At 43.9% G+C, this 71,906-nt stretch overlaps 1 protein-coding gene across 5 annotated transcripts; it reads right to left on the reverse strand.

Annotated features, from left to right (window-relative positions):
- Positions 1-38,489: 38,489 nt before the first annotated feature.
- MACIR (macrophage immunometabolism regulator) lies at positions 38,490-58,859 on the reverse strand. 5 transcript variants are annotated; one of them, XM_041752668.1, is made up of 3 exons: positions 58,625-58,859; positions 49,580-49,670; positions 38,490-41,280 (listed from the first exon to the last, which is right to left on the reverse strand). In XM_041752668.1, exon 3 carries the CDS (start codon positions 41,255-41,257, stop codon positions 40,640-40,642), a length of 618 nt encoding a protein of 205 aa, XP_041608602.1. In that variant the 5' UTR covers positions 41,258-41,280; positions 49,580-49,670; positions 58,625-58,859; the 3' UTR covers positions 38,490-40,639. The 5 variants fall into 5 exon arrangements, with proteins under 5 accessions (XP_041608602.1, XP_041608600.1, XP_041608601.1 ...); XM_041752666.1 differs by lacking the exon at positions 58,625-58,859 and adding an exon at positions 57,354-57,516; XM_041752667.1 differs by lacking the exon at positions 58,625-58,859 and adding an exon at positions 56,968-56,986.
- Between the last annotated feature and the right edge of the window lie 13,047 nt (positions 58,860-71,906).

A 71,906-nucleotide genomic window follows, 5' to 3' on the forward strand; every position in this document is an offset into this window, starting at 1 on the left:
AGGCCATTAGAGTATCACTCATTTATGAGTAATTGTTGCTGGTGGTATAATGACTTCACTCTGAATGACATGGGAAAAACAGCTAATTCTTTTTTCTGTCTTTGGAGATCATCAGAAGTCAAAGTGCACAATGGCAGGGGAGCTCAGGCATGAGGAATATGAGGAAGGTAATTTGCTCTCCCGGGCATTTTCTAAGAATGTATTCGGATTCTGATGATGCTACCTAAACATCGGATAGGGAAAGTTAGAAAACATTAATGAACAGATTTACTTCATGCGCTAGGTCAATGTCTGAAATCAGATTTTCATCCACTCACGATAATAATTTAATGTGCATTCATAGACACTGGTTAGGTTTATCAAGAATTAAGGTTACTGAACCAGCAAGTAGTTGTATACAGATAAAAAAGCCAACATTCATATCTTGCAGTATAGACCGCTGATAATACTGCACTAACAAGGAAGAATAATAAAAACAACTAACATCAATCAGTTGAACTCTTCCTAAGACCCAGACAGGATTCTAAGTGGATCATCTCATTGAATCTTCAAACAACTCCACAGTGTAAAATTGAGACATACAGAGGTTCAATAGCACGTTCAAGGTCACAGTTGTCAAGAGGAGGTACGTACTGGATCTGAACCAAAAATATTCTCACTCCAGACCCCCTGTTTTAAACTAGCATGTTATATAGCCTGTAAACCAAATTATAAACCACATTTCTACATAGCTGTATGCCTGGAACTGTTTCATATCCGCTCCATAAAGACACATTCCTATACTGCTGTTAGTTTTCTTCCCTTCCTCTCTTCAATATTTCCAAAGCATGGGTGATATGAAATCACCTGGAGTTCCCAACTCCTTTCACACCAGGAGCACAATTCTGCATTTTATACTGTGGATCAGAAAACAACAACATAAACAAGACTGCATCCGATCAGGGTGCAAAATAAAGTATCACCTCACAGTAAGCCAAATCAGCTCAAGAATTAAGGTTAACTATGACTAGGCCAGGAAAATAAAAAGGGAAATGGAGTCAGGATGTTTATAGTTTTTCCTACTTTCTTTCCCCTTGGAGGACTCATGTCACCTCAGCCTTATCTCAGGTGAAACCTGTGCATGCCCCAGTCTATTCATCATCCTATTCCCACCACTAAACCTTTTTCTATGAAAGACCAAGAACCTTTTAACACATATCTCTCTCATAAACCGCCAAACCATTCTTTGCCATCAATTTCCAATCTCTGAAAGTGTCATTCTCCCCATAAATCTATTCAAAATTGATCACTGAAAAACTATGGCCCAGCTTTTCCTCATCCTAGATGTCTGGAATTCAATGGCTACTTTCCCCCAACTCTAACCCATTTGGTTAGAATTATAAAATTATTATATCCACCCGCATATATGCCCCTCAAATGCACATATCCTCAAATGTATGTTTGTTACAAATACTGTCTTTATTAGATTTACAAATGGCCCAACATCTTTCAAAAAAGGATCTTCTCATTTAATAGCTACTAAACCATATTACTACAATAGGAGGGTGGGGATCTTCAAAATTTGTTAGTAGAAAGAGTTCCTCATAGACTAACTTATGAGTTAAATTCGTTGAATATTTTAAAACTCATCATATTTAAGCACAAGGGATACGTTTCAAAGCACCCAGTGGGTGTCTGAAGCTGAAGATAGTACCTTACCCTATATATACAACTTTTTACTATGCATACATACCTACGATAAAGTTTAATTTATAAGTTAGGCACAGTAAGAGATTAATAACTAATAATAAAATATGACGATTTTAACAATATACTATGATAAAAGTATATGAATGTGGTCTCCCTCCCTCTCAAAATATCTTATTGTAGCCTTATAAATACACAGGACAAATTGATGATTGCCAGAAGGAAGGCAGGGGAGTTGAGGAATGGGCAAAATGGGTGAAGGGCAGTGAGAGGTACAGGCTTCTAGTCATGGAATGAACAAGTCACGGGAATAAAAAGCACAGCATGGGGACTCCAGGCAATAATACCGTATAGTGTCATACGGTGACAGGTGGGAGCTACACTTGCGGTTGGCACAGCAAAACATATGGATAAGTTGAGTCACTACGTTGTACACCTGAAACTAATGTTATATTGTGTACCAACTATACTAAAAAAAATAAAATAAAATAAATCTCTTCTTATACTATGTTCATCCCTCTTCTTGTGATGATGTGAGAGGATAAAACGTCCACACGATGAAATGCAGTAAGGTGGATGACGTAGGCTTGCGATGGATCCTGCAGCTACTATTGACCTGACAATTCATCAGGAAAAAAAATCATCTGCTTCCTGACTGTAGATGCTGGAGGTAATTGGAAACTGAAGAAAGTGAAGCCACAGATGGGACTGGGGGAGGGGGGGAGGGCCTACAGTACTTCCTATGTAATGTTACTTATTTAAAAATTCCATTCTTTGACAAAACTGCATTTTAAGCTTGTTTGTTTATGATCTATCCCCAACCCTTGTGGAAATGTGAGTCCTTCTAGTGTCACTTAATTAGCAGCACATTAGGATCCCTCTGTTTTCTTCACAGATCCAGCTGAGGCTTCGTGGTCCCTTGTTACAGAAAAAATCTGTCAATATTTTGAACTCTCTTGCTCTGCTGTCTTTGTATCTCACTGGTGTGGGAACATCCCATCTCTGGATGAGCCCAACTGTTTTCCTTCCCCATTCCTGCCATGAGTGGCTGAGCAATGCTAGAGGAAGTCCACCACCAGGGCCGACGAACATCACTATGAGCCAATAGTACTAACTTCAAAAAAGGTGGTCATCTCTATCTGACCTCCCTAGGATGAGTCTAAGACCACCTCATTCCTAATCTTGCAACGGACCACTTAGGGGCCCCTGGCTAGCTCCACGGGTACAGCATGCGACTCTTGACCTCCGAGTTCTAATTTCAAGGGTATTGAGATGACTTAAAAATAAAAATTTAAAAAAGTAAAATAATAAAATGACTACTTAAAGTGCCTCATTTTTCTCAAACCTCCAACTTTCCCATTCTCAATTCTCCTCCGTCTTTCCTCCAAGAAATGATGCATCCTTCTACTTCATAGAAGAAACAGAGACCATCTGGCCTAACATGCCAACTTACTTCTGCAACCTTCCCACTCACCTTGTAAAACAGAAAAGAGAGACTACCCCTCTCCTCTTTGAGAAGCAACTCTCTTCCTTGGCTTTTATTTATTATCCTAAAAAAAATATTCCTTCAGGACTATGATAGCATTGAATTTCATTTCCTCTGAGCTTTACAGGAAATGTATGTAACAGACTATTTCTTACCCTTCTTGTATTTTCAAATCTTATACACACACACACACACACACACACAAACACACACACACAATTTGAATCCATCTTTCTCAGTGGACTTTAATCAGAGTCACATTCCTGGCAATCAATTAATTAATCAATAGCCTCCTTTGGCCCTTCCATCACAGTTTAGATACCATTTTTTTTTTAAGATTTTATTTATTTGTTTGAGAAAGAAAGAGGAAGAGAGAGTGGGGAGATGAGCAGAGGGAGAGGGACAAGCACACTCTGTGCTGAGTGCCAAGCCCAAGGGGGACTCCATCTCAGGACCCTGAGATCATGACCAGACCAAAAGTCAGACACTTAACTGACTGAGCCACTCAGGTCCCCCAATAACATTTCTGTTCCCTTCTCCCATACATCCCACTCACTCTTCACCTAAATTACTCTTGCTAACTTCACTAATGGCCTTTAAAATCTAAACCCAAAGGATGGTCATTTTGGATCCTCACCATATACAATTTATCAGCAGTTTTGACAAGGTTGACCTCTCCCTTGTGGTTTCCAAGACAGAATCACATCTAGTTTTCTTACAGCCTCTACTTCTCGGTGTTCTTTCTCCTTTTTTTAGTCATTAAATGGAAATTTCCTACATCCTTTCTCTTCTTAGTCTATGCTCTTAGGAATTTTATCCAGTAGGACTCTAGTTATCAACCATAAGCTAGGGACTCCCAAATTTACTTCTCCAGTCCTTGCATTTATTCATTCATTCTATAAGAATTTATTAAAGGTATTAAATGCCTACAATATGCCAGTCACTTGGGATAAGAGGTGAATGAACTTTTCTGAGTTTAAGACCCCTATATCAAAAAAAGAGAAGACCCATATATCCAACGCCTATTGTTATCTGCATTTGAATGCCTCAAAGGCATCTCATATTAACACATGTTAAACCAGATACATTATCTCCCCCTCAAGTCTAATCCTCTTCCCAAGTACTTACTGGCACCAACTGCCAACCAGCTGCTCAAGCTAGAAACCTAGGAGTCTTCTTCAGTTTTCCCTGATCATTCACTCCCATCTATAATTCATCAAGCCCATTTCATTGTTGCCTCCTAAATACATTTTGATTCCATCCACCTGACTATCTCCCTCTTCAACTTCTAAACCCATGTACCATCATCGCTTGACTGTACTAATTCCTATAATTCCCCAGTTAGATTTCCTGGTTCTGCTTCTCCTCTTTCTACACTGCAGAAAAGAGTGCAATTTTAAAAACACAAATTTTATATTATGATCCATAACACCTCTTCCCACACCACTATATTCGGCCCTCTTTCACTTCTTTAAGCACACCATGCTTCATCCTACTACAGGCACTTTGCAACGCTGTTCCTTTGCAAAGGAATGTTCTCCCAACCATCTTCCCCCATGTACCTGCTTAAACCTACCCACATGTCAAATTTTAGTATTTTTGTCAGTTCTTAGAGGGTGACTTAACCCCACATTATGCGAGGCTCCCTACTGTACCTTCTCATGGTCACCTTCCTTCTTAGCACTTATCACAGTTGCAATTTTACATTTAATTGTATGTTATTTTTAAAATTAATATATGTCTTCTCCAATAGATTGGAAGCATAAGATGAAAGAGGCTAACTTTCACTCTCCATTAATTGTACCTATTACATGTTAGGTTTTCAATAAAGGCTTGTTACATGAATGAATGAATGAATGAATGAATGAAAAAAACAAATCATTTAAAATCCCATTATCCCAAATAGACAGTTATAGTTTTGTGTCTTTCTTTCCAATAATTTTAATGCAAACATATTTTGATATGTTTATAATTTGGGTAGGTACTGTAACAACAATTCCAATGTTAACACTTATATCAAATCCCAAGAGTTTTCTGAAATTATAAGCTATTCTTCAAAAACCCCACTTTTAATAGCTGCATAATATTCCAACTTATGCGTCTAGTCGAATGTATTTAAACACTCTCCTATTATTAGATACTTGGGATCTTTCCAATATTTTTACTGTTACACATAAAGCAACAGTGATTATTTCTGTACATTTTATGCATCTAAATTTATGGCTACTCATATGGGACAAATTCCTAAAATATGATAAATCCCAGGTTTAAGACATATAAATTTTTTTAAGACTTGGGGATGCCTGGGGTGTCTGAATAGTTCAGTCGCTTAAGCATCTGACTTGATTTCAGCTCAGGCCATGATTTCAGGGTCATGAGATCAAGCTCCACATCAGGCTCCAAGCTCAGCATGAAGTTGGCTTGTCCCTTTCCCTCTGCTCCTCCTCCAACTAACTTTCTCTCTCTCTCTCTCAAATAAATAAAAGCTTAAAAAAAAAAAAAAGACTTGGGAATACCCGAATTCTACAAATATAAGAGCAGGAAATGATATTGTAGTTTTTATATATATCTCTGCTAAATTGCTCAGATTTAGACTGCAAATCAGGGTGAGACTAATCAATTCATTGCATGCATTTATTCCAGTTTTAAAAACTATACTTTGTGTATAGGTTACTCCAGAGCAAGAATGATGAAATATTTTGCAGGATGGAATTGTTTTTCAGCATTTTGCCCTAGGATCTTGAATAGAACTCTTCCAAGAATATGCTTTCCCAGTCTGGGGTTTGGGGTTTGTTTTTGTCTTTGTTTCTACTTTGCAAATCTGATAACGCTATTGATAGAATTCAATAGGATTCTTCACCGTATGTTGTAGGAATAGTTATTTGATGCTTTACAAAATGAACATAAACACATCCTCAAGACTCTTCTAGTCAGATATGCTTAAAAGCCGTTCCAAATATTTCTTTGGATAAGTTAATGGAGGTCCAGTGCCCTGAGATAGGGTAAGAGATCAATTAAAGCATTAGGGACTAGGGTTTGAGGAAGGTGAAATTATCTGGCAGGCATTGTCTCCCTGCTTTCCGCAATTACAGGATTTCCCTCTGGGAGGTTTCCACACAAGAGTCTCAATTAGAAGAGTCTATTAACAAAAACAAAGCCTTCTAGGCAACTGTTACTTGCAAGTCTTCATTCAAAACAACCACGGCAATATTTTCAATAATATGTTTATAATATTTCTGATGCTCGATATACACATCAGAATCCATCTATTTTTCATTCTGAGAAGATTTAATTCTCAGTCTACTATGTTAGCACACATCAAGCTAGTAAAAGAAATCTATGCACAGTATGACCTACTTTTCATGTACTGATTTTTTTTCTCAAAAAGAATTAAAAACTGTCATTAAAAATTCAGACAGAACTGCATTAACACAATGGATGTAAAAGCCTATTTCAAAACAGTAGAATGCATTGTATTTTCCATGAGCTTCTACAACCGATTATTTCTAGGTATATTTTGCTGTTAGATACATTAATATAAATCCTCCCAGTTCTTAGAATATGTTTAATTCAAAGTCACATCCTCAATTGCCTGTTCTGGTACATAATTCTTTTTATAAAGGAAAGAACAACCTTTATTAAGGTAGGTTAATTTTCATACTATGAATATTCATATTTTTATCATACGATTATCATGTTTTTCATTTAGACATGCTCAGAGATACTCTTGCCTCTACAGTACAATTTTATTTTTAATACCTAATTCTTCTGCTTTGGTTATTATAAAGCGCATTATAAGCTTTTAAAACTTTTCTACATTCACAACTCTATGACATATGCACATATGCTCATTTTACAGATAAGGATAGTGAGGCTCATAAACTTAAATAACCTACCTACTTTAACTTAAAGTCTAGAAAAGGGTAAAGGCAACTCTATAACCAAGTTCTCTCTGGCTCTACACCTACATTCTTTCCACCATATCTGGTAATGAACCATATAACTGTACTACGTCTAGTTGTGAGCATCAGAAATGATGTGATTTTTGGCGACCAGTAAGTGACACCTACTTATTATCATCAATATCATGTTCATGGTGTCATCTAATTATGAGCATTCCTCTGTCATTCCTTGCCTATTCACGAGTCTTTTTTCAATCAAAGCATATTCTCTTCCTTGCCTATGCCTCTTCTTGCTTAACCTACAAAAAATCTACTGACTGAACAAACTACCATCCCTCATTTTCTCCTCCATATACATAAGTTGAGGACAATAGGAACACAGTAGAAAGAACAGGCTTTGGACAGGTGGATCTGCATTTGACTCCCAACACCAACACTTAACAGCTACCTAACTGTGGGCAAGTTACTTCTCGGAGATGACGATCTTTTCATCTGTAAAGGGAATAATGGCGCTTATCTTACAGGGTTTATAGATAAAAACCAATGCGTGCACGTGGTAGGTACTCAGTAAATAATGTCCCTAATTATTGTTTTCATCATTCTACCATATGCTTCAGTTAAATCAGATCACATACCCACCCCACCCCCAGTATTGTCTGTGCTTTGCCACACCTTTTGTCTGTGATTCTCACCCACCCCACCGTCATCCAATTTATTCTTCAACCTTAATTCAAAAGTCACTTTCATCTTTCCCAGCTCCTACTAACTGGGAGAGATTGCTCCTTTATCTGAACTGCTATAGTGCTTGGAACTTACTAGATTCACTGTATCTTTATCATATGTTTATTTTTGTCTACTGTGTCATTAAACTATGCGAACCTTGACTACATGGCCAACATGGTAATCTTCTCTCTTTTCTCTGCAGCATCTAGCTCGGTCCCTGGCACTTAAATCGAGCATATAAATAAAGTTTTTAAGAAATCTGTATTCTCTCTTTAATAGCCTCAAAATTTCCTAATTCAAAATGTGCAGGAACTCTTAAGCTAACAGTTTTAGAGATGCGACTTATTTCTGAATGACCAAATAAAAACTTCAATTCCTGTGACCCTTCCCCAGAACATCCCTATCAGGATGGATATGAATAAACCAGAATACTCAGACAAGACTTAGAAGTTCCGCGATATACTATAAACATGTAATATGAAACAAAAAAAATGAGAAGATGAGCAGTACCATGGGGTGAAGGGAGAAGTAACATGGAAAAATCAGACAAATATAAAAGTCCTTCTACTTGAGAATGAACATCCTTTGGTCCAGAAAAAGAAAACTCCGTGATTTGTTTGTGAAAAATCAATCTTATACCATTATTGACTCTTATATTAAGGTTCCCTAGAGAAACAGAAATAATAGGTGTCTATACATATATATATATGCAGAATAAAGAGATCTCTTATAAGGAACTGACTTACAGGATTATGAAGGCTGAGAAGTCCCACCACCTGCCATCTACAAGCTGGAGTCACAAGAGCCTTGGGATAGTCCCAATGCAAAGTCTGAAGGCCTGAGAACCAGCAAGCACCCATGGCGTACATCCCAGTCTGAGAGCAGAAGACCAACTGCCCAGCCCAATCAGCCAGCCAGCCAGAGAATTCTCCCTTTGTCCATTTTCTTATTCTAATCAGACCCTCAAAGTATTGCATGATGCCCACCCACGTTGGGGAAAACAATCTGCTTTACACAGTCTACTGATTCAAATGCAAATCTCATCCAGAAACACCCCCACAGACACACCTAGGAAATAATGTTTTTACCAGCTAACTGGGCAACCCTTGGCCGAGTCCAGTTGACACACAAAACCAACCATCACAACCCTCAAGTTTGAAAGGATTGCAATTTTGGCAAAAATGAGGAAATTCAGCGACTCATACCACAGGAGCTAGTAACTCTTAAACCCCATGGTGAACACAGCCACAAGTCTGCAGGAGAATCACCGAAGACAGGCCTGGAACGTGAGGGGTTGTAATGGAAGACTTGTTCCAAATTGTCTCTTGTGGTCGACATCAGCTTGTCAATAAACCCTTTGGGCATTCTGAGAAAAGCATGCCTCTTCCTTTCCCTAGTAGGTATGTGTCCCCAAAAACTGCCTGCTGTGAATGCCAAAAGGCTCAAAAATATTCAGTGCAGCAAGGCCTCACCTGCACTTTTGCCACATATAAATTCTTTTAGGGCAAGAAAAACACCTTAAAGTATTAAAAATAGCTACTAGCTCTTGGCTGAATCTTTGAAAACAGACGTGCTTTCAATCTATTGTTTTATTTAAGAAAAACAGCCTTACGTGGGGATCCCACTATTTATGCAAAAGACATCGGAGAAAGACTTGTCACATGTGCTCCTGAGAGGGAAACTTTCTCTCGCACTATTCCTCCCACTTCTAAAGAGGCACTCTCTCAAGCTTGTTTCTTTAAAAGCTTGAGAAAGTAGGCGGCTCAGAAAAGGATGACAATGTCATTCCATGTGACAGCCAAGCATACAATGAACACTCCTCTGCGACTCACCCAAGGATATTCCCTTCTGCTGAGACAAATTCTGATCCTCTGCAATCTAGACCTCAAACCACTAATAAAACCATCATAATTATGGACTTGCATCCTGGCTCGCTGATAGCCTCCTCCCCACACAAGCCATCTAAGCAGCAGCATCAGGAAGTCTGAGGGTAGGATCACCGTGTAGGGGACAGTGGCAGGAGGAGGCCAGTGGCACTGAATGTGGGGTGTGTGCTCTGAGGCTTCCTGGAACCCAGGGGAGGTGATGGGAGGAGCCTCCTCTCCCTCAGGAGCTGGAACATTGTGGAGACGATTATACAGGCGGGAACAGTGGGCAAAAATAGGCCAGAGGAGGCACCATGCAGGTCCCTCCGCCTGGAGTGTCCTTCTCTGCTCCTCCCCTTATGGGAATTTTCCCCCACCCCTAAAGACCACTTAAATAAATGCTTCTCCAGGAAGGCTTTCCCAATCTTCCTCTTTCGCTCTGTTTTCCCCTCCTTCTCCCTCTCCTCCACTAGCACAGGCCCAGAATTCATCTCCACTTCCTCTATGATGTTAACCTTTATTGCACTTACTCCTCCATTATTAGTATTTAAGTGTATCCTGTTTATTGTGTTTGAATCTTTATGGGTTTGTCTCCCATAAAATCCACAGATAACTTGAGGGTGGAGATGAAACTTTGGTTCATCCCTATATCCACCCCCATCCCCCAACGCTGGGCATAGGGCCTTGTTCAAAGCTGTAGACAGGGCCTTTGCACATACTGTTTTATTTACCCAGGAAACACTTCTCTATTCTCTACATACCCCACCCCACCTTAACCAGGTTTACTACTACTTGTTAAGACAGGAACATTATCCTCTCACTCCTCATGCGCCCATTCATGACGAATTCCCATCATGACATTTATGGTCTTTTTCCTCCCACTCTGACTCACTCCGTTCTAGGATAAGGAGCAGATGTTGGCAAGAAGGGCCTGAGTAAACCCAGCCCAGCTCTCATCTTACTCCCGATTCCAGCTTCCATGAGGGTGTGTTCTGGTCTGCAATCTTGCCTGCAGTCATAGAGCGTAAATTCAATTCAGAGAAGTATTAGCAAGCTTATCTGACTGTATAGGTAAGCTTGATCCTAAATTGTATCCTTAATAAAGTTGATCTTTTGATCTCCATCTGTCTTTGTCTTCCTCTCAATTGTTTCCAGACTCAAGCAGGAGAGGAGGGTTATGTACAGTCCTCCTCGTGTCTCATTACTAGTCCTATTCCAGATTAGAATAAGTACATCACTTCCTTGGAAACCCTTTCCTGGCCACTGAAACTTGGTTGGGTCCCCCGTACATCATATATATGATATATGTTATATATATAAATATCACTTTATCATACATATTTCCCCCCTCGTGCCACTTATCCAATAGCATATTTTTCTTGGGACCACTTTCTTAAACATCTTATTATAGAACATTTCAAACACATACAGAAGCAGAGAGAATAGTATATGGATCCCCACACACCCACCAACTAGCTTCATCAATAACCAACCCATTTTTATTTCATCTATACTCCCAACCCCCTCCACACACCCAGTAAACTTTGAAGAAAATATCCCAGACCTCACAGTATGATATCTACGTTTACAGCATATATCTCTAAGGGACAAACACTAAGCGTTAATGTTTGATGGGGTTTTTTTTTTACTTCACCTGTTTGTGAGGTTATTTAGTTTAATGATTGTTCGTACTCCTTCCCTCAGATTACAAACTCCATGTGTCAGAGACTTTGACTGTTTTACCCCTATTACATTCCTAGTATATTATAGGTGCTCAATAAGGAAGAAATTTTAAAAGTCAATACAGAAAACCATTTGCAACTTGGGGACCAGACAGCATCCATTGCCCTTCTTTTGGTAACAATACGCAGAAGTTCCCTGAACTCTCATTCCCTGTGATTCAAGAAGTGTTGGCTTTACCCATCCATGGCTCTAGGGTGATGGCACATGGATAAGGTCTGACAACGCAAAGTAATGTAACCTCACGGCCCAACAGTATTGGTTTAGTGATGAGCACAGGACCCAGTCAAAGACAATGGAATGCCGGGAAACGTGGTTGGCAACAGGGAGAGAGACAAGCACTTTCTCCTACTGGACATGAACCTGGAGAATGAGAGGCTCATATCACTGTAAGGACCCGAGTGCATTGGAAAATGGCTCTGACACAGAGGGTACAGAACCAAGGCACAGAGAGAGAAGTCAGGGCCTAGAGAAAGCACTTGAGTCAAATGTCATGGGCACCAAACCAACCTGGGGATTTTTAAAGTTATGTTACTCAGTGAACACCGTTTTGGCTTAGACAAGCTTGAGGTATAGTTTCCAAGAGTTTTCAATGGGAAGTTCCTGTCTGGTTATAAGGGAAGAGGGAGAAGAGAGAGAGTAAAGGGGAAACCACTTGCATAATAAATAAAATACATTCTCCTCAGTCGAGTCCTCGGCCTAGTAATCGAATATGCTGAGTTTTTACGGCTCATCAAGCCTCTAGCCCTCAGATTTTTCCTTCATGTAAGGAGAGGAACGAAGTGGCCTCTAAATCCCCTTTGAGAAACGGTGTGAGTTTTGTGGGGGAAAACTTGAGAGAGCATTCGGAGGGATCTAGACTTCCTTGCTGGAAATAGCATCGGCTTGCTAGCATACCTCCTTTCTTGGTTTAGTTCATTTTAAAGCATTTCCTGTCTCCTAGGAAAAAAAAAATAATAACTTCTAAAATGAGGAAGACCCCTGCTCGGCATTTCTCTGTTGGGCAGCAGATACTCTGTAGGAAAAAAATAAGTCTTTCCTCACTCACTGCGGCCCAAGACTATAATATAATATCGACATTATGAAAGCACATTCAGATATTAGGCAGGATCAACAGGGAGCCAGAGATAAGCTTTTAAAAAATTTTCCCCAGCAGAGATGTTGCCTTCTGCAAAGAATATGCTCACCTCAGCTGCTATGAAGATCACTTGTTTTCTCTTAAACACACATGTGTCTGTATTTCAAGTTCCTCTTTTTGGAACAGTATGAAAACGTTCACCTGGGTGAGAGACAAATCTCTGAATAATACTTAAGGGGAACAAAGAAAACGCGTCTAATAATTAGGAATTTTTTGGCTTTAAAGCCTCGGAGTCCTTAAATTCTGTTAGGAGAAAAGACATTTATGGCCTTGCAACTAGGAACCCACTTTTATTGAAGGAGGTCAGAGTAAACTGTGGCAGGAAAAGAAAAGGGTCTCAGGAAACACCGAGAGAGGGATAGGGCCTCCGGCTGTCGCCCTCCCCTTCGCTACCTACCCTCCCATGTGGTCAGAAGGAAAGAAATTTGGGCAGTTAAAGAACCTACTGCCCCTTGGTATTCTCCTCCACCAGAGAATGCAGCAGCTGGGAAGACTGTTCTTCGAAAGACACCTCCTCTGATCCTGCTGAAATCTCTATTTATCCAAATTTCTGGTTGTCGAGATTCATAAGATCTTTCTAGGGAGCAGTGTGACAATAGAGAGATCAATACCTTAAAAGCAGACACATCCTCTGTGGCATCCAAGATGGCTCCGGGACTTTGCTCCTTCCTGTAGGTTCCCCCACCCAGTGAATCACAGCCTCGTGACTGCAGCAGCTTCCTGTTGCTGCTGTAACCTTTTGCAACCAACGTAGCTACTTAAACCAACATAGATTTAGTGTCTTCAGGTTCTGGAGGCCAGAAGTTCAAAATGGGTCACAGTGGACTCATCATGGAGGGGTCGATGGATGGGGTATGTTTTCTCCAGAGTCGCTGAGGGAGAATCTGTTTCCTTGCCTTTTTCCAGGTTCCTTGGTTCGTGGGCTCCTTCCAGCCAGCCATCACACCACTCTGACACACCTGTCTGTTGTGTTTCCTTCTCTAACTCTCCTTCCTCCCTATTTTACCTAAAACAACCCTTGTGATGATGATACAGGATCCACCTGGATAATCCAGGCTAACCTGCCCATCTCAAAATCCTACCTTAACAACACCTGTAAATTCCCCTTTGCCATTAAAACAAAACAAAAAACAAACAAACAAACAACAACAACAACAAAAACATAGTCACAAGCTCCACTGTTTTAGGACGTCTTTGAGAGATTGTTATTCTGCTTACCACAGTGACCAATAGAAAATGGCAGATGTAAGAGCTGTGATTTACTTTGTTAGGTCATGAAAGGCAATGCAGCTTCGGTCTTGCTTTCTGGAACGTTTTGTTCTAGGGAAATCAGCCATCATGTGTGAGGACACTCAAGCAGCCCTGTGGGGAGGCCCATGTGGAGAAGAACGATGTTTTCCCACCCACAATCGCACCAACTTGCAGCCACATGTAGAGCCACGCGGAGTGGATCCTCCATCTTTGGTCAAGCCTTCAAATGACTACAGCCCTGCCAACATCTGACTGCAACCTCGGGAAAGACCCTATCTAGCTATTCCTGAATCCCTGGCCCAACAATAAGACATTATTTTTGTTTTACAATTCTAAATTTTGAGGGCAACTTATTATGCAGCATTATGACTGACATAGTCTCTGGCCCACTAATTCCACTCCTAAAAATGGAGTCATGTGTATGTGGAGAGAATTCTGAGCAAAGAATATTGCACAGAGTCATTACATGTATACAAAACTCTGAATAGAGAAGCTCATTGGGGTTTTTATTAATGAAACTTTAAAAACAACCTTAATATGCAGCTATGGGGAATTGGTTAAAAAAAGTAAAACATGCCCACGTGGTGGATGAGCAAGTATCACGTCGCAGAACATAAAAGTCACGTTGTAGAAAAGAAGATCTCAAACCTTGTCTGGGTAGAACCTGTCCTATAAGCAAAAATGCTAAGAGAAGCTTGCATGATAAAAGCAAATCTTTCCCATTGAGGTAGGCTGAGGTTCCTAGAATGAGGTCCTGGCAGTGGTGCACCCCAAGGACACCTAGGATTCTGGGAGCGGTTTGAAAGTCACTGTTCTCAGAGGATCTTTAATGTCACATTAACCAGTATGTCAACTGAAAGAAGCAAGATCCCTGTTTTTTCCCACGTGCCCATCCCCCTCACCAGCCTCACCTTAGATGCTCTGCCCTTGCCATCAGCGCATTGGCCTTTTGGCTTTCTCAGCTCTCAGCTTAAATGTGACTTCCTCAGTAAAAAACTCCATGTCCATTTCTTCCTTTCTCCCCATACTAGCCCAGGTTGGATCAGATTCTGAGGCTGGAAGTCTAAGACTAAGGTGTTGGCAAGGTTGGTTTTTTTCTGAGATCAATCTCCTTGGCTTGCAGGTGGCCAATTTCTCGTTGTATCCTTGCATGGTTGTGTCTGGTCTATGTGTCCCTATGTCCCAATCCCCTCTTCTTATGAGGACACCAGTCACAATGGATGAGGGCTATTATGGATTGCATGTGTCTCCCACAAATTCATATGTTAAAGCCCTGAACCCCAATGAGATGGTATTTGGTGGTGGGGTTTTTGGAAGTGAATTAGCTTTAGATCTTCATGATCTTCATGTCCTTGAAGAAGAAGCCAGAACTTACTCTCTCACTAAGGTGTGCTAGCTCGCTCTCCCTCTCTCTCTCTCTCTCCCCCACTTCCTTAAACACCCCCTCCCTTTCTCATGGCCATATGGGGATATAGTGGTATGGCTGGCTACAAGCCAGGAAGAGAGCTCTCATCAGTAACCAAATCTGTTAGCACCTTGATCTGAGACTTGGCCTCTGGAACTGTGAGAAATAAATGTCTCCTGTTTAAACAACCCAATCCTTGTATTGGGACCACCCTAATGTGGATATCATGTTCTCTTGATACTATGTAACAAGAAGGGCAATTAATTCATCTCTGTGATATTCTTCCCCAAACCTATAACCCTAGCCTAACCTTGAAAAAAAAAAAAAGAAAATCAAACAAATCCAGATTTGACACATTCTACAGGATATGTATCCAGTACTCCTCAAGATCATCAAAGTCTTACCAGGAGGCGGTTAAAAAAAAAGAAAGAAAGAAAGAAAGAAAGAAAGAAAGAAAGAGAAAAGATTTAGGAACTGTCAAAGACCAGTAGAAACATTAACAGAAAAACTGGTGAAATCCAAATGAAGTCTAGAATTTAGTTAAAAAAAAAAAAAGCTTGTCAAGAATAGAAATTTTATTCTGATATCTAACTCAGAAAAAATAAATTCTCATAATTTCCTAGAAGCAAGTAATTTACATTCTCAATACAGGAATGGGAAAGAGGCAACAACCTCATCAAACCCACGGAGAAAGTCCCTATTCAAAGTAACTTGTTGGGAAATTTGGCTCTCATTCTGTGTACATTAGAATCCTCTCGATAATCTTGTATGAGATACATGAGAAAACTACTGATTCCTTTCTATCCTCCCTTACACGTGCCACAGCCAGAAGGCCAAGTCAGCTTGAAACTATATTATTTTAAGAAAGTACATTATTGATTTAAAAAAAAAAAGCTTCAAGTTTAATAAACTGAGATCTCAAACCATACAACCATTCACATAATATACCCAATGCTAATGCAGCTCTAATCCCTTTAAGGAAGATTGTGAAGAGGTATAAAACTTCCAAGAAAAAAAAAATGAGTAAATGATTTAACAGAAAGAAAAAAACATATATAATCTTGTATACTCATATCAGAAGGCCATTCTTATACATTTAAACTAAGAAGCAGAATAATAGTTTTTTTATTTCAGTGGTACTAAAAAAAAAAAAAAAAAAGCCACCAAATTTAGAAACTTTCTGAGGACTCTTTCAGGGAGGGAGATACTTAGAAAAAAAAAATGTGAGTACATAGTCTTTTGCTCAGATAATCTTTTATGTTACCCAAGCTGCTGCCCTCCTCTTCTGGCCTTTTCCCTTTCCTAATTCCTTAAATCCATCTTTCTCCTCTGTCTAAAATCTGAGAGCATAATTAGAGGGCATGTGGCTCCACCTTTTATGGAAATAGCCCCACTCCTTATTTGCATGTGTTTGGACCCATTACCAGCTGCCTGTAAAAGCAGGAGGGTGACCATTCCTCTTATTATCCACGCGGATTCTGTTCAAAGCCAAAGATTAAAACAGTGCAAATGGTAGAAAATAGCTTTTTTTTTTTCTTTGAAAAATACAAGAGCAGTTTAAAGTGAATAGAAATTAGTGGATCAGTGAACTGGAAGGAAACGTTATTGCCTCTGAAATAGCCTTGCTCCCACTCAACTTTGCATAACAATATTCAGTTTGCTATTATGTGGCACGACTTCCAGCCCGCTGCCCAGCCCAGATCAGGAAAGCTCCCCTCTCTGCCACTGGCTTGGTGCGAATGAGATGCACAAGGCAACCAAACCTAGTGAAACCTTTTAGAGAGGACTATTTTTCTTTTTTAATCTGAGCAATTATTTCTGCCATTAACAGGTGTAAAATGTCTTCTAACAAGAAAGTGCAAAACAGCAAATGTGCTTTTGAAATATGCAGCACAAGTTGCATATAAATAAGACATTCGAGGAGCCTATCTGCTTCAATTTTATAAAGCAGATGTCTGCTGTCCTAAGCAAATAGTTCAAGTTGTTTCCAAAATATGGAGGCAAAAAGCAATAGAGGTACCATTTACACACTCATTAGTAAGAGAGGAAATGCATCTGCTTTGGAAAATTGCTGCTCACTAAAAAGCAAGTTTCCCTAGCAACGGCTACATCACACAACCCAGACCACTCTAAGCTACAAGAGAAATTATAGGAAAATATATAAAAAGATTTTTATCGAATATTTTTCTTTGCCATGGGAACATTTCCCCTGAACTAAGATATGCCTAGGGAAAATAAGACTTGCTATACACTAGGCAAAAAAAAAAAAAAAAAGAAAAAAGAAAAGAAAAAAAGAAAGAAAGAAAAAAGAAAAAGAAAAAAAATTTTAAGGATATATCTATAATTACTCATCCTTTGCTAAGGGCAAAAAGATGGAAAGCCATTCTATAGCATCAGATGACAGGGAGGGAGAGAGAGAGAGAGAAAGAAAGAGAGAGGGGGAGAAGCATGTGTAAAACAGGGAAGTGGATGGAGAGGGGATTGATCCCCCCCCCCCCCTCTGGCACCATCTCAGTAGGGGGTATGGTTGGTTTGGTGACCCCTGGCTCCATTCTTCTCCTTGCGGCTTTTCTTGTTTCCAACCTTAGCTAAATAATTGTTACCAATCAAAGAATTAATTTCTAACTGGATGATAACAGAATCAATAGACAGAGGCTCTAAATCTCGTAATTCTGTCCTTAGTTACTTAACCTCCCTCGCCACCCCCAGCAGCCAATGGTGAGGGTAAAGGCGGAGGTGGGCACTTCTCCTCTCACCCTTCTGCCTAAAAGCTTTCATTATTTAAAAAGGTACTTAGGAGTCTCTCAAAGTTCATCCAAATCCAGTAGGGATTATCTTGATTTTTCCAGAAAAACCAACCAACTATAAAATATGTCTTTTTGCAATGAGAACTGAAATAATGTCTAAAAATAAAGCGGAACATCTGAATTTTCCAGCATTTCTGGATTGTTCTGATATGTATGTGTTGTTTTAACTGAAATGCTGCTTGGGAATATAGCATATTTTTCTCTCAGTGAATTGTTATCTTATAATATCATATTTGAAATGTATTTTAATTGCTGATTCCAGTTTTAATACCATAAATAAGAACTCGTGTGCAATGTCTTCTAATTGTACCAGGTAACATTTAACAGAGCCCATCTCCTTGTAGAGGATGACTTTTGGTCCTGCATCTGACAAAGTGAGCATGAGGGAGCCAAGATAGCAGGGGCAGTCTTCAACCCACCACTCTCCTGGGCCTCTGGGATGGGGGAAAAATAACAAAGCAGCAAGTATATGGCTCTAAATTCAAACTCACCGTCCTGCCAAAACCAAGATGATACCAACAAGAAGAAAGGAGCTGAGATCAACTCAGTACCTGTTCTGTGCTGTGCATCCTACCTACATTCTTCCTTTGGTCCTCACATTTTTCAGATGACAGTTTTGAAGGTCAGAGGTCAGTAATTTGACCAGAGTCACAGAGGAGTAGCAGTAGAGCTGAGATTCAAACCTGAGTCCATAGCTTATGCTGTTTGTGTCTATCTCCCTTTGCCCCTCTGGTAGCAGGGATTGTTTTTGTCCTCCCCGCCCCCCACCACCACCTTTTTCTTTTTAACTCACACTTCTTGGCAGGACTCACATACTTGATCCTTTGTTCTTTTTAGACAGAACAGTTTCATTTAAAAATGTGAATTAAGAGCCAAATTTAAAGCCAGAGCTTTCATATAAGATCTTGATTTGGAAAAATAAAAATAAATAAATATAAATAAAAAAAAAAAGAAAATAAATAAATAAATAAATAAATAAAATTAATTTTAAAAAAAGGATCTTAAAAAAAAGATTTTGATTTGGGGCCTCTCCTCAAAAGCAAAAGCATAAAAGGCGGCAACAGCACCAGGATTCCCTCATTGCAACTGACACCTGGGGGATGGCTGTGCTCCTTCCTCACATGTCCCCAGCCCATCACAGACACAAGTTAACCTCCTGGCTCCGAAGGGCCAGCATCTAAATTTGCCATTTCTGGATGAATGGTATCAAAAGAAGTCACCTTATATTCTGAATATTGTCTGCAAGCAGCGCCAGTGCCTTACATCTTGGGAATGGGTACAGTGGTCGTGGTGGTGGGGGAGGGGGTTGGAGGAGGGGGTGTCCAGGGACCAACTAGAAGCCACAAAACATAATGAAGGAAAAAGAAGACTGAAGAGAAAGATGGAACCTGTGATTTCATTTAGACTTGCTCATGCTCTAACCAGGAGAGATAATGAGCCAAGACGTTTGAAGATTAGTCATAAAAAAAAAAAAATTAAAGACCTGTCCTCAGCCAAATAATGATCTTCCATAAATTTTAGCTAAAGAAGATGAAAAGAACAGGAGTCAAAGAATCTGAAAACTAGAACTTGCACTGTCACCCATTTTACTAACTCACTTTGTGATCCGTAACTGGATTTTTGCATGGACAGCAGCCATGCAGGTGTAGATAAAGGAAGACTACTGTCCAGACCAGTGTTGCCTCTGGGGATCTGGGCTTGAGGGTTATCTGGTCGAGGCCCCCTTTGACCAGAATAGCCAGCAGCATTCGTGAGTCTGACTTTGAAATGTCTGACTTTTTAAAAAAAATTTTAAATTTTTTTTTTTTGAATTCCAACTTTTTAAAACACCACCTAAGCCAACCGTGGGCAGTGAAAGAAAATATCTCTGGGCTGCACTGGCCCCCAGGCTCTTGGTTTTCTGCCCCTGGACTAAACACCAGTTAGCATTAGAATTCTGTGATGATAAGCGCTGAGTAGATATAATCATCGTTGAGAAGAGAGGGGTGTAGGTGGGTATGTTTTCAGTGGAGGAGCTCTGAAAGATGAAATGTGTGGCATTCGCTAAGTGGCCCGTTTTGCCATCCTCCTCTGACTCTTGCATTTCATGAGTACAAAGTAAGAGATGTGGGCAGGTGCGCTGTGTGAGCATCACTCGCAGAGTCTGAGTGGGGAGGTGGTGCTGGAGAGGAGAAGGAGGAGCAGAAGGTACAGATTGCCCTCCAGGGAGGCATGAGCGTTGCACCCATTCCCAGGAAAGCCACAGACGAAGTAGGTAAGAACATTTTTAAAACATTTAAACCTAAATCTTTAAGGTAGATGCTGATGTTACCCATCACGATAGCAACAGCAGTGTACTGGGTATTTTTCATGAACCAGTGCAAAGGGATTCAATTTACATCTTAGGTCACCAGAAGCATGAAAGAGAACCATCTATGGCCAATATACAGATGAAAAAAAAACAAGACTTTAAGACGGATTGGGCCATTTGGCCCAAAATCTGTAGCTACTTAATTGGCAGCGTGATTCACACCAAGGCCCCTAGCTACATTGCACTTGCTCTTCACTCTTTTCTGCTTCTCTAAAAACTCAGGGGACTGATTAAAAATCCCATCGCCAAGAAGTAGTCGGATGGAGATCCTGTTGCAACTTGGAGCACTCAGGACCCCGGCTGCTTGTTGCACCATCCGTTCATCCTCCAGGAGCACCAGCCAGATAAAAGTTCCCAGGGTACAGTGCACTTAAAAACTGTCCCCTTAGGGCAGCCCTATGGCCCAGCGGTTTAGCTCCACCTTCAGCCTGGGGTGTGACCCTGGAGACCCGGGATCGAGTCCCACCTCGGGCTCCCTGCATGGGGCCTGCTTCTCCATCTGCCTGTGTCTCCGACTCTCTCTCTCTCTCTCTCTCTGTCTGTCATTAATAAATAAATAAAATATTTAAAAAATATATAAAACTGTTCCCCTAAACTCTTCCTGAATTTACAAACTACTGTCCTTTGGTTTTCATTCCTGGGACACAGGGTTCACAAGGTATATAATCCCTGCTCCCCTAGAGAGGGAGAGCAACTCTGGGCTAAGAGAATTAGACAGCATTTAATAATCATTGTTTCTCCTTTTGCCAATAAAGCAAAAATATCAGAGCGTGAATGACACGGTACTTGATTTAAACACACACACACACACACACACACACACACACACACACACAAAGAAAACAGAGCTTCTGAAAAAGAATGCTAATGCATTGAATATATTTCTATTCAGTTAGTCACTCACTTACCACATGAGAAAAATACTCTAGACACTGTTTCAGATACAAAAAGAAATTTAAAAAAAAAAGCAAAACAAACCAAAAAAACAAAAAGAAATGCAAAAACAGGCTACACAGAGACATGGTCTTGAACTAGAGCCACACCAACACTGACACCAGCGTGCACGGTCCTAGGCACTGTACACGGATGACCTCCTTTCATCCTCACCTGACTCAACTTTTCAGACTCGATCACTGACATACAAAAAGGCTAAGGGACAGGCCCCAAGGTAACACAGCTGCTGGAGCCCAGCTTTCAGACCTCGGCACCTGCTCCCGGGGCCCCGACGTCCTCTCAAAATTGTCAAGTGACAGAAGGCGTGGTCTAACTTGGGCAGGCATGATTGTAGGATTTGAAGATTTCTCTTTCCTTTGGTTCCTTCCATTCTCTAAAAGTACATGATTCATTTAGAGTGATTCACACGGATACCTTCAGTATTTAACCTACACCGTAGAAATCTTTTTAATGCACGTGGTAATTCCTACAGGTCGGTAGGGCTCTGTTGAACACAAATACTGAGAATCGCAGACTCCTTAGACACTAGGGTGCTTGAAATCGCACATGTAATAAAGTGTTAACTAAATGAAAAATCTCACAAACCAAAACAAATAAGTAAATATACTCACAAACCAAGATAGGTCCTTACACGAGCCATAGGGCACGCCGTGTCCGCCAAATAAATGTCTGACGAATGAACGATGCTGTGGCTCTTAAAATGTATTTATTCATTTGACAAATCTTCATTTGGTGCCAACTCTGTGTCAGGCACCATTCTAGGCAATGGACAGATAACAGTGAACAAACCAGACGAAATCTCTGCCTTCGTGGAGTTTACATTCTGATGGAAAGAAACTGAAAATAAACAGGATAAGTAAGATATTTACTATGTCAGATAACCATAAAAGCTAAGAGAAAAAATAAAGCAAAAAAATACATATATTAAGACAGAAGTAGTTTCGCAACTTTAGATAAGGTGGCAGGAAAAGGCGTCAAAGCTTTTAAAATAATGCCCTGGTAGAGATTTTTAAACTTGCTTTTAAACATTTGAAATTTAATATCATATATATATGACTTACTATATACATATATATAGTAAATTTGGTCAAATATATTCAAGGGATATTATTGAGTATGAGAGATGTGATTTTCTAGACTCCAAAGAAATTGTAGGAACAAGTCAAAAAGCCAGATAGAAAGAGAGGGTGTAGGGGATCCCTGGGTGGCTCACTGGTTTAGCCCCTGCCTTCAGCCCAGGGCCTGATCCTGGAGACCCGGGATCGAGTCCCACGTTGGGCTTCCTGCATGGAGCCTGCTTCTCCCTCTGCCTGTGGCTCTGCCTCTCTCTCAGTCTCTGTGTCTCTCATCAATAAATAAAATCTTAAAAAAAAAAAAAGAGGGTCTATCTTACAAATCACTAAAGACAAGCCTAGATTATTGTTATTTTGCTTATTTATAGTGATATCTGATCCTTGGAAACTGGATGTATTTGCAAATGAAAACTAAGTAAGTAAATCCCATCTGGAACCTTCTTGAAAATAATCCACCCTTGCAGATTCCCCACGTCCTTGTGTGACCTGATGCTGCCTGAGTAGCATTTGAAGTGGAGACTGGATGCCACGGTCGGTCACCCACACACAACCCACACACAAACCTCCCCGGTGTCAGCGAAGCACTTAGGGCCACCAAGCAGATAAGGCAGTTTTGACTTTCCTGCTCTCTCCGAAACATGAAGACTCACTAATGAAAACCCACTCGGTACTAAAACAAAGTAATTTCACAAGATCAAGGCCTTAAAAGTGGACCTGTGGAATTGGGGTTAAAATTCAAAAGGGTCCCTTAAGACACAACCGTCTGTAGCTAATTCTGCAGGAATAATAAGGAAAAGCCCTGCTCACCTCCTTGCGGTTCACTAGCCTCACTTCGCGCTGTGAGCTTAGGCATCGGGCTCCGCAGAAGAGTTTAAAGGACTTTATTTATTCTTTTTCCATTTTAATTATTGTGTTGTCTGTCCACGAAGAAACTACCAAGTTTTCAGTCTGTGAACTTGCCTCCACGTGTCCGCTGTTTCCTACAATAGGTGTCCATTTTATTTTTTTTAATTTTTTTTAAAGATTTTATTTATGTATATCAGAGAGAGAGAGAGAGAGAGAGAGAGAGAGGCAGAGACACAGGCCGAGGGAGAAGCAAGCTCCATGCTGGGAGCCTGATGTGGGATTCGATCCCGGGACTCCAGGATCACGCCCCGGGCCAAAGGCAGGCGCCAAACCGCTGAGCCACCCAAGGATCCCCCAGGTGTCCATTTTAAAGCATTTCAACATTTGAAAGCATTTTGCTTCTGAAAATCTACTAAATATTGGTCAAATATTTCAGCTTCGTCGGTCCTGGTAAGAGAAAATGGGTGACTTCGATGTTTAAATATATATCCCAAATTTACTTATCCCAAACTCACTTATCCCAAACTTATTTAGTCTTCTAAATCTATGTAGATACACGATACTATATATACACACTATAGTCTGTATATACTATATATATATAATAATCTAGATATATACCATACTACATATATAATCTATATATATACACTGTACTATATATACATACACCATAATCTCTCTATATATTATATAAATGGTATATATTTACTAAATAGAAAAACTGTAAAGTTCTTCATTATAATCAGGCACGCAGAGAGCTCCCCAGATGCACTAGAAGTGAGACCAGCCGTCGCCCCATCAGCTCTGTTCTCGTTTCCCTCCAGCCTAATAGCTTAAATGTCACAGCTCCATGCCAAACGCATCAAGGACTTTCCTGGCACCGATGTCCCTACTTCAGAGTGAGCAATACTTCAGCATCATCAGAATTAACCATCCACTAAATTCAATTTAATAAGGGCTGCATCACCCTCAGTGTTTCACCTTCATGCACAATTTATTATAATTTCATATGAAAAGCGAAAAGCTCAGAAAACACATATGCTATCACATTCCCGAAAAGAAAGCCCTTTTCCTGAGCCGTTTTCTATGCAACTCAGACTGTAATTGGGTGCCTCCTCAGATCGTCTGACACAGTGCACACTGAAAAGGAGATTAAAGACGAAATGTCAGGGTTTACGGATCATGCGAAATCCCCACATTCTCCTTCAGCCCCTTGGCCCTGACAAGGTGAGAAGGCCCAGGCCAGAACTCACTCCCAGGGCCTCTGTGGAAGCAGGCCCAGCCCCTGGCTCCCCTTGGCAGCTCTGCTTACCCCACAGATGTGGGAAGGATACCACGGCTTTATGGGATTCCAAAGCAAGACTGGAAGGGCACTTCGTCTGCATGTGCGTCTTTTCTTAACTTTTATTTTGTATTACTTTCTTCTGGCTGGCAAGAAAGGGAAACAGCAGGCACCACCATAGTGCCCATAAGAAACTGCGAAAGAAAAGAAGTAAACTGTAAGAAGGGACTTTTCCTTGACAGAAAAAGCTAATATTAGGAACATGAACGAGGGTGTAAAACATCATTTTGTTGGCCTCTAGTTAAAACGGTGCATCTGAGGTTAATTTATTTTATTTTTATTTTATTTTTAAGATTGTATTTATTTATTCATGAGAGACACAGAGAGAGAGGCAGAGACACAGGCAGAGGGAGAAGCAGGCTCCATGCAGGAAGCCCAATGCGAGACTCGATCCCAGGACCCCAGGATCACGCCCTGGGCCAAAAGCAGCTGCTAAACAGCTGAGCCACTCAGGGATCCCTCCTCTGAGATTATTTTAAATTCAGGATAAGGGCTATCTTGAGACTTCATAGGAGGGTCCTGGTTAGATGTAGGTGATACAGATACAAAGCTCCCACGGTTAAAAAAAAAAAAAAAAGGAAAAAAAAAAACTAAGAATTTTAAGGATGGGGCAAGGGAACTAAATCTTGTTTAGCTTAGCACCAACTACACAGGCCAGCTGTGTGCTCATCTTGTTAGAGGGTGAGGCTCTCCCCTAGGGAAGCAGAAGCCAACCACCAGAGTGTTCTTTCCTGCATGGTACCAGCGTGCAAACAGGTGTGTGCAGTGGGCAAAGGCCACGGGTGCCCCACCAAGCCGGAGGCTCCCAGCAGCGCTGACACGCCGGAGTGACCCTCGGCCTCGTCTTGCACATTGAACAATAACTGAAATCCATCACAAGATCTCTTGCCAGTCCTCCTCAGTTAAATGGGTCTTTATTTTTAGAGAACAATGGGAATTATAGGAAGCTGGAGATCTTACATCACAGAACTATAAATAGTCGCTGTGGAACGCGGCCCTATGTTTTTGTTTCTCGGTTTTGAAATGAAGTTGGTATTTGAGAGGGGTTTCTCATCTGCTGGGCCGTTTATGATGTCCCAATGACGTCATCTAATCTAGGTGATTAAGGACTTGTTTAGTTTTTCAATCAGACACACCACTAGCTCTCAACGGGAATTTTAATCAGAAGGATGGCTTGCTGCGCTGAGACCGTCCCGGGGAGCCGAGCATTACTGACCTTTCCTCCACAGGAAATTTAAATTTGTATCATTTGGCTGGTTAGGATTCCTGCCATTTCCCTGTGGATCAAGATTAGAGATGAACTTTCAGGCTCAGTCATACACTAAAAACACAAACACATAAGCTGTGAAAAGCCAGAAGCAGAAGGATGTGTTTCCCCTGATGCAAAGGTCACCACTGTTTCTGCTCATTCATCCTAGCTGACCACGGGTTCCTATGCCTACTGCCCTCATTTAGGGAACTCAAATTGGAAAATAGCCATACTTACGGGTCCTCAGCATGTTCACTGCATTAAGATTATCTGCTATATTTAACCCAGATCCCTCATTTGTATGTTAAGAAAAAAATATTTCCCTTGTGACAGACTAGACCTAACAGGACTTTTTTTTTTTTTTTTTAATGTGTAAATGAGGTTATATTTATCAGAATAGTTCTGGTTTGGTCTAGAAAGTTTCTGACTTGTAGCAGCTAGAGAAAGAGAAAAAAAAAGGTAAATATTCCTTAGAGAAACGTGCTGCTCTCAAAATAAGCAATTTCATGGCACAAACCCATAAAACGGCTGTGTCATCAAGTATTAATTAAATAGGTTGGGGGGGGTCACACAGAGAACAAGATCCTCTACCCCAATAAAGTCAGTAAAAATTAACTTCGCTGACCTAGTGACCATGATCTGCAGGATTAAATTTGCAATTGTTTTTGTATTTCCTAAACTGAATTCACAAACTGATATAATTATGAACCAAAACCATCTCTGGGATCCCACTGAGCATTCACTTAATGACTTAGGACGGAAAGGAAAGATTGAAAGGTCTTATTCTAGAACCAAATATGAAGCAGATGTAATAATTTAAAAAAAAAGACTCAGGACTAAAGGTTTATTATATCTTACTTAAAAGGTGATTTAAAAGGTGATGTTGTCTGAAACCAAGGTGAGGCTACATTTCCACCTCAACACTTATCTCTAAATTAATCTTCAATTTAATTGGTTTAGCTACACTGTAGTATCTGACTCCAAGAGGATATCCAATTAACTATTGGGAAACTTCAGGAAAATACTTAAATCTAACTTGTAACTAACATATAGGTCTAGGTTAGGAAGCAGTTTAGAAATGCTTTTTAAATATTTATAAATTTGATAATCCTATTAATTTTATAATCTGTTGGATTATAAAATACTTTGACGTTTGGTCTTGAAAGGGCTGGGATTTTTTTGTTTGTTGTTTGTTCTTAAAGAAAATTAAATCAGTGGGCTAGAGAATGTCGTATCTTGAAAGGCAGGTTTGATTATGCATTGTTTTTATGAATTGCCTTCCCAATGAAAATGAGTCACACAAATGAAAGGAAAAGCATTCAGATTTCAGCTAGGTGCAAATGCACAACGGCTTGACACTCTTCTTGGAAAAGCAATTCCGATTTGACGTTGGCAGCATCATTTCTAGTGCACAATATCAAAAATACCTTGAGAGAATGGCTTGTTCTTCACAGCAGAAGAATATGCCCCAAATTGTTTTCAGACTGAACTTTCACAGTGTGTGAAATGCCATAGCATTATTCTAATGATTAAAAAAAAATGAAAAGTCAATAAAAAAAAGAGTGATGCATTCATCCTTAGTTATATGCTAAAGGTGAAGAGATGTCTTCCTTTATCATAAGCTGGAAAGAAAAAAATGAGTAACTACTGCACCAGACACTGCTAAGCAAAGACATGTCAAGGTCATACAGCTCAATGGGTCAGTGCCAGGGTTCGTGCCCAGAATTCAAATCCAGGTTGTGTCCCATTTCAAAGGCCCCTGTTCTCTCCACCTCATAATCAGACTGACCTGGCTCCTTCCAGTTGTGGGGCTTTCAACTCAATGACTGACCTTAGCAGTGCTGAGAGGCTGACCCTCCTGAGAACACAGGTGGTTGCTTCCTTCACCTCACCTGGCTCCCTTCCCCCACCGCCCTGCCCTCCAGATTCTGGGCAGGACACTCCCGTCCTCCCGCTCCAGGCAAGCGGTGCATGCAAAGAGATTTTAAAGTCACTCTGGCATAATTACCCTAATCAACAAAAACGAAGTGCAGCTCAATTAAACTTTTGAGGAGAAAAGATTGTGTGGGAGTTAAATCAAGTGTAAGGTCAGGCTTTTGTAAGGTGCTCCAGATTCTATCACCTTGCTCTAATTCTTGCATATTTCAGCAGTCACTTTTTTCTTTCTTTCTTTTCTTTTCTTTTTTTTTTTTTTTTTGGTGACTTCACAGAAATAACAAGTCATTTTAAAAATCCCGAGATGGTTACAAAAGTACTGTTAACACACACTGTGCCTCCGCATATAGCCCACAGCACTGAGAACATTGGGATAAACTTGGAAGTCTACAATTGCAAAGTTATTTTTAAATCTAAACCAGGTGATAATTTAAAAAAAAAAAAAAAAAGGAGAAGAGGTGAGTGTTACCGAACCAAGTTAGATTTCTCAGTTTCCACATTGTTTGCATTGCTCCTTTCATTTCTGGCACTATCAGTGTCATAGGGGTTTGAACAAATCTAGAGCAATTATCCGGAAGGCCTCACACATGGGCTGACTTGATCATCCTGAGGCCTTTTATTCACCTCTTTCTTCAAACATCAAGTGAAATGATTTACTTGTGCAGATTCTTCATCTCCTTTTAGAATGGTAATTTCAAAGTTTCTTGAGTAGTAGTACATCAGTGATAGCAAATGACTATTATCAAATTGTCAAACAGATGATATCTTGCACGATAACCCAACCGCCTGAAACGTTTGGTTATACGTACACAAAACAAAGAGCATGCTATTTTTAATTTAAGGAAAACTCATGGGCTTCCTGAACATTAGCCATTATCCTTAAGACTCCTAAAATTTGGTCTAGGGTCAATGCCCTGCGTGCACGCAGTAGGTTCTTAATGCATAATCTGAATGACCCCAGGCAGTTTCAACCTGGGGAATTGTCCGAGGGAAAACATATACATAAAACAGTGACTGATTTCAAAACGAGACATGGACAGAGTGCATATGAGGAATGCCACGTATGAGGCAGGCCTGCAGAGGGGCAACGAGACTTCCCAGGTACGCTGAATGCAAGACTGTGAATGGGGAGTTGCTCATTAGATGGCCCACATAAAGATGCTTGTTAGTACAGATTTTTTTTTTTGTTAGTACAGATTTTTATGGAGCAACCAACTGCACAGAGGGCTATTATAAACTTCGATTATGTATCTAAATTGGTATGAATGGAACACTGCTTTAAAAAGCCGTGAGGTACATAATGTTTCGAGAATTTCTATAATTTCGGAAAGGTCCCCTCACAGGCTCACCCTCCTCCACCCCACTGCTTCAGATGTTTTTATTAAAGCTAGCAGCTCAGAGGTATGGTGAATGCAGACTTAAGCCCAATGGGCTCTTCTGTCTACCGTATTCAACCAAATAAAAGTTGGCTTTTAAGTTTTTTGCCAGCATACCCAATCTTTCAGATAGATCACGAAACCTTAAAGAGAAGAATTAATAGCATTTGAGGCTCTGTTACAGAATGAAGAATCTATAGTCGTGCGTTAAAAAAATAAAAATAAATAAATGTGTGTTTACCTCCAAAGGTATGAAAAAGTAAGCTGTACCGGTCACAAGAGATTTTTGGAAAAAAAGATCAAAAGAGGGCTAATATATATATTTTTATATGACAACAGAAGACAAGCCAAATTCTCAGCGGATCTTGTCAAAGCCAGTTTGCACAGCAGCTAGACAACAAATAAGGGCATTGTTAGCAAGTCAGGAAAACTCCTGCAGAAGTCTTTGAAAATTTCCCCTCTAGGTTCTCAATTTACCCCGGGGCAAAACAAAACCAACCCTTAAACCAAAAATACACACTAGAAACTGGACCAGGGTGGGGCGCCCGGGTGGCTCAGTGGGTTAAGCATCTGACTCCCGGTTTTGGCTCAGGTCATGATCTCAGGGTCCTGAGATGGAGCCTCAGCAGGGGGTCTGGGGGTGAGAGTCTCTCCCTTGGCCCCTCCCCCACCACACCCCCAATTTCATGTGTGCATGTGCCTGCGCTCTCTAAAAATAAATAAATCTTGAAAGAAAGAAAGAGGGAAAAGGAAGAAAGAAAGAAAAAGAAGAAGAAAGAAAGAAGAAAGAAAGAAAGAAAGAAAGAAAGAAAGAAAGAAAGAAAGAAAGAAAGAAGAGAAAGGAAGACCCTGAACCAGGCATTGAGAGGACAGCCAAGCAGGTGTAATGAAGAGATGTAAACATGGTACATGGACATATTTTCTTCTCTCCAAGGAGAGAAAGAGAATGATGAAAGGGACCTCGTGTCTTATTAAGTATCCCTAACTCAGATGCCTATGGGAAGCTAGCTGTGGCTACGTGTAGCCAAGTTAACTATGGCCAATGACTGTCGGAGGGATGGCCTAGTTATGCTGTGTAGTTGAGGAGAGGCCCCCAGTTGCCGGCAGCCCCTAAAGATGGGAAGAACAACGTGTGGGTCACCAGATGTGGGTCCTTGGACTACAGTCAACCCCCTGCTTTCTACTCCATGCTTGAGCACGAGCATCCTGGGCCCAGAGGGGGCAGTGGGGTCAGCTGCAGCTCTTAGGAGTTGTGACAGCATCAGGGCAAAGAGGGAGCTAGAAGCCACTTTCCACATGACTTTTTGTCCTTGTGATTTATCCTTTGTTGCCAAAGATGCTGGCAACAATATGTAGCACCAACCAGTCTCTGGTTTTACTCTCCACCCCCGCCCCAACCCCCCAGGAGAGGAAAGCAACCATATGCACAATGTACCTGGCCGTGCAAGCAAAGTCCACTTCTGGGGAGATGTGATTTGTAAGGGCATTGCGGGCCGGAGAATGTGATCAGGAATTCTGCTAATGAGCTGGAAAAAAAAAAAAAAAAAGGTCTTCGAACGATCAGAGATGGCTACCTGCAAGAACTGGGGGTAAGAAGGTTCTTCACGGTAAAGCAGTATCGTGCTCTCAAAAGACATGACTTGAAACCATGACCGAGAACGTGACCTCACTCGAGGCACAAAAAATGGATCCTGCCAATGGGCTGTTGGTGTTTCCCCACCGGTTCAGGAGTCCCTAAACCAAGAATATAATGTGTGCGAGGGTCACAATACAAACTCCAGAAATCCACTGAGACAGATGGGTTCTGTTATGGTGTCTTTTAGTTCCTAAACTGTATTAAGTCCTCAAACTGGGAGCTAGAAAGCAAAACCAAGAAACTTGAATAATACAGACCAGGGCCAAAGATTACTAGCAAGGAGATGTAGAGTAAGAATCAAAATAAGGCTCTCCATACATTTTTTTGAAAGGGTCTTTATTTTTTAATCTTGCTGACTCTCAAGCCCACATTCAAACATTTACTAAGATGAAATTCCAAGACACCGACTCAACAAGAATTTTCTTATTCTAATGGATGGGGCCCTTTAGATCAAGGACTTCCCCACTCTTACGGTCATAAATTTAAAAAGTTTTTAGAAATTATGTTGATAACTCCAATGGATACATACTTATCTATATAATTTATGTATTTACTGCTATACCGGCACGTCGTATAAATGATGCACACAACCAATAAAAACTTTAAAAGACGATAAACAATCTTTTTAAAGCAGGTCTACTCTTTTCTTCCCAAGTACACGATCCCTGCACAACTTGGAATGTCAACAGCCCACTTCAGACAAAACTAGTTCACTCGCTGGGTGTGAGCCTCAGCCTCCGTGCACCCAGAGCACATACACACGTTTTGAGATTTTGCAATATCGTATTCAAAACACTTCAATTTGAAATGTAGTGCTTTTCCTTTACTGTCTAGAGTCTTCTTTTTTTTAATTTTTTTTTATTTATGATAGTCACACACACAGAGAGGCAGAGACACAGGCAGAGGGAGAAGCAGGCCCCATGCAGGGAGCCTGATGTGGGACTCGATCCCGGGTCTCCAGGATCGTGCCCTGGGCCAAAGGCAGGCGCTAAACTGCTGCGCCACCCAGGGATCCCTGTCTAGAACCTTCTTAAAGCAGTTGTAGGGCAACATAAGATAGCAATGGGGGGGGGGGGGGCGGTTACAAAGACAGTTTTTATTTATTTTTATTTTATTATTTTTTAAGACAGTTTTTATTACTGTCAGGAGCTGCACTTTATTCAGCAACTACTATGTGACAGGCATTTTATATTCTGTGCGGTGTGTCTAATTCTCACAAGGGCTGCAAAGTAGAAATTATTTTTCCCATTTTATGAAAAAAAAAAAAGAAGCAGCAGCCAAGTTTCATGATCAACTGTATCCCACAAGTAAGTGGTACAGGTAGGGTGGGTATCTTTAAAACCACAAAATCGGTCTTAAAATAATAATAATAATAATAATAATAATAGAAATAAATAAAGTAAAATAAAATAAAATAAATAAAACCACAAAATCAAAAGGGTCACAACTACAGGACATCATGTGCAGGGCCAGCGTCTCAGCCCTTCCAGGGTTTTATTTACAGCTGGCTCCTGAAAGCAGAGGGAGGCCCGGAGGAACAAACGGTTGGTTATTTAAAATTACCTTCATTTTACAAAACCAGCCCTCAGCTGTGTGCACCTGCTGCCCTCGGCCTCCCCCCAGCCAACAGCCCTCGGAGGCCAGAGGCTCAGGAGCAGCCCGGGCGAGTGAGGCCCGGCTCGCAGTGGCCTGAAGCCTCCAGGCCTCACCCGCTGTTTCTCCAAGCAACGTCTCTGACCTTACAGAAGAGCTGAACCAGCCGCTTGGAGCCCCCCGCCGCCTCGCTCCTGCAGTCACAGATGCCCACTGGCTCCTGGGGAAAGCTCTGGGGCCACAGGCGGGGAGGCCGGGGAGGCCCCGGCTCAGGAGAGAGGCCGGAGGCTGTAAAGCCCCCTCGGCAGTTCAGGCGGCCAGGATTTGAACTCTCCCTGCTCAACTCACGGGGAATGCGGGTCACACGCTAGTGGCTCCGGAGGATTTCCTTTCATGGGCATTTTTAGGAAGAGGGAAGACATCCTTCGGGCCAAGTTGGTGGAGACGGTGGAAAAAGCAGAACGGAAGCATCTCCAGGCCTTTCCCAGGTTTGTATCTGCACAGAGGCGCTCACCCCGCACCCAAAGGCCCATTGACCCTCCGTATCCCAGCAGCTCCCCTGGGAAGCTCTCCCCACACTTAGCATGCAATTAGGAACTTTCTCCTTGAAAGAGCTGCAGGGTATGTTTATTAGAAGCACTCACTTTAAAGTGCAAGTGTTGGGGCGCCTGGGGGGCTCAGCGGTTGACACTGTCTTTGGCTCAGGGCCTGACCCTGGAGTCCCAGGCTCCCTGAGTGGGGCCTGCTTCTCCCTCTGCCTGCGTCTCTGCCTCTCTCTGTGTGTCTCTCATGAAGAAATAAATAAAATCGTAAAAAATAGTAATAATAATAATAAAATAAAATGCAAGTGTTTGTTCTCGACTATGGCTTTCCGTGCTAACTCGCTTTGTATTCCCCCGACGGATCACTGTGCACAGAGGACGATCACAATAAATATTTTGTGGATGGATCTAGAAAGGTTCAGTCCACGAACGCGAAGAAGCATCGAAGCCTACAGATACATGATAATAGCTTGGTCTTGGTGGTTCTGTTTCCGGCCCGGGGTTTGTTTTTACAAACTTCATATAAATCCGTCGTAGCTCTCTGAGCACCCTGTGGCCTCCTAAGATCACCACGTCTGGTTCTCAACACACAAAGGAGCCTCCTCTCATTAGCGGCCACACGAAAGCCAGCACGACACAAATGGGGGAGCTCATCCCACTTTTCTAGTCACAGCCTAGGAACAATCGTCATTTCCAGCACTTCCTGTGATTTCTCTGCACGGTGGCCTGGCCTGGTGGGGGAAGGTGGGCTTTTTCAGCTGTGTATCCTCTGGCATTTCTGTTCTAGTCAATTTTAGTCTATGTGCTGCTGAAGGGAGCACCAAAGCGTTCCTCCAAAACAAGGAAAGATTTAAAGAAAGCCTGAAGGGGGAAAAGAAAATAATCCCCATCTTTTTCACTTTGAGGGCTTGCTCCAGTAAACATTAAAAAAATGAATTTCAGGGTAGGGTGTAGCTAGGCCACGTTATACCAAATGTAATAGCGTATGTCCTTTACCCTAAAAAAAAAAAATCAATTTGTCATGTTTAAGGACTGTTTTTCTGAACTACCAGTGAGTTGCTTTATGTGGCCTGCCACAGAATAATTAATATTCAATCCTAGGACTATCCTTGTCCCTTAGAAATTTTTTCATTTTAACTTCAGTCACTTAATATAGGAGCATGACACCAAAACTGCACGTGAAACACTGAGAGTGACAAAACCAAAACATCATAAATATGACAAAGTATGATACAGAAACCTACCAAATAATGCACAGTCCTGGTGAGCCACACTCAAAGACATGTCATGAGGAAGCTCCTTGCGAAAGCCACTTCCCACGTTAGCTCGATTTCTTATACACATGATGTCAAGAATCCACACCTGGAAATGTACCTCTGACTCCAAATAATTAAAGCAAACCTTCTCTCTGACCTCCTCAGCTGGCTGCACCCCACCATGAGGAGCAGCCCAAGAGAAAACAAATCACCCAAATATCCATTTACTTATTATTCCCTCATAGCTCTCGCCTTCCCTGACCCCCATGATTCCAATATTTCAGTGAACTACCCTCTTCTCGAACACAGCTCAGCAACCAAGGAGAAAGGGACAGGTAACAAGTGAACATTACTGCCATGCCATGATCCTTTTTTTTTTTAGAGATTTTATTTATTTATTCATGAGATACACACATTGAGAGAGAGAGGCAGAGACATAGGCAGAGGGAGAAGCAGGCTCCAAGCAGGGAGCCCGACGCAGGACTCGATCCCGGGCCTTCAGGATCACACCCTGGGCCGAAGACAGGTGCCAAACTGCTGAGCCACCCGGGGATCCCCACCATGATCCTTCTTAGATTCAATTGTTCTGTTAAGTTTTTGCCTTCCCCAGGCTTCCCCATGGAGGCATTTTTTCCCCCTTCCACACAGATGGCCAACCAAGTGAGCATATCCAAAAGAAGTCGGCCCTGCTACTGAGCAGGAACAAGACAGTTCTTTGTCAGACTTGGGTCCCCCAGGATTTCAGCTCCTCTTCTTACACTGCTGTTTATTCGATCCAACACCTGACCTGGCATGCATCTCAGGCCACCTTGCCCTTCTTCTCTCCAAGAAGAGTCACGTCCTCGGAGGTTGAAAGCTAGCTTCAGCCTTTCTGCACCCAGGGTGCCAGCATGTGCTCAGTAGAAACCCTGTGGGGGGGGGGGGGGCAGCCCGGGTGGCTCAGCGGTTTAGCGCCGGCTTCAGCCCACGGCATGATACTGGAGACCTGGGATCGAGTCCCACGTCTGGCTCCCTGACTGGGACCTGCTTATGCCTCTGCCTATGTCTCTGCCCCTCTGTGTGTGTGTGTGTGTGTCTCTCATGAATAAATAAATAAAAATCTTAAAAAAAAAAAAAAAAAAAGAAAAGAAACAAGAAACCCTATGGGTGATGGTAATGGGGATGGCCATTCTCCTCTGGGCTCTGGTAGGGAGCCAGAACCCAGAACAGCCTCCTACTCAGAAACATTCAGACCATTTGGGGGGTTCACACTATACCCTAACGTAGGGGGTGGGAGGCGGTGGTGAACGAATGGGTTTTACCTCCCATGTAATTCTGATCAATTCAGGAGCCGCTGCCCGAAGCGCTGGGTTGAGAAAGGCAGTGAAGCCACAGCTGGCCTGCGAGAGGGACGGCGCCCTGATGGGTTAGGGACGCCTGCCACAGCCGGGCCTGTCCTAGCTCTACCCACGTGGCCGAACTCTGGACTTCGGGCCGCCCAGAGCCTGGCTACGGCTCGGCCCTCTCCTGGCTGAAGCCTTAGACCGGGGACAGACGGCTCAGATCTTCCAGGCAGGGAATCCTACGTAGCCTTTGATAGAAAAGTTTGGCGAAAAAAAGAAAAAATAAAAATTAAAAATTAAAAAATTAAAAAAAAAAGGAAATGTTTGGCTTAGAAGGCTCCTCCTGGTGACTCAGACTTACAGGTCACGGTGCCCGGCCTGCGCTCCCTGCCCTCGCTGACAGCTTTGCCGCAGAAGCAAGAGCGTCAGATCCAGTAGATGCTGCGATCTCCTGCCCCCAGAGCCCCCCTCACCCTTGCTTTCCCGTGGATCTCCACCCCAAGGACTAGCCCAAGCCCAGCGGGAACAGTGGAGACTCGGTCCCCGACTTTTCAAACTCTGAAATCATTTGGTAAAACCTTGCACAGAGTCGTGTCGCAGGGGTGACAATCTCCCCCAAAGGGAGCAAAGCAGTGGCCTTGGAGAACTCGAAATAACAGATCAAACCCATCCATCTTTTGTTCCTGGTAGTGTTCCCCTCAGCTAGAAAAATTCCTTAATTTTTTTTGTGTGTGTGATGTAAAAGATCAAAGAGTCATTTTCCTAATTCTTTTTTGTTTTTAAATTTTACTTATTTATTCATGACAGAGAGAGAGGCAGAGACACAGGCAGAGGGAGAAGCAGGCCCCATGCAGGGAGCCCAACACGGGACTCGATCCCAGGTCTCCAGGTTCAGGCCCTGGGCCCAAGGCAGGTGCTCAACCACTGAGCCACCCAGGCTGCCCTGCCCTCCTTTTCCTAATTCTTATCTAAAGAAGCGTTATTACAAAGCAAAGTACAATCTCCACCTCTAGCTCGATAATCGAATTTACTGTATTTCTGAGGTAATCTTCATCAACTTGCACTTCCCTAATCAAATTACACTGTTTAAAGAGGGAATTGGGCTTGTCCCCTCTGCATTACAAGGTAGCGCTAATGCACAGCCTTGCTCTCTCTCCGCCCCAACCATTGCAAAGCATTTATGCTACTTGGACACTGCCTCACAGCCTCTCCTCCTGCTTGCTCCGACTGAGAACAAATCACTTAGGCCGGGGTCATTTAAAAGTTCCCCTAAAGTGTTTTCAACGGTTAAAAAAAAAAAACTGTTTTCAACAGTTATAATGGAACAAAACTCTTTCCAAGATTTCTTTTTTAACATTTTGTTTATAAACTTTATTGAGACCTCCTTGAAGTAAAATTTTGAATTGAACTGCTAAAACTGAGTAACATGAAATAATATGAATATGAAAATCAAATTAGCCTGTAGATAATTTATGAAAATGTCTCATTGAGACAGATCCTTGCTTTTTTGTTTATTCTATATTTATATGAAGCATAGCTATATATCAGAAGCTTTACTTAATAAAATGGAATATATACTTTTCAGATTATATTTTAATGGAAATTGAGGGCATGTTGTTCTGAGTAAATCTTTCCAAGATTTAAAAAAAAAAAAAAAGTATGCTATAGAGTGAGAAAAGTAAAAATATGTTGCTTTTCTCAAAAACTCAAAAAACATTCTTTGTTTAGTGAAAAGGCCAGTTTGCCTTTGTAAATTAACTTACAGTCTTACAGAAGCTTCCCAAATCCCAAATACTGAAATTATTCAAATAATTATCACAGAGGAGGAAAAAGGCATGCACATAGGCCTCATTTGACAGAGGGAAGGGCCTGGAACAGTCCAGAGTCTGGGGGTTCTGAACCCGTGTACATTTTAATCCGTCCCCCACACTTCACAGGCTTTTTTCTTTCCTGACTGCTGACTCCAGGAGCCCTGGGGCCAGAGGGACAAACACAGCCAAGGAGAAGTCAGGGCCTCAAAAGCAGCTCCCCCTGGGCCGGCCCCAAGGGTGAAATCCTATCGCCACTTCATACATCAACCGAGCCTCTACAACACGGTATTTTGGCAAAAAAAGAAACCGACACACAAACTTAGGCGGTGCTGCAATTCCTTTAAAGGCAGACACCATAAGATGACATCAAGTGTCTTCTGGCCAGGTGTGCCCTGTTCAGTAGGAGATATTAAACTGAATACAAATGGGGGCGGGGGGAAGAGCCCTAAAGTAGACAGAAACCATGTCAAAAGTCTAAAGAATAATTCTTATACATCCTTTTGTAAAACAAAGAACCCTTTCCTGATTGAAGCATTTCTCAAAGTTTGAGTGTTCATTTAAAATCTAAGCAATTCTAAAACTTGAAAAAAAAAGGGGGGCAGGGAAAGAACCTTATTCCCTTACTTGCATGTTATACTTCCCTTCATTAAGAAATAAACCAAGGGTGCCTGGGTGGCTCAGTGGTTGAGCTTCTGCTTTTGGCTCAGGTTGTGATCCTGGAGACCCGGATCGAGTCCCACATCAGGCTCCTCCCTGCATGGAGCCTGCTTCTCCCTCCGCCTGTGTCTCTGCCTCTTTCTCTGTGTGTGTCTCTCATGAATAAATAAGGAAAATCTTTAAAAAAAAAAAGAAAAGAAAAGAAGAAAGAAAAGAAAAGAAACAAAACCAAGACCATGAAGAAGTCCAGGCAAAAAGAGACCCAGGCTAACCTTTTGCTCTTGGCGGGATACCACCTACTACAGGAGCACGACAGGGACATGGCCTGCAGAGAAAGAAGGTGGAAAGCAGTTGTCCCCACGCATTTTGCGAACTACAGACCCAGAGTTCCAAAACTCTTTCTAGGAAACCGATCCTTAAAATTAATTCTCTTTACTAAACCAGATCATCGCAAACGTGGCATATCTCAAACTTCCGTCCCTGTTCGTTTTGGCCACTGAGGCTCATGTGTCTTTCAGTGAAAACAAAACAAAACAAAACAAAAGAGCTACATATTTTTATTTGGCAAAAACAAATTACGTGGGTGCATGGGCAGGGGACAGATCTCACAGGTACACAGCTGTGTTTCCCCAGGGATTGAATACATACCATTGCCATGAATATATCCTTTACCCTGAAATGCGAATGAGCACCAAAAGGAATGTTTGTCTGTTTTTTTTTTTTTTTTTTTACAAAAATGGGGCCTAAAAATAAGTCCTTAGGCGGAATTTTTGAACAGTAACTAGCCTGTTGATGATGGACCTTGTTTAAAGCACCACACAACAATGTGTGTTTACATCACCCTTTTTATTTCATAGTTAGAAATAATACAGTTCCACAGGGTAAATCATCAATAAATAACGGTGTTTAATCATTAAACGTAAAAATCCCAACTCTTTGGCATCTGACAGGATTCTATTTCTTGTCAAACTAATGACTGTATAGATAGAGTTAATCTTAGTGATCATTCGTCAATACAATATGTTACAAAGGTGCAATTTACCTTAAAATATACAACAGCTGAAAATTTCCAGCCCCCAAGAAGTGTGATCAAGTTGGTAAGATACAGGTCAACATCCCCAAGGCTCTTTCACCTTGTCTGCCTCGGTGAAAGAATAATAAATGTTGGTTAAGAGTTCCTAGGGTTTCCTAATACTTATTCTGCTCTAGACAGAGTTTGCCATTCATCGTGGCCAAAGGAAAATCGTCTCTGCACCAGGAATGACCCACTCATTAATAAAAGGCGTTCTTACTTCAGAAAGCAAGGCTGCTAAGACCTAAGAAACTCACGGCCCTCAAACTAAAATTTAAAATAAGCAGGTCTACACTGCCAGAAATGCCAATTCCGTAATAAATTGCACCTTCAAGAGTCAAAAAAGAAAAAAAAAAAAAAGAAATAGAAATGTTTACAAAAGGTTAAGTTACATACATGTCTCTCAAAATATACTCAAGAATAGTTTGAGCTGTATTTGTTACTAAAGCCAGGGCGTTATTTCTTTAGCAACAAATTAAACCAGTGCAATTGACATAAATTGTTAAGTAATCCAGGATTAACCCATTAAAACTGCAGAAGCACTTTAGGCTCCCACACTAATCCCAGAAACTGGAATTTCAACGAGCGCGTGAGCTGCACAGAACTGAAACGGAATGACCCGATGCCATGCTGAATGGTGTCACTTCATACTCCGTTGAAGCATTCGGTTAGCAGAAGTCATGAGTCCTTCAATTAAAATTTCATTCACTTACAGAACATTCAGATGCAAACAGTATTATGCCTATCGTCCACAATTAAAAGAATCCTTTCCATTTTAAAGTCGCAGATGAAGTTTTAACTTAGAAAGTAAGCACGAAGGAAACTTTTTTTTTTTTTGAACTTATTAAAACGTCGTATTGGAAACTTTCTGGAAAAAGCTTCCCCCCACCCATTGTAAAATAAATACTTTGTATCCCAAATTTAATTGTATTAAGACACACTTTAATAATGCTATAAAGAAATATTTTACAGCCATAGAGATCAATAACTTTCCATGCGGAAATAAAAAAATTCATTGCTCAATAATACTATTGAGGCAAGTGAAGAAAGATTATTCTCTTGTCGATCTGAAATGTTAAGTTTTTCAGTGCAAAACCAGTTATAAAATATTTAAACTCAATATTTAAAAATAAAAAGTGGTCCAATTCAGCAATGTTCAAGTTCTAAATCTCATAAAACAAATCATTACATACGTTTTATAGTAAAATACAGAGATTAAAGAAGTACTTGAGTACCTTAGTACATTAGATATAACTTTCTAATGGATCATACCAAGTCAGCAACAACCAAGCAGATTAACATTCCCCACCGGAGGGTCAGAATCATTTGCGGATGGTATTGCGGCGCCGAGGCCTCTTCCTCCTAGCTACAGAGCTGTACAAGCCAACGGCCGGCAGTCCGCTCTCCTTGCCAGGTGCGTGCTCTAGGATGATGTGCCCCCCCAAGTCCCTGTGATTTCGCTCCCGCGTTCGCATTTTGGTGCGCACACTGTGTGCGCCCCGGGAACACGTGGCTGCTACAGCCGTCTAGGATGCAAGAGTCCTGTACAGAGTCCCATGGCGGGCGTTCCCCAGCCGGGCGCAGGCCCACCTGGGCTGGCCGCCCCTCGCCGCGCCCGCTCAGGTGTTGCTCCTGGCAAACACGCGGTCCCCCCTGAGGGTCAGGTGCTGCAGCTGGTACTGTAGCACTTCCGTGTCGGCTGGCTCCTTGATGCTCATTTTATCCAGGTTGAGGTAGTCCAGAGATTTGGAGTGGGCCCTCTTACCTTTGAGAAGACAGAGGGGCAGGGGCCCGTGCAGGGCCTTGCAAGGTTCGTAGGCCAAGGCCTTGGTGCACTTGTCGCCCGAGCTGGGCATCCGCCGCCGCCGCCGCCCATTCACCGCCGGGATCTCGTAGGGCTGGTAGGAGCGGCCCCGGGCCTTGTACAGGCGGGAGGAGCGCGCCAGGCCGGCGTCCAGCTGCTTGGGGCGCAGGGAGGGCACGGCCTCGCCCTTGGCCTCCTCGCCCGCCGCGCGCTTATGGGCCAGCTTCAGGAGCTCTTCGCCGGTGGCGAAGCCCACCAGGTAGTTCGAGTCCATGTGCAGGATCTGGTAGCCCGCCACGGTCCGGCGCGCCGGCGAGCAGGGCGTGCTGGAGCAGCGCGGCCTCTCGGGCCCCGCCTTGCCTGGGGAGCAGGCCTCGGGCCCGGGCCCGGCGGCCGGGGCGCTGCGCGGCTCTCCGTTGACGTCCACCTCCATGTCGGACACTGGGCCGCACACTCCTGAAAGGAAGCAGACGCACACGGTCAGGGCCAGGGCACGCACGGGGAGCGGCCCGGCCCGGGGGACCTCCAGGGCACACCTGCCAGGCCAGGCCGGGCACCTGCGACGCCCTCCCGCGCGGGCCTGGGCAGCCGGGGGGTGGCTGTGCCCCTGCGCCTGCCCTCCAGAACCCAAGGCTGGGTCGCGGGGACACGGCCACCACACTTCTCCACGGGGCCCCACGTGGGACCCCGGGCCCAGGAGGTGTGGGCCTCAGCCCGAAGCCAGCCCAAGGGCCGCCCGCGGTCCCCCAAGAGCCCGCCGCACGTTCCCAACTTGAACATGCACATGTTTGCATGCTTCCCATCACTGGATTCAAAGCAGGGGCTCAGCTCTTCCCACCTACAATTGCTCTTTAAGTTGCGTGTGAGGGGCACGGAATGAAAGACAAAAACGGATGGATTTCTGCAAAGGTTCCCATAGGGGCCTAAAAAATGTTTTTTTTTTTTTTTTGAAGGCTTCAAGATGCCAGTCTTAAGGGATGGCCCCCCTAAAAGTTGCCAGTGTTCCTCCTCCAACGTTCCCCACTGAATCATTGGAAGCAAACCATTTTGTAGTTTAAAAATGAACCCGAAACCCAGTAAATCAGGTCAGTTTTAATACTGAATACATATATAAAATATCAGAAAATATGCCGTTGATTTGCAAGTTATTTTATTTTGTGACACTCAAGACACTGCACTTTTGAACGGTTTCATAGATGCTAGAACGATTCTCAGCGGATGCTGATATTATTCATCACAATGATCCCATCACGCAGTCTGGAAAAACCTCACTGACGAGAAGTACCACTAACAATGGCCAGGTTTCTAGAAAGCGGCAGTAAGCCGAATTTTGGAAAACAAAATACTAAGGGAAACTGAGTGACAGCGTCATTTCAGAGAAACTTGATCTCTACTTGATCATCAGTTAGGAATAGAAAATACAATTTTAAATATCTCAGATTGCTAATCATAATCATGTCAAAGAGTAACCAACTTTAAAATGAAAAATGTACTGGAAAAGACTATTATATTAAATAATTCTTATACATCCTTTTGTAAAACAAATAACCCTTTGCTGATTGAAGCATTTCTCAAAGTTTGGGTGTTCATTTAAAATCTAAGCAATTCTAAAGCTTGAAAAAAAAAAGGGGGGGGGGCGGCGGGGAAAGAGCTTTATTCCCTCACTGGCGTGCTATACTTCCCTTCATTAAGAAATAAACCAAGACTATGAAGAAGTCCCCGGGTAGCATCCTGTCCTCACTGCAATCCACATCAAGAATGCAACTGAAAACTAACACTACCAAGGAGCCCCGAGATAGAGCAAATACCAAAGGGATCCACAGAGCTTTACTTACTTCTTGGTTGGAATCTTCCTCTTTGTGGTTAATCAAAATACGGTAGCCCCTCCACCCTTCCAGGTTTAAAGTAACTGCCTTTATTCTATAATATTAATGTAAAAATAAATTCATATTTGATCGTGCGATTCCTTGCTCTGTTAAAAGGATTGCGATAGTAGGGGACCATGAGCTACCCTGATAAGCATGCGAACACCTGGAGATTTCTTCTCTCATCCACTTTCGAGGGCCCAAGCTTTGTCAAGCTTTATGCTGAATAAACAAATGTTTACACCAGTCTAGTAACTCCTTTCTCACTGATTCTAGACAGCCCAGAAGGAGCACAAGAGGATAGATGGACGGCCCCCAAGCTACCTAACCCTGACAGGCAGCTACAGGCGGCAGGGGTAGAGGCTCTGACGGGCCATTCTGAAAGACAAGGAGAGGAGGGTCAGCGAGGCTAAGACAACCAGTGCTGTGGGGCAAACCGAGTGCACACACACACCCGGATGGGTATACCCCAAGTTAGAATCACCCAGATGGTGACACCCAAGCAATCAGCCCACATTAGGTGACATAGTGGTCTAGGTGTCTTCCAAATCTGGGACTTCACGACAGTGCACAGACCACCACCAGGCACTTTACTGTGTTCTCATCTGGCGCATTATAAACTCACCCCAATCTAGGCAGTCACACTCCGCCCATGCGGATTCAGGTCATAACTCAACCAGAGGCGAGGCTGAACGTCATCCTCTGTGCACTCCCCACCCCCCGAGGGATAAAAATCACCAAACAGGGTAAGCGTGTACAAAATCACAATAAAGCCGAGCAGGTGCGGGCTTCTGCAGGCAGGATCATTAGACGTTAGCTCCTACCCTAAACCAGCGCTGCTGCCTCAAGGCAGAAGATCAGAATTCCCAGAATCTAGAGGAGGAGGAGAAAGGATGTCAGGATGCAAAGGTTTGAGAGCAAAAGAGAGGCAGAATGTATGAGCTAGAAAATGGGCACCCAGAAAATAAGAAAATGGAAGACAGCAGGTGGAGTGACAGATAAAGGAATCTGATGATTCAAATTCCTTCAATTCAAAGAATTGTAATTTGATGGGAAATGAAACAGATGCCAGATGCCAGGACACTGCTAAGAGGTGAGCAAGCACCACAGCTTCAGCTTCCAGCAGCCACGATGTCATAAGAAGACTCATGTGGGTTGGGCAAGACTACCCACCGGGACGTTCAGGCATCTACCTGACAGATAATGAATGATCTCACCCAGACTGTCAAACACATAAAGACACGGAGGGAGTGTAAGAGCTCTGGAAGTTTCAACCAAGGTGTAAGAAACCTACCATTATTTTGCTGAGGTAAACAACACATCCCCTGTGAGAAGACACCACCTAACCAGAAAAGTTAAAGAAATGAGCATTTCCAATACACTCTAGCAAATATTTGGCCTAGTAACTAAGGTCAACACTGCACCAGATTTCTGAATTACAAGCTCAACTGTACTGGACATAAAAATGCTTGTTTGAAGTATTACATATACAGCTGCAACCCTACTGAACTTCTCATGAACAACCCTGAATTCTGGAACTGTCTGCACATTTCAAAAACATCAGTACTTCTGTTCCAAACAGTAAGACAGTCTCAAAACCAACAGCTGTGAGGTGGCTTCACTGGTTTCTTCAGTGTATTGTCAAATGGAGGAGAACATCCTGAGATCTTAATATTCACGTGGGAAAGTCATGGTGCAACCACCCAACTCGTGCAAACTGTTTAGCTTTTTAAAAATTTTTTAAAGGATCCTTTTTACTTATAAACTGATTGCCCTTCTAAAGAGTCCCAGTGCGCATGACGAAGAAAGCTAGGTGGTGGCTGCCGTTCAGGAAAGAGAACGCTGACTGGCAACTATCTTGTTTTCAGCTAGGTGGAATGCTGACTAAGCAGCATGCCCTACAGTCTTCGATGTGACCAAAAGCAAACTTCTTACGCTATTAAGTGCCTGAGAATTTCCCGACTGGATTTAAATCCTGGAGCAAGACCCTGGGAGCAGTTACAGCATCAACTTCCTCAGGTGATCTCTTAAATGAGCAGAAGTAGTACAGGAGCACATGTGAAGAAGTCTAGCTACTTCCTAATTCTGCAATTCTACGAAAGAAAAGAAAAGAAAAGAAAAGAAAAGAAAAGAAAAGAAAAGAAAAGAAAGAAGAGAAGAGAAGAGAAGAGAAGAGAAGAGAAGAGAAGAGAAGAGAAGAGAAGAGAAAAGAGAAAAAGAGAAAAAGAAAAAGAGAAAAGAAAAAAGAGGGAAGGGAAGGGAAAAAGGAAAGAAAAGAGAAGAGAAGAGAAGAGAAGAGAAGAGAAGAGAAGAGAAGAGAAGAGAAGAGAAGAGAAGAGAAGAGAAGAGAAGAGAAGAGAAAAGAAAGAAAAAAGAAAAAAGAAAAGAAAGAAAAGAAAAAAGAAAAGAAAAGAAAAGAGAAAAGGGACACTAAAGAGGGAGGTACAGTATTTCACACAGCAAAATTTCTTACTGAAAGCACTAGACCAGGGAGGGACACATGGGTGGCTCAGTTGGTTAAGCCAACTCTTGATTTTGGCTCCAGTCGTGATCTCAGGTGTCGCAAGATCGAGCCCTGTGACCGGCCCTGCACTGGGTGTGGAGCCTGCTTACGATTCTCTCTCTCTCCCTCTGTCCCTCCCGCCCCACCTGCTCACTTGCTCATTTTTTTCTCTAAAAGAATAAATGAACAATAAATAAAAGCATGGATCAGGAAACATGGCTATCATGACTGCAACTGGAGATGGCCTGTGTTTAGCAGAATAGTCTTCAAATTTTACTGTGAAGAATCTGTTTATAGGTTCATTATTCTTAACAAACCATTCGTGACTAAGCGTTTTGTTTCCTACCTAAAATAAACCGTGCCTCACAAACGACTACTGCCAAGAAGAAAGATTACAAAGAACTCTTACAAATACCGCAAATATGTGCAACAGGCGCCCACTCCCACTGCATCAATAAGAATAAACACGAACTGGGAAGTTAGGCACGATGCTAACTTCTGCAACTGCTGAACGCGAGAAATCAGAGAGCAACAAGATCCTTAGTGATCCCGTTAGTGATTTTCGTATGTAGCTCAAAGCAAAAATAAAAACCAGAAGCAGAAAAAGTGTTGCTAGTGTAATAACAGAAGCAGCAAAAATTTCTGTCCATAGAAGAGTCTAGAACAAAAACTACAAAGAGAATATAGAAAGGTCCACTTGTAGTTGACTAAAACTTTGAAAAACTGAGCTTCTTAAGCAAGTTCCAGGAACATGTATGATTTTTAAAAAATGGCACGTCAAGGTCCTCAACATCAAATTCCTTCACAATCTGATCTGTAACAAGGGTAATAACATATACTCACAAAGCAGGAAAGCTCTGACAGTGTCCCCAGGTGCCATCGGAGTTCTTTGAACTATAGGAGGATTCAAAACTAAACAAGACTAGATAAGGTAACGCCTCAATATTTGCTAGAAAACTGTTCATGGTGCATATTTTAAAAACATGGGGTACAGTGTGAAATTAGGAATTTTGGCTGCAACCAATGCCGCCAGGCCCAAACCACAGCACGCATGTAGGGGAATCTGCTCCACCACGGTGAGCACACTCAGACTGTGACCTCCTGTGTGAAATCTGCTCAGCTTTGAACAATCCCCAAGAGGTCCAACTTCCCAAGTGTTTGGCACAAGGAACATTTAAAAAACGTTCGACTAGATGCCTTGACTCCTTAGACCAACCAGCTCTGAAAATAGCCAAGTTTCACAACCACCATTAACAAAGAACTCTTTTTGAGAAGTACTGCATTCTGGGATTTTTCTTTTTTTTTTTTAAATCGGGCTTATAAAAAAAAAAAAGTCATCATCAGTAATCAAAAAACTTGTTCCATATGCTTGAACCGTTTCTTAGCCACACACAGCAATTCCACTTAAAAGAAAACATATAGAACTGTCTAAATATACAGAACAAAAATGTCACCATGTGAACAAAGTCCTTTTCAAGAAATGATCCATTTGGAATAAAGCCTGCTCTTGGCAAATGGTCTCCTAAGCTTGACTATTGTTAGTCTAGTAATATCTAGAACCACCCAGTTTCAATGCCAGAATCATCTTGGATTTCACTTGTGCAAAGTTTCTGATGATGAAGAAGAGGACCCTGAAGCCACGAAGGCAGGGGCTTGCCCAGAGCCTTGCAGGCATCCTGCTTCCATCAACGTCCTCACGCTGCGCTTGCTGCACATGGTTCCCCAACTGTATACACGTCAACATCATCCAAGGAGCTTCAGGAAATACTGAGGCCTGTGCTCTACCTCAGATCTGTGATTTAATTCATCTGGGGGCAGTCTAGACTCTAAGGTTTTCAAAAGGCTTCCAGAAGATTCTACCATGCAGACATGTTTGGGAACTTGTCAGACATTATGAGATAAAAGAATGTCACTCCTCTAAGTCCCTGCCTTTTGTTTTGTTTTATTTAAAATCAGTGATTACTGTTATATTAGTAGGCACATTTTCAGCTGCTTCAAATTGCTAACAACCCATCCGTAAGCCTTCTAACTTACTGTGTCTAAGCCACTGGGGGCTTAAAAAGTATGTGGCAATCAAACTTGTTAAAACAGGATATAAAATAAAAATAAATCAGCACTGATTGAGAAGCAGGCCCCTCTGTCTGCACACACCTTGGTACAGTCACTTTAGCTTCTCAGAAGCCTGTACCGAGGACAGCCTTTTGGAAAACCGGTTTTGCAATTACATACACAGTTAAATAAATGCATGTTACCCCACTTACCCTACTGGTAGGTACTTACCTAGGAAAAATGAAAATGTACGTTCACACAAAGACCTGGACCTGAACGTGAATGTTCTTAAGGGTTTTTTTTTTTTTTTCACAATCACCAAAACCTGGAAACAATCCAGATGTCCATCAACAGGGAAATGGGGATGCCTAGGTGGCTCAGCAGTTGAGCAGCTGCCTTTGGCTCAGGTCATGACCCCAGGGTCCTGGGATCCAGTCTCACATCGGGCTCCCTGCAGGGAGCCTGCTTTTCCCTCTGCCTGTCTCTCTGCCCCTCTCTCTCTGTGTCTCTCATGAATAAATAAAACTTTTTTGAAAACCAAAAACACCAAAGACCACAGGGAAATGGAAAAAGAAACTGCGCTCCATCCATACAATGGAATATCACTCAGCAACAAAAAGGAGCAAAGTAGGATCACAACAGTGAAAGCAGCACACAGAAAACACTACATAGGTGTGATTCGATTTACATGACACTCTGGAAAACTAATGGGACAGTAATCAATCAATGATTGACAAAGGGAAGAGGGGACACACTACAAAGGGGGGCAGGCAATTATAGGGGGTGACTACAATATTCTATATATGGACTGTAAGGCACATTCCACAACTGGATACATCTGTCAAGACTCTTCAGACTCTATAAAAGGGTGAATTTTACTATATACAAATTATACTTCAACTAAGTCTGACTTTAAACATTAAACAAATAAAAAAATGAAACAAATAAAAAAGAAGCCTGTCACATACTTCGGTCAAACGCTTGACCATCCTAATTTGAAAATCCTTTAAATTACGTGGTCTGGGAATCAGAAGGAACTTTGATGGTTCTTCAGTCTACATGTGAACACCTCCAATGACAGGTAACTCACTACCTCTTGAGTTGGTTCATTTCACCTTTTGCAGCTGTGCAAAAGATATATATTAAGATATAGATATAACTATATCCATAGTTACGTTTATATACTTTTGTATATAAGTGCGCATCTGAAGAAAAAGATACAGATGCACACACACATTCCTGCAACTTCCACCCACTGCTCCTGATTTTGTGCTTTATTTAAATTACATGAGTTAATAACTCCACCACATTATTCCTTACTGAGTATCCTCTAAATGTATTTTGTACTTACGAGTTTTCAGACGTCTTGCTTTTTTTCCTCAAAACTGAAATTTTAGTAATGTTCTCATTTCCTCAATGTTTTAAAATGCACTGTCATAAGCCTGGTACGCTGTATCCACCTAATGAAACAAAAGTGTCTGGTTCTCCCCATCATTCTTTTGGCTGACTGCTAATCTGTTTCGCTTATTATGAAACTAGATGCTTTTCCAGACCTTTTTTTCCCCCCAAGGACTTCCCCATCCCCACCCCATGGATTATGACCACCCTAATTCAAAGCAGGGACCGACAAAGATATTGCCCGAGTAGAAGGAGTCCCCAAAGCACGAACTCACACTAATTTTTAAAATGCTAAAAAATGCTTTTTAATAAGTACAAAGATACTTATTCAATTGTTTTCACCTTCAAACACACGGAGTCACATGGATAACCGTGTCAGCACAGATACAGAGATGACACACCAGGAAAAAAAAACAACTAAAAGACAACAGCACTGCATAATTTTAACAAGTTTAAATTCATGGTGTAATAAGAGGAAGGTCACACTGGCAGTGAACTGCTATATGACCAAGTGCAACTGATGCTCCCTTAAGTCACCCGTTTGCTACTCTTTATGTATCATAACACACAACAAGGGCTTTTTGCAGATTTTATTGCCAATCTCTAGGGATTAGTGTTTTACTAACATTTCCCCAAAATCAGAGCAATAACCTCTTACTTAGTCTATTTTGAAATAGTATTCCATAAAACCACCTTTATCTTACAGGAATAAGATATAAGCTCCCCCTCAATCAGTAAGGCCAACCCTTTGAGATAATAATGTTAGCAATCTGCAGCAGTACTTTCAGCTCTCATCATTCAAACTTTCATAATTGTAGTAGATATTTTTGCAGCAATATTCCAACATCTCACGTTCATCTGTTTACGCAGTCCTTAAAATGCATGATGATAAGAGGTTCACACAACTGGTTAACAACAGAAAAAGCAAAATACAACTCACCAGTCTAAATCCCAGAAGATGTCACCGTACAATGTCCAATGAGTCCCAAGGGAACACAGGCATAATATTTTTTTCTGCTCTACTCCAGATACTAAACATGGAATATAAAAATAAGCCTTTAATTTAACAAGTAAGGCAACTCAGAAAGCAATGATAACAATTCTAACTGCAACACAAGATGAAAGTAGCAGGAGGTGCCGACATCAGGTCCAGGTTATAGGGGATCCAATATTAATTCATTTAATTAAAGCAGTCTGACTCTGTTCAGCTAACGTAAACTTCATACATTTTCTCTGGTTTGCTCCTCTGCATTCTGCTGCTGACTTTCTACCTGGGGTGAGGTGCAGCTACCTGGACTAAACAGAGACACGACATTTGGGGGCTGAAATGTAGGTGACATCACCCAGGTCCCCTCCAGGCACTGGAGAGGTTCACCGCATCCTATGAAAAAAAATAACACGAAGGCTTGGGGGGGGGGGGGGTCACAACAGGTCGTGGCCTGGCCTTGCTGACAACTGTGCCTGTTGACGTTGCATGAAGAGCAATACTTGGAAGGAGGACGAAACCTTTCTTCCTCCCACATACGGTTGCTCCGCGGATCAAGGGAGATGAGGCAGGTGGACACACTCTGTGAGCTGCAAAGCCCTTTAGGGACCGGGGATGTCATTGTGATGCAATTAATTTTTGGGGTCTACTCGTGTCAGCCCTACAATAGCCACAAGGAATGTGCTTCCTAAGAGTACTCGGAGGCAAATGACTGCAAAGGCCTTGGAGAACACTTGCTCGTACTTTTTTTTTTTTTTTTTTAAAGAGAACACCACTTCGGTAGAGTCACCCCATCGCCTAAGGTTTTGAGCATCTCCTCTGGGCCTTCCCTCGCCTGGGAGGTGATGACAGGAGGACCCCGCCTGGGAGGTGATGACAGGAGGACCCCGGGGGACACCCCCCGCCCCTCCCCGCCCCCCAGCGCCGGCCCCCCTGGGTCACCGCGTCAGCGTCTCTAGCTCAGGGAGCTGCTCCCGCAGGCCCAGGCGCCAGGAGACGCGGCTGGGCGGAGGGGGGGTCCCGCTGCCCGTGGGCCTGGGGGGGCCCGGGAACCTCAGGGATGGACCGGGTGGGGGCGGCGGGGCCCGGGATGCAGCTCCACCACCCCGCCCCCCCGCCTGCTCCCGCCCGCTGCGCTCCTCCCACCAGCCTGTGTCCTGCGGAGGCTCCCGGGAGGCCCCTGGAGCAGGACCCCACCCGCTGCAGGACCCCACCCGCTGCAGGACCCCACCCGCGGCGCGCCCGCCGACCAGCTGCCACTGAGCCTGCGGAGGCCCCGCCCCTCCGGCCCCGGCCCGGTGCAGCACCCCCCCAGCCCCCCAATCCTGCAGCCCCCCGGTCCCGCAGCCCCCCAGCCCCCCACAGCCCCGCTGCCCCCCCGGTCCCGCAGCCCTGCAAGCCCGCACCCCCGCAGCCCTGCAAGCCCGCACCTCCCCAGCCCCCCAATCCCGCAGTCCCGCAGCCCTGCAAGCCCGCAGCTCCCCAAGCCCCCAATCCCACAGCCCTGCAGCCCCACAGCCCCCCACAGCCCCGCAGCCCTGCAACCCCGCAGCTCCCTGGTCCCGCAGCCCTGCAAGCCCGCAGCCCCCCGGGGGCCCAGCTCCGCAGCCCAGGTGCAGCCTCCCCGCCCGCCCAAGCCCCGGGGGCCGCTCGTTACGCGGCGACGCGGCCGGGAACTGTCCCCTCTGGTTCGCAGGCGCCACTGAGTCCCGAGTCCCGCGCTCTGCTGCGAAGCGGCCCCGCGGCTCCGGGGGAGCACAGGGCCGAGGTCTCAGCCGGTGGCTCGGGCGGGGGCGGCTCCCGCGGGGCCTGTGCGGGGCCTGTGCGCGGGGTGGGGGGTGGGGCACACGCCCGCAGGTCACCACCTGTCGCCCCTCCGTCCCAGGCCCGCGGGGAGCCCGGGCCGGCCCAGGCCATGCGGGGACAAACATGGGAGCAAGCCGCGGGCCTTTCTCAGGGCCGCCTCCTCGGGCAGCGACAGGGATTGCATTCAGCCCTTCAGAAATTCCCACAGAAAACCCAGGAGCAGGAACACAGCAGAAATCCGATCTGTCTTAATTCTAAGTAAAAAACAGTGTTGGGAAACACTGCAGAATCATACTGCCGCCGTCACCCGATGTGTATTATGTCTTTGGGGGCTTGCTCTTCTTTTCAAGCTTTTCAATGCACCGAAAAACTATTATTTTCCAACTTTTTTTTTCAAACAGCAAACGAAAAATCAACCTAAAACTTCATTCTGGATTTGAAAACAGAGGAGCCTTAAAGTAATTATCCAACACTTGCCCTGGAGCTGCTGTGGAAGTCTAGGAAATGGTCGGTAATTTCATAGTAAACAAAGTGTAGTAACTGATTATCCCTGTTATGGCAGTGCCAAGCCAGAAATAGAAGACAAACACAGAGTCCAGGGAGCCACCCAGGCGCACCGAGGTGCAGGAGCTCCACTGCCTTTCTCATTTTTTAGTCATTGCTCACTGCTTACTTCTGTGCGTGGAACCACCTGCTATCTGGCACAGGGGCAGAGAGAAGAGGAAAGATGATGAAAAAAAGGAAGAATTAAAAGCACAAGACCAGACACTAGTATAAGAACAAGGCTTCTTGGGGATCCCTGGGTGGCTCAGGAGTTGGGTGCCTGCCTTTGGCCCAGGGCCTGATCCTGGAGACCCAGGATCAAGTCCCATGTTGGACTCCCTGCATGGAGCCTGCTTCTCCCTCTGCCTGTGTCTTTGCTCCTCTCTCTCTCTCTCTCTGTGTGTGTGTCTCATGAACAGATGAATAAAATCTTTAAAAAAAAAAAAAAAAAAAAAAGAACAAGGCTTCTTAAAGAGATCGCCTATAAAGGAATCTACTTTAAAAACAAAAACAAAACAAAAACAAAAACAAAACAGTAAAACCAAGAACAACAACAACAACAAAAACTACAGTAAAGGCTTTATCCCATCTCCTACTAGAAATCAATATAATCGTAGTATGAAAGTTCCCAGAGACCGGGCTTTCTAATAAGAAGAAACCAATATTTCTGAACACCTGTTTTATGCCAAAAGCTGTAAGCAATTTATAGCTACTCCGCATGGAAAATACTACCCCCCCTTTGAAAGTATTGGACCAAGTAACACACTATTTGAGAGTTAGAAGAAGAATCCGAACGCCTACCCATCTGACTCCAAAGCCCACGGGCACTGGCATAACAGGGATGACGAGTGAATACACTTTGTTTACTACGCAAGTACCCACCATTTCCTAAATTTCCCCTTCGGCTCCAGAGCAAGAGTAGATCATCACATTAAGGTTCCCCTGCGTTCAAATCTAGAATAAAGTTTCAGATGGCAATGACATTTTTAGAATGCTTTAAAAATCTATGAATCTCTCACACTGGCAGCTGATTCTGGCCAATGTTTTGATCATGACGGCTTGGCAAGGCATCAGCGGATCTCCTCTCAAAGACGGTCGTCAGCAAGAAGGAAAGGAACTCATGAGAAAGGCTTACAGGATGGACTAAACGCTTTGCAGAGACACAGACTTTAGGAAGCAGAGCAGGAGCTAGAATATATGATGCTTCCAGCTACAAACAGCTGAAACGAACAGAAAACCCTGTGACATTCTCCCGGAAGCAATGAAAATAGGAAAAGGCGAGCATGGCCAAGGTCTTCCCGCAGGCCTCTGGGTAGGCAAGCCTTGAGTGACTAAGCAAAAGACACCCAACAGAGGACTGCAAATGAAGCTTCTGCAAATAGAAGAGTTTGCAAACATTAACTAGGAAGCGTGTCAAATTTCCCAGGCAGGGTGATAGATATCAAAACAGGTAAATAAAGAAGAATGTCCTTCAAAAGTAGGGTGGCCATATGTCTCCGTTCACAGCCAGAAACACGGCATAATTATTTATAGCACCCCCTTTATCTCTCAAAAGTGTCCCAGTTTGACAATTATACTGTTATCCTACTCTCAAGTAATATTTAACAATGAAAAGGCAATGAATTAAAAGACTAGGAAGAAAAGGAATGGAAAGAGACCCTTCTGCTTGCACAGTGGTGTCCCATACAGATCTGAGTAGTTCACTGGGTGGATCCACTTGGCCATTCAATTATTCATTTACTCACATTCAACAAGATTTCTTGAGTCTTACTATATCCCAGCATTATACAGGCACTGGAGCAAATACAAAAAGTGAAGCTGGAGACCAGTCAAGAAGAAGAGACAGACAGACAGACATGGCAATACATGGAAATCGAATACACAGAACAGTAAACCTGAATGGTACTGGGAACCCAGAGAAGGGAGTGTTTTTCCCTCAAACACACTCCACATGGAAGTGTTCACGCCCACACAATATCCCTGCATACAAAAAAGCCATAAGTATCAGACTTCAGCACAGATCCACTGACAAAATAGCCATAAGAGAAACAATGAATGGACAGAGAACAAACTCATGGTTGACAGGAGGTGGGTGGGGGATGGGCTAAATGGGTGATGGGTATTGAGGAAGGCACTGGTTATGATAAGCACTGGGTGTTCTATGTCAGTGAAGAATTACAAAATTCTACTCCTGAAACCATAACTACACTATATGTTAACTAACTAGAATTTAAATAAAAAATTGGAAGAAAAAATTTTTAAAAAAATTAGGGGCACCTGGATGGCTCAGTCAGGCATCTATCTCTTGATTTCAACTCAGGTATTGATCTCAGGGTCGTGGGTTCACACCGTGTGTTGGACTCCACCATCGAGCCTACTTTAAAAAAATGGTTTTTTTTCCCAAAGAAAATTAAAATCTATCACTTCCAAATCAGATGGCCGGCTATAAATATGAAGGCTAGCAGGGAACCCTGGGTGGCGCAGTGGTTTAGCGCCTGCCTTTGGCCGAGGGTGTGATCCTGGAGACCTGGGATCGAATCCCACATTGGGCTCCCGGTGCATGGAGCCTGCTTCTCCCTCTGCCTATGTCTCTGCCTCTCTCTCTCTCTCTCTCTGTGTGACTATCATAAATAAATTTTTAAAAAAAATGAAGGCTAGCAAATAGCCCTTGTGAATTCTGGTAAAGTCCCACGAGTCATTGAAGATTATATGATGGGAAACAAGATAAATTTTAAGCAAAGAAAAATGGTAGGGTCTAAGTTCTGGGTTCTAATTCTAGATCCCCAAACACAAGGGGAAAAAATGGAAAGAGGCAGTATTTCTCAGGGTAGCTATTTTTTTTAATATTTTATCTATTTATTCATGAGAGACACAGAGAAAGAGAGACAGAGACACAGACAGAGGGAGAAGCAGACTCCCTGCAGGGAGGCAACGTGGGACTCCATCCCAGGACTCCAGGATCACACCCTGGGCTGAGCCACCCAGGCGTCCCTGAGGGTAGCTATTTGAGGAGAGATCAATAATTTTAAAAAGCACTTGGAAAAAAACAGGGATTTTTAAAAGTTGCATTCAGACTAATGAAAATATTTTGTGACCACTCATCTCAAAGATTACCCTAAAGACAAAGACAGAGACCAAAACATCTCTCAAGTAACATAACACTGAGCAGCAACAAAGTGGTTTAACTGCCAAAGATACAACACACACAAGAGCAACACAATGCTTAGCTGTACCTACCCTCCACCCTCCTCCGAGGAAGGACTTTAATCTCACTTTTCCATTTGTAACTCATAAAAACTAAATCATCAATGATTTTTAAGAAGAGTTTTGGGTAGGGTGTGACTTTTCTGGAACCATCCTTGATCTTACAAGCAAATCATTATTAGCCTCACCAAGGTGGTATAGACAACACACAATTAGTTCAGTAAGAACCCCCCCCCCCAAAAAAAAGCCTTGGTAGTATCAGTTCTCTTCATAGTAATCCCTTGAAAGTACAGCATTCTTTTTCCCTCTACATCTGCTAGTAGAAATTAAAGCTAGATCACCACTGTTGTCTCACCATTATGAAAAGTCACCCTTCTACTTTTAGAAAAAAACATTTGGTTTCACTACAAATATGACTGCCAATAACTGGAACCGCAGGTCTGCAGGCAGGCTTTACAAGAAACTTGCCTCCTAGGAAGCATAACCGAAATGGGACAGGTGCACACGGTGGAACTGGCTGACCTTCCACCGGGAAGCTTAAATCCAGAAGCTTATTTTGATAGGCTGGTGACGGAATCAGAGCTCTCTCTGGAGGAAAAAGAGCTGACTTCCTCCCTCCCCCCCCAACCCCAGAATAAAAAGCAGCAACAGCAAAGAAAATCTCAACCCTATTTATACAGAGTTTTGTTACTCCCACCGCACTACGTACTTTTAAGGGTGTGCAAGAGCTCTCCCGAGGATACAAAATCATACAGAGAAAGCGAACAAATTCGCTGACCATCATGCAAGGTCAACAAAAACCCCAGACATCTTACGTCCTGGAACAGTCACAATTAACCAGTCGCGCTTGCAATGCACTAAAATGTGGACAGGAGCATATTCTATGCACCAATCTCATCCAATCAAGAGGCCTCTGGGCCCGTTAACCCTTCTCGTTCATCCTGGTCATTTTATGAAATGCAGAATGCATACACAGCTACATGGCAGAAACACTGAAATCTGTGAAACAGGCACTGAACATCATCGCGTTGGCCTAAGTCACGGTCCTGAATTAGCAGAGTGCCCCAAGCTTCTGCAATGATGACCCAGAGTGTGTTTTGAGATTTCTAAGAAAATAAACTTGGGGGAAGAATCATCTCCATCTCCCTTAGTGTGTAACTTCCTCTACGGGGTGAAAAAAAAATGCAACAGCTAACTACTCTAAATCGTTAAGGCGGCTCATCTGAGAAAAACCATGTCAGTCGAAGAGGCTGGTAACGTCAGAAATGCGGTGCCAGCAGGGCCCTCTCGTAAGGGCAGCGGGCGGGCGTGCAAAGGCTCAGCCTCCGTGCTTTCTCCAAGGATCACAAAGTTCCAGCCCCGGTTTTCCGTGGGCACAGCCGCAGCCGCAGCCGCACACACACACACACACACACACACACACGCACGCACGCGCACGCACACCCTCGGCCTCGGGGCTCCGCCACACGGCCCTCGCCCTCCCGGGGGCGCGGCGCGGCGGGGCAGGCCGGCCCGGGGATGCGGCCCGTCTGCAAGGGGACCAGGGCAGGGCCACGGCGGCCTCCGCCAGGTCGGCGGATTCCACCGCCCGAGTTTGGCAGCTTCACAATGGGGCCGCCCGCCTGGCCCCCGGCCCGGCCCGGCCCCGCGCTCTCCTCCCGCCCCAAGCCCGCCCGCGACAGGTGGGGGGGACGCCCGGCGGCCAGTCCGCGCCCCCCGGCCCCGGCCCCGGCCCGTCGGCCCCGCGGCCCCGGCGGCCCCACGCCGCGCGCCCCCGCACGCTCGCCCGCCCGCTGCTCGCCCGCCCGCTGCTCGCCCGCCCGCTGCTCGCCCGCCCGCTGCTCGCCCGCCCGCTGCACACTCACGGCGCCGGCCCCACCCCTGGGCCGAGCAGCCGCGGCTCCCCGCACCCCGCTCCCCGCACCGGCCCCACCCAGCTCCCCACACCCGGCGTCCCGCCCGCCCGGCGCCCCAGGACCAGCCCGCCGAGCCCCGGGCCCGAGGCCGCCCCCGCCCCCCGCGCGCCGCCGCCGACACGAGGCCGGGAGGAAGGGAAGGGGCGGCGCCGCGACCCGCCGGGCACCCGCGCCCCGCAGCCCGCCCGCCGCCCGCCGCCCGCCGCCTTCCCTGCGGCACAAAAGGCTGCGGGCGGCCCCGCCGGCCCCGCGCGACCTACCGGCGGCCCACGGCTCCGCCGCCGCGCCGGGCCCGGGCCTCGGACCGACCCCGGGCGGGAGGGAGGCGCGCCGGGGCCGCGGCGCACGGATCCGGGCACAGGCCGCCGGGCGCGCCAGCCGCGGACCCGCTCCTCGCCCGCCGCGCTCGCCGCCAGCGGCCGCCCGGCCTCGCCCCGCCCTCCCCCCGCGCCCCGCCCCGCCCTCCCCCGCGCCCCGCCCTCCCCTCCCCGCGCCCGCCCTCCCCTCCCCGCCGCCCGCCGCTCCGCCCCCTCCCCCTCCCCCCGCCGCCCGCCACGCTCCGCCCCCCGCGCTCCGCCCCCCGCGCTCCGCCCCCCGCGCTCCGCCCCCCGCGCTCCGCCCCCCGCGCTCCGCCCCCCGCGCTCCGCCCCCCGCGCTCCGCCCCCCGCGCGCCTCCCTGCGCCCCCGCGCTCCGCCCTCCGCCCCCCGCGCTCCGCCTCCCTCCTCCCCCCGCCGCCCGCCACGCTCCGCCCTCACCCCCCCGCTTTCCCCCGCGCTCCGCCCTCCCCGTCCCCTCCCTCCGCGCGCCTCCCTCCTCCCTCCTCCTCTTCCCTCCGCGCTCTGCCCTCCTCGCCCTGCGCTCCTTCCTCCTCCCTCCTCCGTCCTCGCTCCGCCCTCTTCCTCCCTCCCTCCGCGTTCCTCCCTCCTCCCTCCGCCCTCCTCCCTCCTCCTCTCTCCTCCCTCCTCCTCCCTCCCCTCCTCCCTCCCCTCCTCCCTCCACGCTCCTCCCTCCTCCTCCCTCCACGCTCCTCCCTCCACGCTCCTCCGCCCTCCCCTCCTCCCTCCTCCCTCCACGCTCCTCCCTCCTCCCTCCTCCCCCCACGCTCCTCCCCCCTCCCCCCCGGGCTGCACCCCCTCAGCCATCAGCAGCGAGCCCGCCTCCGCCTCCGCCTCCGCCTCCGCCTCCGCCTCCGCCTCCGCCTCCGCCTCCGCGCGCCGCCGCCCAGACACCCCGACGCAGGGGGCGGCGAGGGAAGGGCGCTCGGAGGCCTCAAGGGCCGGCGGGGCGGGGCGGGGCGGGGCGGGGCAGCTGCGGGCGGGTGGGGGCAGGGTCCGACACCCCGAGCCCGGCGGCACCCGCAGGCCTGGCGGCTGCGCTGCTCCTGTGCTGCGGGGCTCGGCCTCAGGGCCTGGGCGCCAGCACCCTAGCCGGGCCGGAGCCCCAGTCATTATAGGGTCCGTCTCGGAAATTGCGGGCCGAGGGGAATTCAAATTCAGATTCCGATGGAATCCACCACTTTGGGATCCTCACCCTTGATCTCTTCCGTTCTCACGGGGAGGCTTTGCCTGGACCGAGCTTTTCTAGCCTCGGGTCCTCCGCGTCGCCTCTGCCCAACGAGTTAGCAAACTCCCGGGTAAGAATGTGAGTATTTGGCTCTCACTGAGTGGCCGGCCTTTGCTCAGGCTTTCCAGATTTGCCCCTCTTGACAGTTCTGTGATCGTACTTACCAAGTGCGATCCACCCTTTAAGGATTTGGGAAGTGCCATTCCCTTGAGGTCACACACCTAGTTAGTGCCTGAGCTGAGTCTGAACCACAGAATTGCTTATGAATGTTGTTTAATTCACGTTCCAGTCTCAATCCAAGAGAGTTTGTTGTTACTGTTGTTTCCTCCTTTTTTTTTTTTAACCTAAATACCTTATCTGAACATAAAAGGCATAAACTTGGTGTAAATTAATACAAATGTAAGTAAACTTTGGGTCAAAACTGTCCCAAAATCTGCATACGCCTCTGGTAAACATAAAGGCAAGTAAATCAGCACACCCCTGTTTCAACAGTGATGCCCATGGGCTTCTACGCTGGAAGAGGATTTACACCACCTTGCTGTGCCCTAAGGTAAGTCTGGGAAGGTAGAGGGAGAAGGCAACTTTGAAGAATATTCTCTAAGGAACAGTTTGAGAAAACAGAAATTACTTCATTTCCAACACTTGGTATGTATGTAACTTCGCAAATATAGGGCCTGGCCCGATAGACTATGTGTTGGCTCCCAGCCTGGAGCCTGCTTCTCCCTCTGCCTGTGTCTCTGCCTCTCTCATGAATAAATAAATAAAATCTTTTTAAAAATAAAAAAGAAAAGAATAAATAAATGAATGGATTTTTCTTTTTTTTTTTTTTTGCATCAGTTATCTCAGATTAGAATCTGTCTGACACAGTAGGGAATTGTGCTGATGATCATTCTCATAAAACCACTTCCAAAATATTGTATATTAGGAAATGTCCTTTTTTGTACTGTCCTGTCTGAAATCTTAGAACCTTTTCAGGAGAATGACTTGTACTTGCCCTTTGCTCTAGAAGTTTGGCAATGTTCTTTGGCCAAAAGCAATAAAGTGCTGGATTGCCCTTAACTTGATGAGGCTCACGGCTAGCCCTCTTGCAAGGGCTTGTCTCCAGATTGCCTTGCTCTCTGGGTGGTGCGTCCATCCCACCTTTGGCTTCTAACCCATCAAAGTTTCGGTGGGTTTCTGAGTAGGGCAGAGAACACCTACCTAATAAACCAGTTCATGAGGCAGTTAATGACCCATAATAACAGTCTGTGTGGCCCCTCCGCGACACGTCTCTGCCACCTAAAGACTGGGACAGGGTACTGCTTGGTTCAGATCTGCAATGGCTCAGTAGGCCTGTGGCTGAGGGGAGGTGGGGAATGCAGAAGCTCTTCGCAGAGCTTGTTCGGGTTCTGTGAAGATCAAGTCAGTCTACCAAGAAAAACGCCATGCCTACAAACAATAGACACAAATGTAGCAAAGACCTTGTGATCTGAAAGGCCTGCATCTGAGGAGTCCCAAGCTCAGTGTCAAAAGGTCCCTGGTGTGACTTCCATCTTTGCCTCAAGCCACCCTTTCCAGAAAAGTCACTTGGAAGTGATGGTTGTCTGGGAAGGCTTATATTACATATGGACGGACGTAACAGTGTCACTTAGCACGCAGCCTGAGCGAGTAAGATGGGTAGGTTTGATAATAACACAAGGCGAGGGATCCCTGGGTGGCTCAGCGGTTTGGAGCCTGCCTCCAGCCCGGGGCGTGATCCTGGGGACCCCGGGATCGAGTCCCACATCAGGCTCCCTGCATGGGGCCTGCTTCTCCCTCTGCCTGTGTCTCTGCCTCTCTCTCTCTCTCTTGTGTGTCTCTCATGAATAAATAAATAAAATCTTTAAAACAAACAAACAAAAATAACACAAGGCGAATATAAACTACAAAGCCAAGCGTGTAAGAAATGCATCGCAGCCTTTCCTCTAAACCCATTTGTTTCCAGCAGGGGCTAACCGGGCAAATGGAGACCGCTTCAAGTATTTCAACGAAATACTTGAGTTTCAACGAAACTCAAGGAAATGACTTCAGACGACACAAGAACTCAGGAGCTGGGCAGCGGTGGGTGAGGTTGTGCAGAGATGAGCAAGCGTGGCCCCTTGCTGGAAATGGAAAGGGAGGAGACAGAGGGACTGGGGCCCAGGGGCCCGGCAGGATGGCCAACCTGGGAGCTGTGGCCACAGAGGAGAAACAGCTACTGCCACAGAAGACATTTATGGCAAGTGAAGGGGGGATCTGTGCTATACCTTTTCTTCTCCCCGACCCTCTCATCTCCTGCCAGCCAAAAGTAGGCCCCAGCCACCATGAGAACCAGGGAAACACCCTTCAGGGCAAGGGCACGGAATGTGCGTCTGAGGTCAAACAGGCCCTGAGTCAGCACATCTTTGTATTTCACTTTCAAGGCTTCAGTCCTTCTTAAACGTATAGGGTCCCATATAGGGTCAAAGATCCAAGAGTTCCATGCCAGGCCATGGGTAGGTGGGGATGATAGTGAGTAGGAGGAAGTCCTTTGGTTTATATGCCTCCATCCACAGAGCTTTTTAGTGTCTCTTCCCAGAGCTACCACCTACAGCCACACGCTGCAGTGTACAACTTGTCCATAGATGGGATGGCCCTGTCCTACGTACTTGAACCTTTAGGTCTCTCCTCCTCCAGCACCACAGTTGGAGCCAGAAAGAATATTTCTAAGGTCTCGGACTATCCTGTTAAGCCTCACACATTTAAGTCATTTGTATTTAGGGTTCTTTATCAAATATATGATCCATAAATGAAAAAAGAGATGCATCTCGTGCACATTGCTGAAAACAAAGCACTAGTGGCTCCATTAATATTAGAAAACGTAGACTTCAGATCAAAGAAAACCGACAGACAGAAAGGGATATTATAAAGTGATTAAAATGATCAACATACCCAAAAGACTAATGTCTAATGCACCAAATAGGAGAGCTGCAAATTATGTAAAACATAAGCTGGTGGATCTGAACCAAGCATTAGGCAAACGTATAATTATAGGTGGAGACTTCAGCCCCCCTCTATTAAGAACTGATAGAGCAACTAGACAATAAGTCAGCAAGGATCAAAAGCATCATCAATCAGTAGGATGTAGTTGACATCTCTGGAACACTCCACCCAAAAACAGAAGGCCCAATCTTTTCAAATGCCCATGGACAACCAAGAAAGACAATACCCTGGTTCATAAGTCAAATCTGAACACATTTCAAATAAATGCAGGGGATCCCTGGGTGGCTCAGCAGTGTAGGGCCTGCCTTGAGCCCAGTGCGTGATCCTGGAGTCCCGGGATTGAGTCTCGCATCAGATTCCCTGCATGGAGCCTGCTTCTCCCTCTGCCTGTGTCTCTGCCTCTCTCTCTCTCTCTCTCTCTCTCTCATGAATAAAAAAATAAATAAAATCTTTAAAAAAATAAAATAAATGCAACCATACTACATCTACTCCAACTACAATAAAATCAAACTAGAAATCAGTAACAGAAAGAAAACCAGGAAATGTCCAAGCACTTGAAACAAAACACCAAACTCCTGCACAGTCTGTGAATCACAGAGGAAGTCTTGAGAGAAATTTTTAAAATATATTTACTTAACTGAATGAAAGTGAAAATGAATTTCAGAACATGTGAAACAGGTAGAGCAATATGGAAAGCGAAATTTGTGGCACTGAAATGTGTACATTAGACCAGAGGACAATCTCCAATCTTAAGAATCTGAAAAAAAAAAAAAAAAAAGAAAAAGTAAAAGAAAAAGAAAAAGAAACCCAAAGTAAGCAGACAAGAAGAAATAATGAAGATCAGAACAGAAATCAATGGAATTGAACCAGAAAAACAAGAGAAAATGAATGAAGTTCAAAACTGATTCTTTGAGAGAATCAATAAAATTCACAAATCTCTAGCAAAGCTAAGAAAAAAAGAGAAAATCTAATGATCAAAAATCAGGATTAAAACAGAGGATGTCACTATAGACCCTACAGACGTTAAAAGGACAATAAAAAATACCAGGAACAACTCTATACTCATAAATTTGACAACCTCAGTGAATTGGATCAGTTCCTTGAAAACTATAAACTACTACAATTTACCCTCTATGAAGTAGATAATATGAACAGCCATGAAACTATTAAAAGAATTTAATTCATAATTTTAAAACTTCCAAGAAAACAATATTTGGGCCTAGAGAACTCCTAAAAACTATCATACATTTAAAGAAGTTAATACCAACTCTGCGGTCCCTTTCAGAAACTAGAAGAGGAGTGAACACTTTCCAATTCATTTTATGAAGCTAATAGCACTCTGATACCAAAGTCAGAAAAAGACACTATTTGAAAAGAAATCTACAAATATCCCCTGTGAATATAATTGTGAAAAACTCAACAACATATTGGCAAATAAAAATCAGCAATATATAAAAAGAAGAAAAAACAAAGAAGTATACACTATGACTGAGTGAGTTTATTCCAGGGATGAAAAGGAAGTTTGATATTCAAAAATCAGTGTTATCAGGCAGCCCGGGTGGCTCAGCGGTTTAGCACCACCTTCAGCCCAGGGTGTGATCCTGGAGACCCAGGATCAAGTCCCATGTCGGGCTCCTTGTGTGGAGCCTGCTTCTCCCTCTGCTTGTGTCTCTGCCTCTCTCTCTCTCTTTCTGTCTTTTATGAATAAACAAATAAAATCTTTAAAAAAAAATCAGTGTTATCGATATAGTAATAGAATCAAGGAGAAAATTCATGTCATCTCATCAATTAGAAGAGAAAAGGCACTTGATAAAATTCAACAGCTATTCATGATTTTTAAAAAAAGCTCATAGAAAAATGGGAATAAAGAGGAAGTGTCTCAGTTTGATAAAGAGCATCTGTAAAAAAGTTATGGTTACCATTGTACTTAGTGGTAGAAGATGAAATGCTTTTCCCTCCAAGCACAAGGATAAGACAAAATTATTTGTTCTCACTACTCACATTCAAGTTGTACTAGAATTTCTAGCCAGTACAATAAGTCAAGAAAAGGCAAACAGATTGGAATGGAAGAAATAAAACTACCTCTATTTTCAGATGACCTGATTTTCTATAGAAAATCTCAAGAAATCTACAAACAATAACAAACAAGCTCCTGGGAACGATTTAGTGAGTTCAGCAAGGCTTCGAAATACAAGATGTACATGCAAAAATCTGTATTTCTGGGTACCCATGATGAATACATGGAAGTCAAAACTAAAAATTCAGTATCATGTACAATCACTCAAAAAAGGAGAAATACCTCCGTGTAAATCTAACCAAAGAAATATAGGACTTGTATACTGGAAACTACAAAATGCTGATGAGAGAAATCAATTATCTAAATAAGTGGAAAGATGCACTGTGTTTATGAATTGGAGGACACAAGCTAGTAAAGATGTTGGTTCTTCCCAAATTGATCTACTGGTTTAATGCAGTCCCTATCAAAACCCAAGCAAAGTTTTTTTTGTAGGCACAGATGAAATTATCCTATAATTTATATGGAAAGTCACAGTCCCTAGAAAAGCTGGAAAAAAATCTTAAAAAAGAAGAGTAGGGGTGCCCGGGTGGCTCAGTCAGTGAAGTAACACCAAATGCTGGTAAGGATGTGGAGAAACTGAATCACTCCCATTGCTAATAAGAGTGGAACATGGCAGGGCACCTGGGTGGCTCAGTCAGTTGATTAAGCATCTGCCTTTGGCTCAGGTCATGATCTCGGGGTCCTGGAATTGAGCCCTGAGTCAGGCTGCCTATTCAGTGGAGAGTCTGCTTCTCCCTCTCCCTCCACCCTTCCCTCCTGCTCTCTCTCTCTCTCTCTCTCTCTCTCTCATGCTCTCACTCTCCCACTCTCCCAAATAAATAAAATCTGAAGAAGAAGAAGGAGGAGGAGGAGGAGGAGGAGGAGGAGGAGGAGGAGGAGGAGGAGAATGGCACATGGCATAGCCACTCTGGAAAACAATTTGAAAAAACACTCTGGAAAAAAGCAAACATGTAGAGACCCATGACCCCAAATTACATTCCTCGGCACTTTTTCCAAAGAAATGAAAACCTACATTCACCAGCAACCTGTAAATGAATGCTTAGAGCTTTCATTAGAATAATGCTCAACATTATTCATCATAGTCGGAAACAGGAAACAACTAGATGTTGTTCAAAAGGCCAATGGTTACACCGTGATGCATCCATAGCATGGAATACTCTTCATCAATAAAAAGGAACAAACTACAGCCCCATGCAACAATGTGCAGAGAATTATATTGAAAGGAAAAAAGTCAATCTCAAAAGGCTACAAACTGTATGATTCCATTTATAGAACATTATTGAAATGACAAAATTATAGACTTGGAGGGGGATCCCTGGGTGGCTCAGGGGTTGAGCATCTGGCTTAGGCCCAGGGCCTGATCCTGGAGCCCCGGGGTCGAGTCCCACATCGGGCTTTCTGCGTGGGGCCTGCTTCTCCCTCTGCCTGTGTCTCTGCCTCTCTCTCTCTCTCTGGGTGTCTCATAAATAAATAAATAAATAAATAAATAAATAAATAAATAAACAAATAAATAAAGTTTAAAAAAATTATAGACTTGGAGAACAGATTAAGGGGGGCCAGGCTCCCGGTGCATGGAACCTGCTTCTCCCTCTGCCTATGTCTCTGCCTCTCTGTCTCTCTCTCTCTCTCTCTCTCTGTGACTATCATAAATAAATTTTAAAAAAAATTAAGGGGGGCCAGGGGTGAAGGCTGTGATATCACACCATAGAGAGGACCCTGTGGCACCCTACTGTAGGTTACCAGGAGGGAATCTGGGTAAAGGGTTTATGGAATCTCTCTGTATTATTTCCTGTGACCGTAAAATAACTCAACGTAACAAGCTTTAAAATACCAAAAGAATTTAAACGCAGCACATCTGCATCTTGATAACATATCTCGAGAAGCAGAGCCAAGAAGTGGAAAATAGGAGTTGCCCCCAGGGAGGAAAAGATGATGTCTGGGGACCGGAATGGGAGGTAATTCTTTTAGTATACATTCTTTTGTATATTTTGAATTTTAAATGATGCAAAATTAATGCCTATTCAAAGAATAGATTTTCACATATGCGTTTTGAAATTCTTCAACCAATCAAAGCCTGATGGTTTCCAGTTGTTAACAGTTTTGATTAATCTCTTAATTTTCTATTCAGAAACTACGTGAAGTGGCTTTTTTTACCCTCCTAATCAGTAACCTCGTGCGGTATTACAACTTCTTTTTTTTTTTTTTTTTTTTTTTTACTTATGAAGATTCACTTTAATATGCTCTTTCTTTTCCAGAACAAAAAGAAGTCTGGGGCAAAATCCGCGTTCCCATTTGTTTACTATCGCTGACCACTTCCTAAACTTCTATGTGAGCACCGGGGCAAAAACTGGATAATTACCTTAAGATTCCACTGCTTTCAGATCCAGAATGACATTTTAGGTTGATTTTTTTCCTTTGGTGTTGAAAAAAACAAACAAAAAACAAAAAACAGCTGGGAAAATACAACTGACCCTTCAAGAACATCAGTTCCAACTGCACCAGCTCATGTATACAGGGGGGTTTTAAAATGTGGATCCGGTACAGCACCGAAGATGTATTTTTTCTTCCTTGTGATTTTCTTAACATTCTCTCTTCTCCAGTGGACTTTACTGCAAGAATACAGGATACAATGCTACATACGCAAAAATATGTGTTAATCGGTGGTTTATGGTTAGGCTAGGCCTCTGGTCCCCCGCAGGCTCTCAGTAGCTGCCTTTTAGGAGGTCGGAAGGTACATGCGGATTTCCGTGGCGGGAGGTTCTTCTAGGGTCAGCTGATCGTTATTTTCGGTGCATTGAAAAGCTTGAAAAGAAGAGTGTGTCCCCAAAGACATAACACACGTCGGGTGACAGTGGCAGTGTGATTCTGCAGTGTTTTCCAACACTGTTTTTTTACTTAGAATTAAGACAGATCCGGATTTCTGCAGTGTTCCTGTTCTTGGGTTTTCTATGGGAATTTCTGAAGGGCCGAATACAATCCCTGTCACTGCAGGGAGGAGGTGGCCCTGAGAAAGGCCCGTGTGCTTACTGTGTTACTCACTAGGTACCCCTGGGAAGCATCTTATCCTGTGATCTTAGGACACCCCCACCCCCACCCCGAGAACCAAAGCCCACCTGGACTTTCTGCTGAAATTCCCTTCATGTTGTTCCAGGGTGACTATCTCGTTGAAAACCCGGCTGGGACGGTTCCACTTTCTGGATTGCGTTCCTTGGAGAAAGGGGATGGAAGCAAGGGCCAGAGAAGTCCCCGTGGGGCAGGCAGTAGGCTTTTACTGAAAAGGGGATGGAGAACATTGGCAGCAAGGATGAAGAAGGCAGAAGGACAAGACAGAAATAGTGGGTGCTCTTAAATGACCCCTTCTGAGGGGCTGAACTTGCCTCCCCCTGCCACTAGGGAAACAGGCATGTCTGAGGTATAATATTTAAAGCTCTTATCCTTGGTGGTAATTAATTTCCTTTAATTATTCCTCATTCTTTAGAGGAAACTGTTCCACCCAGCAGCCTTGACTGCAGGTGCTTGGGGGGAGTTGGACCACATAGTTAAAGAGAATACAGTGTGGGATTTCCAACCAGGGGAACAGGGAGTCGGGCCTGTACCCTGGTGGGGCAAGCAGGGAGCTCTGGCCGTGCAGAGGATGCGGCGTGGAGGCGCAGGTGCCAAGCTCAGGATTGGGGGGGGGGCTATGGAATGACCTTTCTCCCTGGCAAATCTCCCCAAGAGTAATGGGGAGAGGTCGCCACCCAGGTCGCACTCTGTACACACAGCACAGCCCTTCTCACCACCTGAAACCACCCCTGATCCAAGGAGCCCCGTTCCCACCTTGGCCTCCCCCTTCTCATTCTGGCGCTGCCTTTCATCGGGAACAAACTTCCAAGGTCGAAGAATCGTCGGCTGTGTCATCATCTAACCAGAGAAGACAAGTCACCCTGAGGCCCCCTTAACAGGTTAGCTGCTAAGTCAGCAGCCTGACGGCAGGAGCGCCCGGTGTGCACCTGAGCACCTCCTAACTGAAGGTGGCCCAGCAGAGCCCCGGTTCCTGCACATGTGGCCTCACGTACCTGGACCCAAATCTGAGAATCTGGAAGGGACATCCTTCATCTTTCTGTATTTCTGTGTTGTGTCGACAGCCACAGGTGTTCCCCGGGTTTCTGAAAGGTAGAGAAGAAACACGGAACACACCTCTCGGCTGGTAAGTTTCCTGCTGAAGTCCCCACAGCAACGTGTAATGTCAAACGTTCTCGTTCCGAAGTATTCTGTGCTTGCTGATGCACAGTTTGCAAACAGTAAGTTCTTTGTCCAAACTCTAGTGTAGTCAGAAGGTCAGTCGAATCACAGAGCTTTCATATACACGTGTCTGTAACGTTGCACATGCATTAATGCACCACAACACCAGTGATTATCGTTTCTCGGACTTCTTGGAACTCTAAGGGATTTTTATATTGAAGTTATCATCCTACTTTATTACTTCTTTCATTTATATTTATATTATTTTTTCTCATTGTATTATATATTTTATATTTACATTAGATACTAAATTATATTTTCTGGGGCAGCCCCGGTGGCCCAGCGGTTTAGCGCCACCTTCAGCCCGGAGTGTGATCCTGGAGACCCAGGATGGAGTCCCACGTTGGGCTCCCTGCGTGGAGCCTGCTTCTTCCTCTGCCTGTGTGTGTCTCTCTCTCTCTCTCTCTCTGTGTCTCTCACGAATAAATAAATAAAATATTTTTTAAAAATTATATTTTCAATTTATATTTATTACTATAATGAAGTAACATCCTACTAAATTCAGCAGAATTTATGAATAGAAGACTCCTGGGCACTGAATGGCATAAATCTCAAGGGTCACTAATCTCTCCCTCTCTATAGTCATTGATGAAAATGACAGTCTTATTAGGAGACTGGAGGACACCCCTTCTGTTACACATGACAAAGGCTTGGATATGTTGAGACGTATATATCTGTAAGGGAAAAACTAATATTCAAAAGGCATCCCGCAGTTTCTTTTCTCTCATCCTATGCTTCGGTTGATGATCTTTCAACTGTAAAAAATCAAGTTATCCATTTCCTGGAAAAATTCACCACCCAAAGTCATCTAAGACACATTTGGAGTAGAAAGTCCACTTAATCACTTCTCAAGGAAAATATTTCTTCCTGGTGGGGAGAGCAATTGGATACTAGAAGCCACTTATTTAGAATTCGAGTAAGAACTACACATGCCTTCCTAGGTTTGGGTCAGATCATCCAGGTCCTCTTGTCAGCACATTTGGACCTCTCTTTCCTGGACAATCTGAAGACAAGAGCTCCAAATGGTTCTCAAGCCTAGGTTTCCAAGCCACCCTTTCTGTCCTTTGAACATCTAAGTGTTTACCTGGAAAGCCCTCCCCTGTCTTACAGAGAAAGCCTCTCCCTATTAACCTCTTTTTAAATATCTGACAGCTTCTTGTTTTTTGAGGAAGTGGAACCTCCACCCACCGCAATTTCGTGAGTTTACTCAACGTGTTATTATATCATATGGTACTTAAGTCCCATAAGCAAACTGTAGGATGACTGTGACTTCCTTATAAGGCATTGTGATTTTTGCGCTATCACTTTACTGATTAGTTTTGAAACTTAGGTCCATTCTAATTGACTCATCAGCCAGAAATCATAAATCTGCTCTCTGGTTCCCGTGCTCCTCAGTAACATAGCCATCTTGGGGATGCCATATTATTTACTTTATCATAGTTACCAGGCAAAAGAAAGCTTTTGTTTTCCTGTGCTAAATCATCAGAGTCAGAAAGAAAGAGTTGGCTCTTAAAATCACACTGTGCATGCTTAAGGTTGGTCCTTACATCAAACCTGGGGCGTGTGTGTGGGTGTGTGGGTGTAAGAGAGAGAGAGAGAGCTAGAGAAAGGGAGAAAAGACATTTCTATGTTCCTGGAGGAGTTGCTGATCATCCCTTTTCCCCTAAAACTAGACTAACATGATCATATCTCTGTAGTCACATTTTTTGTCCTTGCCTTTCCATTGCTACAAATCCCGGATCAGAACTTTCCTCATTCCCATATCCTGGGAGCATACCGGTGACATACAATCAGTATCTTCAACATCTTCATGGTCCAGATTCTTTTCCCTCAAATCCCCTAGTCCCCAGGATATTCAACACAGAACTGTTGAGCAGGGAGCAGTTGCTCACCAGTCTTGGGGCTTCTGGAAAGTACAGGTCAGGGATCAAAGCTTTTCTTCTCCTTTATCACCATCATTCGGTGCTAGTACACAGTGAGTACTCAGTACATATTAAGGAAGGCAAAGAAGGAAGGAGCATTTTACAAATGATCTAGCAAAACAACAACAACAACAACAACAACAACAAAACAAAGCCCCCAAACTAGGCACTTACATGTTAAGATATGGTATAAGGTGTTGGTGGCCAAGGAAATCCCAATACTTCAGACAATCAGAAACAAGACTGCCGTCTTATACATGTGGGGCAGTGGGCAAAATTATCTGCACGTGAGAGTGGTGATGATAGAGATAATGATGATGATAATTCGCATTTAAACTCACTGATTTTTAACTGGAGGACTAAAAAACAATGAGGAGAGAGCTAACTTTTGATTGGTTATAATAATATTACTTACGATCATTTACATGAACTACTTCCATCTAAGCCAGATTGCTTTGTAATATGATAATGATGATAAACAATTTTCATAGGCAAAATGATTTTCATTATAATTTTATCCTCACCCTCAGAGCATTAATCCATGAATACCTCTTCATAGCTGTCACATAGCATGGCGATAACGTTTTTCAGAAGACTGCTTAGGAGTCTTTTGACTCTTTAAAAAGAGTCGAAGGAAATATTGCATCTATTCAAGGAAAAAAAATCTATTTTCCCCGGCCATGGTGAACAAGTTATTTTGTTCTTTTAGTCAGATCCCCAAACCAGGTTGGATCCTCTTCACAATCGACCTTGGCCAACAAGTGTTGTTGCCCACAAGCTGATGGCTCAGAAAGTGAGCACTAAAAAAAAAAAAAAAAAAAAAGCAAGCACTTTCTCATGAACAGTACGTACAGGGATAAGCAGAACTAACACAGATGCATCGCGGTCGGAAGACCTGATTTGCTTTTCCCGAAAATCTTTTTGTCCTTAACATTCTTAAATTTCATAGACCATGCCTAACTGTGGCTTTTTCTTTACTTCTCATGTCTGTCCCGCTTTTTTTTTTTTTCACTGAAAACGTTCAGCTTTCAGTCTGGGGCCTCGATCACCATTGTTTCTTCAATATTAAACTCTCTATTTCTGGCACTCCTACTATCCAGATGTGAGCCTTTCCACGGATTGCTTCCGCCTCTACTTGGCTTGGCATCTCTTTTCTATTTTCTGTGTCCTTATTTTTACCTGTTCCCTCTGGAAAGGAGCCTCCATCACATTTCCAGTGGGTTCATTAATTCTGCAGCTGTACCAACCCTACTTTTAATCCCATCCATGGTGCTCCTATACTTTTTTACTCATAATGTTTCCAACCTGTATCTTTTTACATTTACTTTTTATTGTTTCATGTTGGTGATATTGTTCCCAATCCATTTGAGTGTGTTTACAATGCCTATTTTGAACCCTCGTCCCATCAGTTGTAAAACTTCCTCTTTTAATGGACTCTGTAATCCAGTTTGCTGTTTTCTTTTTAAAAAGCTGAGCTCCTTGGTTATCTCCTTATTTTATTTTATTTTTTTATTTATTTATTTATTTTTTTATTTTTTTTTAATTTTTAATTTTTTTTTTAATTTTTTTTTTTTAAATTTATTTATGATAGTCACAGAGAGAGAGAGAGGCAGAGACACAGGCAGAGGGAGAAGCAGGCCCCATGCACCGGGAGCCCGACGTGGGATTCGATCCTGGGTCTCCAGGATCGCGCCCTGGGCCAAAGGCAGGCGCCAAACCGCTGCGCCACCCAGGGATCCCCGGTTATCTCCTTATTTTAATCAGTTAATAATCCTATTGGAATATTCATTGCTCTGTCCAGCAACCTAGATGGAGGAAGGCCAAGCGTCCAACACCAGGCTAGGCCTGACCTGATGTCCTTCAATTGTCCACGGGGCAGGAGAGAGGTGTGAGCCTGGAGGTGGAGTGCTGGGGACATCCAAGAAACATCTTAGTTCGTGTCACCAGTCCCGGAGATTTGGGTGAGGAAGTGACCATTCAAGAACTA

The sequence above is a fragment of the Vulpes lagopus genome, chromosome 4, assembly GCF_018345385.1.
Source record: "Vulpes lagopus strain Blue_001 chromosome 4, ASM1834538v1, whole genome shotgun sequence".
Classification (NCBI taxonomy): Eukaryota; Metazoa; Chordata; class Mammalia; order Carnivora; family Canidae; genus Vulpes; species Vulpes lagopus.

Coding starts and splice junctions, on each gene's coding strand:
- MACIR (XM_041752668.1), bottom strand. CDS start 41,257: ATGGAGGTGGACGTCAACGGAGAGCCGCGCAGCGCCCCGGCCGCCGGG.